Source organism: Haliotis rubra, unplaced genomic scaffold (assembly GCF_003918875.1).
Source record: "Haliotis rubra isolate DU_JTF1 unplaced genomic scaffold, ASM391887v1 Scf82, whole genome shotgun sequence".
Classification (NCBI taxonomy): domain Eukaryota; kingdom Metazoa; phylum Mollusca; class Gastropoda; order Lepetellida; family Haliotidae; genus Haliotis; species Haliotis rubra.
The window spans coordinates 182,495-246,726 of NW_025767546.1; the positions used below are offsets into that span (position 1 = coordinate 182,495).

At 40.8% G+C, this 64,232-nt stretch overlaps 3 protein-coding genes across 3 annotated transcripts; 2 read left to right on the forward strand and 1 right to left on the reverse strand.

The window, feature by feature from the left end:
• The first annotated feature begins 2,285 nt into the window (after positions 1 to 2,285).
• Positions 2,286 to 32,589, forward strand: LOC124262040 (dnaJ homolog subfamily C member 25 homolog). The gene is made up of 11 exons (XM_046696463.1): positions 2,286 to 2,444; positions 10,501 to 10,529; positions 11,108 to 11,173; positions 13,327 to 13,380; positions 13,538 to 13,592; positions 13,679 to 13,785; positions 14,773 to 14,916; positions 17,902 to 17,966; positions 18,297 to 18,492; positions 29,680 to 29,745; positions 30,895 to 32,589. The coding sequence occupies exons 1-11, from the start codon at positions 2,336 to 2,338 to the stop codon at positions 31,015 to 31,017; spliced, it is 1,014 nt and encodes a 337-aa protein (XP_046552419.1). The 5' UTR covers positions 2,286 to 2,335; the 3' UTR covers positions 31,018 to 32,589.
• Positions 32,590 to 38,418: 5,829 nt separating this feature from the next.
• Positions 38,419 to 54,700, reverse strand: LOC124261995 (NSFL1 cofactor p47-like). Its single transcript, XM_046696377.1, is given in 11 exon segments — positions 38,419 to 39,386; positions 40,245 to 40,304; positions 41,323 to 41,417; positions 41,419 to 41,467; positions 44,891 to 45,028; positions 45,416 to 45,525; positions 47,271 to 47,412; positions 47,892 to 47,972; positions 52,391 to 52,480; positions 53,068 to 53,228; positions 54,553 to 54,700. Coding segments are annotated over 11 exon segments (1,203 nt in total). The 5' UTR covers positions 54,697 to 54,700; the 3' UTR covers positions 38,419 to 39,253.
• A 2,333-nt stretch (positions 54,701 to 57,033) lies between these two features.
• Positions 57,034 to 59,030, forward strand: LOC124262052 (U3 small nucleolar RNA-associated protein 18 homolog). Its single transcript, XM_046696475.1, has one exon. It carries the CDS (start codon positions 57,530 to 57,532, stop codon positions 58,913 to 58,915), a length of 1,386 nt encoding a protein of 461 aa, XP_046552431.1. The 5' UTR covers positions 57,034 to 57,529; the 3' UTR covers positions 58,916 to 59,030.
• Positions 59,031 to 64,232: the final 5,202 nt, after the last annotated feature.

Below are 64,232 nucleotides of genomic sequence, written 5' to 3' on the forward strand. Positions count from 1 at the left end.
CACATAAATCAGGAAGTCAAAAGGTAAATGCTCCTCAGGGAAAAACATTTTCGGGGGAGAGGGGTGTGGTGGGGTTGGGGGGCTCCTCTGGATCCGCCCCTGATAGGTGACCATGTTCGGCAGCTTGACTCCTGAGAGTTTCTAGGACTTCAGTCCTGTCCCACAACGAAGCACATGTGATGCACGTGGTCTCACCTAAGGCAAGTGAGTTTGTTCAAAATTGCCTCTGTTCACCCAGGAGAAAATGGGTACCCGGTGGGATAAGCCATGTGACTATTAACCTTCTAGCGCCTCACAGGCAGCTTGGAAATTGGGTTATCCGGGGTAATAATGTGCTGTGCTTTGATTGTTAGCGCTGTGAGCATTCACCTAGTGAATGGAGTTTAACGCATCATAAATGCACTTATTATTATATTATTGTTATATTTTCATCCTTGTGGGTCAGCTTACATTTCCGCTTCAGTTTGTCTGGCCATTCGCTCACTACAGTTTATAAGAGGTTAGTTTGTATTTGTATGCATTATTTCTTAGCTTTTTTATAACATGTATCATGTCACGTATTGCGGATATAATCCAAATTAACTGTCTGATATACAAGTATGCAGCATGATATGTTTGCGCCAATACTTTCCATATGTCAGTTTATTACAGTTAATCAGAAATAGCATTCGCGTGAGGGTGTTATCTAACCTATTGTGTTGGTAAGGATAATGTGTACATATATTTGAGACATCTACATCTATAACTAATGCACCCATCCTTGTATGAATGAATGAATGTATGCATGTATGTATGAAAGTATGCATGATAGGATGGTATTATGCAGATGTAGAACGTTACATAGTATTGATTTCGCATATGTTTATGCGCAGGTGTGGCAAACCTATTTCCTGACGTTTAGGACGTCAAAGTGCACAGTGCCATACACTCATTGAGGGTCTTTTATATTTTGTTTTAAATAATTATGTTCTGTACTCAAAGGTTAAGCTTATCTTTAATTATACTACCCTACACCATGGGACCACGGCACAATACCCAGCATGACTAAAGATGGCTGACTTGACATAGCGGTCGCCGCCACGTTGACAACGTTTTCTGCCATCTGTGAATGGGAGGCAAAACCTTGATCCGTCTGTAGACATGGTGTAACGCCTTTGACGCACAGCCCGTCCCCGGTGTTGCCTAGCCCACCCGAATCTTTACCTCCTACAGTAAGCACTTTGGGTGCTGGCGACTAGGTGCCTGACTCTGAGGGTGTGGGTTCGAATCCCGGATTGGACTCAACCCAACAAAAGTAATAAAATCTGTACTTTACTAAGAAACTGTAATCCCAAATATAACATATGTTACAGTTGACCACTTTGTAAATGCCATTCTGTATTCTACAGTAAGCATTCTACAGTTATGTTCTGACGCCTTTCAGGCAGGTTACACCGAGTTACACCGAGTTACACCGAGTCGTCGGTTTTTAACGTTTCATGTTGGAATTCACCATCACTGGTTTTGTACAAACTTCACTACAGGAACAGTGAGTGAATGAGTTAGGTTTTACACCGCTTTTAGCAATATTCCAGCAATATCACGGCGGGGGATACCAGAAATGGGCTTCACACAATGTACCCATGTGGGGAATCGAACCCGGGCCTTCGACGTGACGAGCGAACGCTTTAACCACTGGGCTACCACACCGCCCCTACAGGACTAGAATCTGTTGCGTAGTGCAATTAATGTAATGGATGGTCTTGCATATGTGTCTTTTTTTAGGCCTAGAGCCCAGGTGTCATTGAACCCATCCGTCTGACGAGAAACCCGCATCCGATCACAGGTTTTCAGACGTCTTATGTTTTCCGACGGCAGTGCTCACAAGAGCTGTACATAACGAGGGGAGTTGCGTCACACAAATATTTATTGTATACTATTGAATGATGGCTTGTATTAAGGATAAAGTTATCTTTGATAAGTTAGTGACATGACTTACAATATTGTTCATGCGTTAATCGTGACTACAAGTGTAAGTGTCCGAAAACCCGTAGCACGAGGACACACTGAATTTTGCAACTTGGTATATATTGTCGGTTCATGCATGAAGTGGAATTTCATCGTGAATAAATGTTACGTTCAGATGCAACGCCACGGCATTGTAAGTGTACATGTACTCGAACGAGCTACATTCGATCATGACTTCCCACTTCTGTCGATAGTATGTACACGTATGAAAGTAACGGTGTTAAACTCGGCACACTGCGTTGCCAGGATAAGTACTCTGTAAAGAGCCGTTAGCTGACTCAGGTCTCCTTCCTTATCTTGGGCTAGCCTACATGGCCGAAGTGTCAACATGGCAGGAATGGCCGGTGTACAAGTTTTAGTGCTTCTCTTAGCAGCAATCTCGTGTGTGGATGCGTTCATTGAAGGAATCTACTGTGGCAGGGAAAACTGCTATGACAGTAAGTTAATATCACCAAAGCTTTAGTCTAGCTTCATTCAAATGAATCTGAACGTGTACTTGTGTTGGCCAGTAACGACATAGTTTTCGCGCACTTGCGGAATCGATGTGGTTCATACATCGGTTACGTCCAATGATTTTGTGTGTCAATTTGTAATCTAGGAATCACTATCTGGTGCAGATCACTGCCCAAATCTTTCGCCAACCTGCCTTAATTGAAATTCCTAATAGATTCCTTGAATTGTTCTAAATAGTATCATGTGAACATGGCACCGGTACTAGGCAGATTTCAGGACATGGAGTGTTATTCACTTAGATGTATGATCGTATTTTTCAACTTAATATATCAACTCGAACAGTTGCATCACCATGATCACTATATACTGCATCATACTCTTTAATGGGAGCAATTTCTATCGCCTTGCCATGCTTACTGAATTGACACTTTGGCAACACCCTGGAACATGGTAGCTGTGTCTAACGTGCAGTGTAATACTCCACAAACACTTCAGAACAGAAAGTTTATTTGACCACCAGTGAGAACACATTAAACATGCTTTGTGTTGTCCATTTTACTTAGTGAATAACTATTCTCTGCAGAGAACCAAGGAATATGTCCTGAGCCTTTATTCTCTGTACACTTTACATAGACACTGAAATCGTTACCATGGTATCTGTGCGAACCCTATTTTAATTGTATTTTGATGCCACCATTCGGCTTTAAAACACCACCTGCTAAATTGTTTGGAATTTTATGTTCCTGTTTCACTCATTTAATTTAGCACATCTTCTCAACATGCTCAAACAGCAATACCAATGTTCACTGTCATTAAAGAACGTTCCTTTCAGCCGTTCTAAAACATTTTCATGAGTACTGAAATAGAAATGATAAGTTAATATGTTTGAGTCTGCTAGTTTGGGTGTCCATTTGTAAATCTGGTGTAAAATCATTTGGAATGTACCCCTTGGAGTTATAAATAAAATGGAATAGTTTTGGGGTCATCTCTGATATATACTGCCCATCAAAAGTTTAGACTCACTTAATTAAAGCACTCACTGTATGTTATGTATATATATGTATGGCTACATTGAAGATGAATTTCTCCACTAACTTGTGGGAACCAAATGCAAACTTTATGCAGATGAATTGCACGAGGATCATGCATCAAATTGCTGAAAAGCATGTGCAAGTATCATGCATGTGAATAGCTCCGCTTTGGTGTAAAGTTTTATGAAGAATTCACCAATTTTCACTGAGTTTCATCATTTATGGAACTCATGACAATAATCTTTTTAACGTTACAAATTTGTTTTACAATACATCGGTTCGTGTATAAACAGTACCTTTAAACAGTATGGAATATTTTGCAAAATCTAGTTTTGAACAGTTGACTGAAGTAAGTGGCTACATTTACACTAGTGTGTCTAAACGTTTGATGGGTAGTATATTTGGGGGTGTTTTATAGATACTGTTCCTGTGGCAGTTTAGTAGAGGCAACCATCTGCTCATCTAACTGCACTAATCAGTATTCCAAACCAGTGGCTTAAACATGGAGTGTGTTCTCATAAGTTTAGTTTAAAAAAACCTTGGTATTTGCATATGTTATAACATATTATAGCATTATTTGGGAAATGTAGGCGTGGTATGAATGATAGTTTGCTGCAGAAACATTGTATGAAATGAGTGAGTGTGAGCACTCTGAGGACTTGCACTAAGGGAACAGGCGATGTCACTTGTCCATCTCAGTCATGCTTTTTGGGGAAAATTGCAAAACAACAATAAACAGGATCATAAACATGGGAAACATGAGAGATGACAGGGGATAGTTTAACATGAGAGATGACAGGGGATAGTTTAACATGAGAGATGACAGGGGATAGTTTAACATGAGAGATGACAGGGGATAGTTTAACATGAGAGATGACAGGGGATAGTTTAACATGAGAGATGACAGGGGATAGTTTAACATGAGAGATGACAGGGGATAGTTTAACATGAGAGATGACAGGGGATAGTTTAAGGAAACATGAGAGATGACAGGGGATAGTTTAAGGAAACGAGAGATGACAGGGGATAGTTTAAGGAAACATGAGAGATGACAGGGGATAGTTTAAGGAAACATGAGAGATGACAGGGGATAGTTTAAGGAAACATGAGAGATGACAGGGGATAGTTTAAGCGATGACAATTGAACTAGTGATTGTCTTCAGCATCATATTTCTAATAACCATGGAAACTGGTTATTTGAAGATAAATAAATGTAGTGTCCTGGTGAGGAGTTATGACAAACACATCTGCAGAAACAATTTGATGTCAGTAGAGTTTGCTTCTGTCCATCTAGTATACCTTTACAAATACAACTGTTGAATGAAACATACTACTACTTATATTTACAGTCTTCAAACTCTTTAGTCATAACAAAAGACCATTTCTCTCCAGACATTGACACTTGTCTCATTTCTTATTTCTGGTCCTTATTTCACATAACTGATGATTATTTTACAAAACCGTTCACACAATGGGTGACTGTCCAAGGGTACTTGGGAAAAGCATTGTGAAGGGTTGACACAGTGCGTCTTGGCTATACGTACTTCAGACACATATAGAGGAGAGAAATAACAGCAGGATAACACTATTAGCAGATAGCTATATAGGTTATATTTGTCTGTTATTTGCACAGATTGAGTCATTATATATGACAATAATACCTCACATGGAAACAATTAATTCTTCTAATATTAAACAGAGGATATCTGGTGACACTTTGTCAAGTTTATGTGGTTGACAAACTAGCTAGGTTTTGTAGGTAGAATTAATGACATGTGTAACTCAGTGTATTTCTCTTATGTTGGGCATAATGTTGTCTGTGTTACTCCATTTAGTAGGAAAACAGGTCATTGCTAAGTCAGTTTAAAATGCATAATGTTGATTATATTTATAGTTACATAGCTATTTATGCTAAGTCAAATTAATTCTTGTGATTAGGTTATTTTGCAATTAACCAACCAAAATAGTATTACTGAAGCTACATTGCTTGCAAAAATATGTCTATCTTGTTAACAACTGGTCAAATATGTATCCACATATATATCCCTTTTCATGCAGTATCTGTAGGTGATAGTCATTTATGTGTCAATAAAACATAATCATCTTAGCTTTCATGGAAACATTTTATCTTCATCAGGAATGCCCATCAACAAAATGTTTAATGAAACTATATCTGTATGAAATATCAATGAAAATAGTATCAGATTTTATTTTTGAAGAAGTGTCCTGGTAATTGTAATATTTGCGTGGTCGTGGATGTTTCAAGATGCTATTATTGCTGGTAATAGGCTATTGATTCCATTGTGTGTTCAAGTGCCATATGGCTGCTACACAATGAGGCCCCAGTCAGGCCCCCTCAGCTGGCACCCTTTCCCACACACCTAACAAGCTGCTCACTTTAATTGACTTCTCACTCCATAGCAGGGAATACTGAAGACTGAAATGCTGTATTAATATATGTTGATGTTTGACTTTGGCAATTATATAGATTCTTATAGATTGTGTTTAACATGGTGGGTTTGATGAGGTTCATTGTTATAAGTTCTATTTTACCTGTGCTACTCTGGATATTTAGGTGTAATCAATAACTGTATGCGTACATGTAATTACATTCATTTGCTGTAAGTTATAATACCTGACCAGCGTATGTGTAAATGTTGGTCATATTGCTGAAATGTTGCTGATAAGCACATAGGTGAAGAATTGTGTGAAGTACATTTCTGGTGTCTCCTGCTGTGATATTGCTGGAGGTTTGCGAAGTGTGGTGTAACAGCAAGCTTGACTGTGTATCATACAAGGTCTGCAAGTGATACTCAGAGACATGTCAGCTATCAGTATCTATTGAACCATATGTGCTGAGGTTTGCTGACAAATTGGATGTGAAAAATGTGTCGCTTACAAAATATTTTATCACATAAACACCACAGCTGACGCACTGATCAGATTAGCAGATTTATCAGCCTCACTGTATAACTATGAGTAAATATGGTAATGAAGAACTAATAGTGAGTGTCCCAGACAGTGATAACATTTCCAGACACTGCTACCAGATCTAAACCTCCAGCCTCCCTCCAAGGTTGTAACCTGGCTTGGCCTGATGGTGGCTTCAGTCCATATATATTACAACACAAACTTACTGTATAATATTCAAGATAGACTAATGCTTAGTCTCTGAATATATATAATTTTAATAGTAACAAACAAGCCCATTTAAATTGAAAAGGAGCCCAAGGCAGACCCTGAGGAAATCTAGACTTGCTTCGTTTAGGGCTTTAGCGCTGCAGAGAGGGCTTGGCAGTAGGGAACATAATGTGGTTCAGGGACTGTGAGACAGACTATATTGAAGAAAAAAGCTCGTCCATGCAAGACAAAAGCCTGTTCATATGAAGAGAAAAGCCCTGCTATGCTTAGATGAAAACCCCTTTAGGTGTATATTAAGACAAAAGCCCTTTCTTAGTTAGTCATAGTAACCTCCCTCCCAAATACATAGACAATGCAATGAAGTGTTTCCTTTCAAGGTACATGAATGCAAGCAAGATACTTGTTATTTCCTGTTTTGTGGATAGTGTCTGAAACATCAAGTTGTTGATAGATGTTGTGTCAGATGTTTCTTTCAGTTGTCACATAAAAGTCTCTCTTCATGTTGGTTGACAATGTGAACCAGGGAAATCGTTAGGCCGTTCCCTCACCAGTGTTTCCACATTCTCATCCCTTACATCTCTGATGTCAACCTGTTCACATTTCCTTGTAAGAATATATCAGTCGGTCTGGTTCCTGATGGAGTGGGCTGCATCTGTCACCATGCTGATATAATGTTCTTGGTTGAGTTTATGAATTATGTAGATGCCACATAAGTGACTTTAAGTTGTCATGGTTACCTATACCATGTGTAGTGTTTTGTTGATTATGTTGTGAGGAATAGCCTTACTGTTGATATATTTACCATCATAAGTAAGTATCTGTTGATATTATCTGTTTTGGGATGATACATTGACATTATATTTCACATGAAATTATATTTTAAACCTTTTTAAGATGGATGAGTGTTTGTGATACACTCTGATGGGTTGAAATATTAGATCTGAAGCCCAAACATCTCCTGTAAAGTTTTGTTTTCTTGATATGTATAATTCTTTTCTCAATCTTAAATTTGAAATGCATGATATTTGTCAAAAGATACCACTTTAATCAAATATTTATTTTTATGAATATTTATAAGAACATGTCCAGTTCAGTTTTATGTCACTTCTAAAGCATTCTGTCATTGTAAAATGTTTGCAATACAACCGCAGTTGACATTGTGTATATACTTTCACTGAACTGATTGATTTATCTTGACATCGCCATTTAGCAATATTGACATATCTTACATGCAATTGCAACCAGGAAATTAATGCGGAAATTGCATGTGTCCTTTGCTCACATTGATAAAGTGACATATTGAAGTATATTGGACTTAGCCAGAAACAATACCATTTTAAACAAAGGTCACAATAAGCAATGGAATTAAGAGCTAGATTAAGTATTGCATGTAACAGACTTTGCTGTGGCCTGCTCTATCTCATTGGAATATACATTATTGGAATTTCCTGCCATTGATTTCATCATGTGTTCATGGAAGATGGAAATATTATTCAGCTGAATTGCTGTCACCTCATGCTATAATAATGAACTCCGAGGTCTGCAGTGCGAGTGTTTGCAGGTTTGGTTCTATACTAAAGGCTACACACACTGGTGTAATGATTTACATTGTTGTACAGTATGCCATGGCCGCAGCATTAACATTAGAAATTTGTCTGCTCAAGGCATCAAGTTTAAAGAAATAATGTCTGACTTAATGAGAAAAAGACTATGTGAAGCATGTGAATTATACATGGTATGTGCTTGTGGTGTGCTAAAAGCTCATTAAAGAATGCCGGTGTCTGCCAGTGTGTGGTGATTGACAGGATGGTGAGTTGTGTTCAGAACGACAGTATGGTGAGTTGTGTTCAGATTGACTGGATGGTGAGTTGTGTTCAGATTGACAGGATGGTGAGTTGTGTTCGGATTGACAGGATAGTGAGTTGTTCCGATTAACAAGATAGTGAGTTGTGTTCCCATTGACAGTAAGGTGAGTTGTATTCAGATTGACTGGATGGTGAGTTGTATTCAGATTGACTGGATGGTGAGTTGTATTCAGATTGACAGTATGGTGAGTTGTGTTCAGATTGACAGGTTAGTGGGTTGTGTTCAGATTGACTGCATGGTGAGTTGTGTTGAGATTGACAGGATGGTGGGTTGTGTTCAGATTGACAGTAAGGTGAGTTGTATTCAGATTGACTGGATGGTGAGTTGTATTCAGATTGACTGGATATTGAGTTGTGTTGAGATTGACTGGATGGTGAGTTGTGTTGAGATTGACAGGATAGTGAGTAGTGTTCAGATTGACAGGATAGTGAGTTGTGTTTCGATTGACAGGATAGTGAGTTGTTCCTATTAACAAGATAGTGAGTTGTGTTCCCATTGACAGTAAGGTGAGTTGTATTAAGATTGACAGTATGGTGAGTTGTATTCAGATTGACTGGATGGTGAGTTGTGTTCAGATTGACTGGATAGTGAGTTGTATTCAGATTGACAGGATAGTGAGTTGTTCCGATTAACAAGATAGTGAGTTGTGTTCCCATTGACAGTAAGGTGAGTTGTATTCAGATTGACTGGATGGTTAGTTGTATTCAGATTGACTGGATGGTGAGTTGTATTCAGATTGACAGGATGGTGAGTTGTATTCAGATTGACAGGATGTTGAGTTGTGTTTCGATTGACAGGATAGTGAGTTGTGTACCGATTAACAAGATAGTGAGTGAGTTGTGTTCCCATTGATAGTAAGGTGAGTTGTATTCAGATTGACTGGATGGTGAGTTGTATTCAGATTGACAGGATAGTGAGTTGTGTTCAGATTGACAGGATGGTGAGTTGTATTCAGATTGACAGGATGGTGAGTTGTATTCAGATTGACAGGATGTTGAGTTGTGTTTCGATTGACAGGATAGTGAGTTGTGTACTGATTAACAAGATAGTGAGTGAGTTGTGTTCCCATTGATAGTAAGGTGAGTTGTATTCAGATTGACTGGATGGTGAGTTGTATTCAGATTGACAGGATAGTGAGTTGTGTTCAGATTGACAGGACAGTGAGTTGTTCCGATTAACAAGATAGTGAGTTGTGTTCCCATTGACAGTAAGGTGAGTTGTATTCAGATTGACTGGATGGTTAGTTGTATTCAGATTGACTGGATGGTGAGTTGTATTCAGATTGACAGTATGGTGAGTTGTATTCAGATTGACAGGATGTTGAGTTGTGTTTCGATTGACAGGATAGTGAGTTGTGTACCGATTAACAAGATAGTGAGTGAGTTGTGTTCCCATTGATAGTAAGGTGAGTTGTATTCAGATTGACTGGATGGTGAGTTGTATTCAGATTGACAGGATAGTGAGTTGTGTTCAGATTGACAGTATGGTGAGTTGTGTTCAGATTGTCTGGATGGTGAGTTGTGTTCAGCTTGACAGTGTAGTGAGTTGTGTTGAGATTGACAGGATAGTGAGTTGTGTTCAGCTTGACAGCATAGTGAGTTGTGTTCAGCTTGACAGTATGGTGAGTTGTGTTCAGATTGACAGGAATCGGGTTTGATGTGTTCAGCATGATAGAAGTAAGATGTGTTCAGAGTGACTGGAATGTTGTCTGTGCAGAATGACTGAAAATGGCAGGAATTGATGATTACGCTGAAATGGAATATGTATATTTTTATTAACATTTAATTAGGGAACAGTCGGATTTGCTCATTTGACCAGGATGGACAGAGGCATTAGACATGTCTGTTCCTGCAGGGCAGAAAGTACATCAGGAACCTCTTTACTGGAGCTAGGTACTCTTCAACTCAGTTCGTACAGAGCATTGTTGATGATGTTCTAATAAAATGTGTTCATAGTTTCTGGTTTCAAATTTCTATTCATGGCTGCCATTATTTTGTTTCAGTTCTTGACGTCACAAGGGACTCAAGCAAGGTTTGCGTTTAATCTCATATTTAGTTTGAGTTGATGTCTTAATCAGAGCACAAGCACCATTGTGTAGTAGTTGAAGCGACCTACATATATGCTTTTTTAACGATTCAGTCAAACCGAAAAATGAACTTGACATACCTTTTCCATTTGGAGTGCTTCACCCTCAGATTCCAACTCATTCAGCCTTGTTAATGGGGCCATGATGAGTAATTAGTTGAGAGGTAAACGGTAATTCTGCTGACAATGCATCTGAAGCTCTGGAAGCTGACCTTGAGAAAACGGTAACTTTGACACCGGAAGTTTAATAATGATGTGTAATGAAGGAAGAAAGTTTACTTTGATACCAACCATAAGTTCAAGCCTTCTAAGTTTTGATTACAGTATTTGACTGTAGATGTTTTATTCTCATGATTCACCCTCTAATCGTCACCATTACGTCAAGTAGAGGTCCTCATGTAAAAACATTGTTTCTATAGAATGGTTCAGATTTTTCTGGCATGGATGCTTTTTATGTATAAATATAGTTAAAAGTCCATAGTTTGTAAAGGTACCAATCTTAGTTTCAGTGATTTCTGTTTTAGAATGACGTCGTCAAGGCTTATCGCAAGATGGCCCGGAAATGGCATCCGGATATGCACAAGGGGAAGGTAAGAATTTCAAAAGGACCAACAGTAGGTCAGGTGTGGACTATAGTCAGGTGTGGAGGGGAAGGTGTGGAGGGGAAGGTGTGGACTACAGTAAGGTGTGGAGGGGAAGGTGTTGACTACAGTCAGGTGTGGAGGGGAAGGTGTGGGCTACAAGCAGGTGTGGACTGCAGTCAGGTGTGGAGGGGAAGGTGTGGACTACAGTCAGGTGTGGACTACAGTCAGGTGTGGACTACAGTCAGGTGTGGAGGTGAAGGTGTGGACTACAGTCAGGTGTGGAGGGGAAGGTGTGGACTACAGTCAGGTGTGGAGGAAGGTGTAGGACTACACAGTCCAGGTGTGGACTACAGTCCAGGGGAAGGTGTGGACTACAGTCAGGTGTGGGGGGAAGGTGTGGACTACAGTCAGGTGTGGAAGGTGTTGACTACAGTCAGGTGTGGGAGGAAGGTGTGGACTACAGTCAGGTGTGTGGAGGAAGGTGTGGACTACAGTCAAGTGTGGAAGAAGCGGACTAGAGTCAGGTGTCCAAGTGTGTGGGAGGAAGTGTGGACAAGTCAGGTACAGAAGTGAGACTACAGTCAGGTGTGGACTACAGTCAAGTGTGGAGGGAAGGTGTGGACTAGGCTACAGTCAGTGAGTCCAAGGAGGGAGAGTGTGGACTACAGTCAGGTGTGGAGGGAAGGTGTGGACTACAGTCAGGTGTGGAGGGGAAGGTGTGGCAGTCAGGTGTGGACTACAGTCAGGGTGTGGACTACACAGTCAGACTGCAGGACAGGTGTGTGGGGAAGGTGTGGACTAGTCAAGTGTAGGTGTGACTACAGTCCAGGTGTGGAGGACAGTGGACTACAGTCCAGGTGTGGTGGGGGAAGGTGTGGACTGCAGTCAGTACAGCCAGGTGTGGAGGAGGAAGGGGTGGAGGTGTGTGGACTACAGTCAGAAGCGTGGAGGGAAGATGTGGACTGCAGTCAGGTGTAAGGCTACAGTCAAGGTGTGGGAGAAGGTGTGGACTACAGTCAGGTGTGAGGAGGTGTGACTGCAGTCCAGGTGTGGATGGGGAGGAAGGACAGTCAGGTGGACTACAGTCAGGTGTGGAGAGGAAGGTGTGGACTACAGTGGTGTGGCAGGTCAGGTGTAGGCTACAGTCAGGTGTGGAGGGGAAGGTGTGGACTGCAGTCAGGTGTGCAGTCACTGAACTACAGTCAGTTGTAGGAGAGGAAGGGTGTGGACTACAGTCAGGTGTGTGGTGGAGGGGAAGATGTGGACTGCAGTCAGGTGTGGGCTACAGTCAGGTGTGGAGGAAAGGACTACAGTCAGGTGTACAGATGGGAAGGTGTGGAGGCTACAGTCAGGTGGTGGAGGAGAGGAAGGTGTGGACTACAGTCAGGTGTGGATGGGAAGGGTACAGGTGCTAAGGGAGGGTGTGGACTACAGTCAGGTGTGGAGAGGGAAGGTGTGGACTACAGTCAAGGTGTGTGGAGGGAAGGTGTGGACTACAGTCAAGTGTGGAGGGAGAGGTGGACTACAGTCAGGTGGTGGAGCTTCCTACAGTCAGGTGTGGAGGGAAGGTGTGGACTACAGTCAAGTTGTGGAGGGAGGAAGAATGTGGACTGCAGTCAGGTGTGGACTACAGCCAGGTGTGAAAGGGGAAGGTGTGGACTAGTCAAGTGTGGGGGGAAGGTGTGGACTGCAGTCAGGCGTGGAGAGTGGAAGATGTGGACTGCAGTCAGGTGTGAGCTACAGTCAGGTGTGGGAGGAAGATGTGGACTACAGTCAGGTGTGGGAGATGGAGTCCAGGTGTGTGGGAGAGGTGTGGACTAGTCAGGCAGTGGTGAGGGAAGGTGTGGACTGCAGTCAGGTGTGGAGGGAAGGTGTGGACTGCAGTCCAGGTGTAGATGGGAAGGTGTGGACTGCAGTCAGGAAGTGGGAAGGTGTGGGCTACAGTCCAGAGTGTAGAGAAGGAAGGTGTGGACTACAGTCAGGTGTGGAGGGGAAGGTTGGAGCAAAGGTCATGAATGACATGTGAAAAGGAAAAGGTGATGCAACTTTTCAAAGACAACAATAATTGTCAATCTTTATTGAATGACTAGGGAATACCATATATGTATTACACTTATTACTAATACCCTAGCTTATGCAACATTAACTTTTTGTTTCAGGAGGCGAAGGAGAAAGCCGCAGAAATGTTTCAGAAGATAGCCAATGCTTATGAGGTTTGATATTTGTTATTCTTTTAGTCAAATATATTTCAATTTCTATATCCTTGTTTATCTACCTTGTTCATAAACTTTGATAATGTTCACCTGAGTCAAGTATTTCCAACACATTGGTGCCGAATGTACACCACTAAGGTTTTCTTGTGTGTTTCAGATTCTGAAAGATGAAGAACAGAGAGCGGACTATGATTACATGTTGGACAATCCAGGTGAGCCACTGTCTTTCAGGACTGCCAACTACTGGCATAACACTCACTACAGTGATGTGATCAACCCAGCTGTTGTATGTTTGCAGATGAGTACTACTCCATCTACTTCAACTACTACAGGACGAGGATGGCTCCCAAGGTGGATATCCGCATCGTCATTGGTGTCACCATCACTGTTGTATCTGTCATTCAGGTAAGATCATTGCAGTCTGTGTCATCGTCACTGTTATATCTGTCATTCAGGTAAGATCATTGCAGTCTGTGTGTCATTCAGGTAAGATCATTGCATATTATATCTGTCATTCAGGTAAGATCATTGCAGTCTGTGTCATCGTCACTGTTATATCTGTCATTCAGGTAAGATCATTGCAGTCTGTGTCATCGTCACTGTTATATCTGTCATTCAGGTAAGATCATTGCAGTCTGTGTCATCGTCACTGTTATATCTGTCATTCAGGTAAGATCATTGCAGTCTGTGTCATCGTCACTGTTATATCTGTCATTCAGGTAAGATCATTGCAGTCTGTGTCATCATCACTGTTATATCTGTCATTCAGGTAAGATCATTGCAGTCTGTGTCATCGTCACTGTTATATCTGTCATACAGGTAAGATCATTGCAGTCTGTGTCATTACAGTCTGTGTTATATCTGTCACTGTTATATCTGTCACAGGTGTCATAAAATTAAAAGATCATTGCAGTCTGTGTCATGCGTCACTGTTATATCTGTCATTCAGGTAAGATCAGCCTGTGCAGTCTGTGTTGTCAGGGCTTAGCGGTTGCCTTTGTGCGCTGGCGATTTGGTGCCTGATTCTGAGGGCTGAGGGTTCAAGTCCCGAATGGGACTAACCCCCCAAAAGTACTAAAATTTGTACTTTACTAAGAAAGTGTAATCCCAAATATAACATATGTTGCATTTGACCAATCAGGGGTGGAAATAACTGTAAAATTTCTAGTGTACTCCGGAACAGTGACATATGTAAAATCACTTGCCCTGATAATTTTTCCACTATACCGGACACTTTCTTGTTGATTTTTTAAAATAAACAACATAATTAACATTGGAAAGTCAACTGGACACCGGTACAGTGTGATATACAAATTTGCTTGCCCGACAGAAAAAAACACCTCGACTCGGACGTCGGGCAATGGGTCTAATCATGGTGTGATGATGTTGCAGTATTGGGGGGCCTGGAACAACTACACGACTGCCATCAACTACCTGTGTAAGGAACCCAAGTACCGGAGCAAGGCCATTGATATCGCTAAATCTGAGGGCACACTGAGTGCCAACAACAACAGGAAGAGGAAAGGGAGGAGTAAGGTATGTCACATGGAAATCTTCTATGATGGAAAGTCTTCTATGTCACATGGAAGAAAGTCTTCTTTCTACGATAGAGGAAAGGGAGGAGTAAGGTATGTCACATGGAAAGTCTTCTATGATAAAGGAAAGGGAGGAGTAAGGTATGTCACATGGAAAGTCTTCTTTACGATAGAGGAAAGGGAGGAGTAAGGTATGTCACATGGAAAGTCTTCTATGATAAAGGAAAGGGAGGAGTAAGGTATGTCACATGGAAAGTCTTCTATGATAGAGAGGAAAGGGAGGAAAGGGTCACATGGGAGTAGAGGGAAAGGGAGGGTAAGGTATGTCACATGGAAAGTCTTCTTCTGATAGAGGAAAGGGAGGAGTAAGGTATGTCACATGGAAAGTCTTCTATGATAAAAGGAAAGGGAGGAGTAAGGTATGTCACATGGAAATGTCACTTCTTCTATGATAGAGGAAAGGGAGGAGTAAGGTATGTCACATGGAAAGTCTTCTTTAGGGAAAGGGAGGAGTAAGGATAGAGGAAAGGAGGAGGAAAGGGAAGGTATGTCACATGGAAAGTCTTCTATGATAGAGGAAAGGGAGGAGTAAGGTATGTCACATGGAAAGTCTTCTATATGATAGAGGAAAGGGAGGAGTAAGGTATGTCACATGGAAAGTCTTCTATGATAGAGGAAAGGGAGGAGTAAGGTATGTCACATGGAAAGTCTTCTATGATAGAGGAAAGGGAGGAGTAAGGTATGTCACATGGAAAGTCTTCTTTATGATAGAGGGGAGGAGAGGGAGTAAGGTATGTCACATGGAAAAGTCTTCTATGATAGAGGAAAGAAAGAGGAGTAAGGTATGTCACATGGAAAGTCTTCTATGATAGAGGAAAGGGAGGAGTAAGGTATGTCACATGGAAAGTCTTCTATGATAGAGGAAAGGGAGGAGTAAGGTATGTCACATGGAAAGTCTTCTATGATAGAGGAAAGGGAGGAGTAAGGTATGTCACATGGAAAGTCTTCTTATGATAGAGGAAAGGGAGGAGTAAGGTATGTCACATGGAAAGTCTTCTATGATAGAGGAAAGGGAGGAGTAAGGTATGTCACATGGAAAGTCTTCTATGATAGAGGAAAGGGAGGAGTAAGGTATGTCACATGGAAAGTCTTCTATGATAAGGGAGGAGTAAGGTATGTCACATGGAAAGTCTTCTATGAAGGGAGGAGTAAGGTATGTCACATGGAAAGTCTTCTATGATAGAGGAAAGGGAGGAGTAAGGTATGTCACATGGAAAGTCTTCTTTACGATAGATGAAAGTCAGCCACAAGCATTGCTTGGCTCTTGACCCTGTTGAAATGTAGACCAAGCTGCCAGTATTGTAGCTGAAGGAATGGTGGCCTCTGAGGGGAGGCCGACTTACACAAAGTGTCCAGTAACATATGCTTGTCGTAAGAGATGACTGAATGGCCAAACTTGGTGACGTGGCTGGTAGCATGTTATCCCACCCAGAAGGCATGGATCGTTGCTCTGAATATCAATCACTGGACTGCAGCACCTGATTTGTTGTTCCCCGCCACAACGCAGAACGGGGGACTATGTATTCAGCGGCATCAGTACGTCCCGATTGTTGTTAACCCGATATCTCGTGAACTGTTATACCCAATGTCCTCAAATTTGGTGACACCCTACATTGGGGGATTACGCAGACACCAGATGATTTGAGTGACCTTGACTTTATCTTCAAGGTCGCCACAATACTTTGACCACTTTTCAAACTTATTTAAACGCGATATCTCATAAAACATTGCACCCAATGTTTTCAGTTATGGCGACAGCCTACATTGGGGGATTATGCAGACACCAGTCATTTCAGGCATCTTGAATGTGACCCAAAAATAAAAAGTAGTAAATATAGATATCCCATTCATTAGTGGCGGGGGACATTGCCATATCAGTGGAAAACACTTGTTTATATAAAGACTATCGCTATATAGCTGGAATATCACTGACTCCGGCATTAAACAACGAACAAGAGGGACAGATAATCTGTAATTCTGGTAGGTTCCATAGCTATTGTCATTATAAGAATACAAATGAAATATAAGAGATAGGCATTGCCACTGGTCTGTGAGCTTCCTACTATGGGGAGTGTGGAACGAATAGTTGTTTTATACCCAAATCTGGTAATGTTTTTCCTTATCCTGACTCAAGCTATATGCTTATTTCCTGTTTCCTTCGAACGGTACGTGGAAACTTGTTTACATAAACTACTAGTCCTAAACGACCTATGGTAAAGTTTGGTGTGACCAGTGATGTCTGACCCTAATTAAAGTGTATGAAATGATACAGTGATAAGGAAACTTTATTGAAGTCAATCCTTGGATATGATGCCTGTTTGCAACAAACAGTGGATGATGTATTGTTTGCAACAAACAGTGGATGATGTATTGTCATCAAACAGTGGATGATGTATTGTCATCAAACAGTGGATGATGTATTGTTGTCAACAAACAGTGGATGATGTATTGTTGTCAACAGTGGATGATGTATTGTTGTCAACAGTGGATGATGTATTGTTGTCAACAGTGGATGATGTATTGTTTGCAACAAACAGTGGATGATGTATTGTTGTCAACAGTGGATGATGTATTGTTGTCAACAAACAGTGGATGATGTATTGTTGTCAACAAACAGTGGATGATGTATTGTTGTCAACAGTGGATGATGTATTGTCAACAGTGGATGATGTATTGTTGTCAACAGTGGATGATGTATTGTTTGCAACAAACAGTGGATGATGTATTGTTGTCAACAAACAGTGGATGATGTATTGTTGTCAACAAACAGTGGATGATGTATTGTTGTCAACAAACAGCAATGAAATGTGATACTGTTTCAACTGAGCTTTTAGAAGCTAGAATACAAACACACACACACACACACACACACACACACACACACGTGTACGTTAATCTGACTCCCATATTGTTTGTGTTGTTTAAGGAAGAGATCAAGGAGGAAGAGGAGGCCATTATCAGGCAGATTATAGCAGAAAAAATGGATATACGGTTTGTACACCTATCATGTGAACTTTCAATGTTGTATAAGAATCATGAAGAATCCACAATGGAGGAAGGATACAATGTTTCTGAGCTGTAAGAAAAGGATACAATGTTTCTGTGGTATACAGAAGGGGATGCAATGTTTATGAGTTGTAAGAGAAGAATACAATGTTTTTATGCTGTACAGTGGGGTATGCAATGTTTCTTTGTTGTACAGAGGGGGATACAATGTTTCTTTGTTGTACAGAGGGGGATGCAATGTTTCTTTGTTGTACAGAGGGGGGTACAATGTTTCTGAGCTGTAAGAAAAGGATACAATGTTTCTGTGTTGTACAGAGGGGGATACAGTCGACCGAGCTACAGGGACATCTTATGGATACAGCTGGTGTTCCTGCCCTACTACACAGTAACCTACATCATCTGGTATGCCACCTGGATCTGGAAGTTCACAATCCTCAGAAACGAGTACGGGGAAGAGGAAATGTACTACAAGATACGGAAATACATGAAGCTGAGTCAGTCGCAGTGGGATGTAAGTAGCACTTGGTTTAGGAGTGAGTTAGTTGGGTATAATGCACTTTAAACAGTATCCCAGTCAGTCACAGTGGGATGTAAGTACCTGTTGATGTAGGAGTGAGTTAGTTGGTTCTAATGCACTTTAAACAGTATCCCAGTCAGTCACAGTGGGATGTAAGTACCTGTTGATGTAGGAGTGAGTTAGTTGGGTATAATGCACTTTAAACAGTATCCCAGTCAGTCACAGTGGGATGTAAGTACCTGTTGATGTAGGAGTGAGTTAGTTGGTTCTAATGCACTTTAAACAGTATCCCAGTCAGTTACGGTGGGATGTAAGTAGCACTTGGTTTAGGAGTGAGTTAGTTGGTTCTAATGCACTTTAAACAGTATCCCAGTCAGTTACGGTGGGATGTAAGTAGCACTTGGTTTAGGAGTGAGTTAGTTGGTTCTAATGCACTTTAAACAGTATCCCAGTCAGTCACAGTGGGATGTAAGTACCTGTTGATGTAGGAGTGAGTTAGTTGGGTATAATGCACTTTAAACAGTATCCCAGTCAGTTATGGTGGGATGTAAGTAGCACTTGATTTAGGAGTGAGTTAGTTGGTTCTAATGCACTTTAAACAGTATCCCAGTCAGTCACAGTGGGATGTAAGTACCTGTTGATGTAGGAGTGAGTTAGTTGGTTCTAATGCACTTTAAACAGTATCCCAGTCAGTTACGGTGGGATGTAAGTAGCACTTGATTTAGGAGTGAGTTAGTTGGGTATAATGCACTTTAAACAGTATCCCAGTCAGTCACAGTTGGATGTAAGTAGCATTTGATGTAGGAGTGAGTTAGTTGGGTATAATGCACTTTAAACAGTATCCCAGTCAGTTACGATGGGATGTAAGTAGCACTTGATGTAGGAGTGAGTTAGTTGGGTATAATTCACTTTAAACAGTATCCCAGTCTGTCACAGTGTGATGTAAGTAGCACTTGATGTAGGAGTGAGTTAGTTGGGTATAATGCACTTTAAACAGTATCCCAGTCAGTCACAGTTGGATGTAAGTAGCACTTTGATTTAGGAGTGAGTTAGTTGGGTATAATGCACTTTAAACAGTATCCCAGTCAGTCACAGTGGGATGTAAGTAGCACTTGATGTAGGAGTGAGTTAGTTGGGTATAATGCACTTTAAACAGTATCCCAGTCAGTCACAGTGGGATGTAAGTAGCACTTGATTTAGGAGTGAGTTAGTTGGGTATAATGCACTTTAAACAGTATCCCAGTCAGTCACAGTTGGATGTAAGTAGCACTTGATGTAGGAGTGAGTTAGTTGGGTATAATGCACTTTAAACAGTATCCCAGTCAGTCACAGTTGGATGTAAGTAGCACTTGATGTAGGAGTGAGTTAGTTGGGTATAATGCACTTTAAACAGTATCCCAGTCAGTCACAGTGGTATCTAAGTATCTGTTGATTTAGGAGTGAGTTAGTTGGGTATAATTCACTTTTAAACAGTATCCCAGTCAGTCACAGTGGGATGTAAGTAGCACTTGATGTAGGAGTGAGTTAGTTGGGTATAGTGCACTTTAAACAGTATCCCAGTCAGTCACAGTGGGATGTAAGTAGCACTTGATGTAGGAGTGAGTTAGTTGGGTATAATGCACTTTAAACAGTATCCCAGTCAGTCACAGTGGGATGTAAGTACCTGTTGATGTAGGAGTGAGTTAGTTGGTTCTAATGCACTTTAAACAGTATCCCAGTCAGTTACGGTGGGATGTAAGTAGCACTTGATGTAGGAGTGAGTTAGTTGGGTATAATGCACTTTAAACAGTATCCCAGTCAGTCACAGTGGGATGTAAGTAGCACTTGATGTAGGAGTGAGTTAGTTGGGTATAGTGCACTTTAAACAGTATCCCAGTCAGTCACAGTTGGATGTAAGTAGCACTTGATGTAGGAGTGAGTTAGTTGGGTATAGTGCACTTTAAACAGTATCCCAGTCAGTTACGGTGGGGTGTAAGTAGCACTTGATGTAGGAGTGAGTTAGTTGGGTATAATTCACTTTAAACAGTATCCCAGTCTGTCACAGTGGGATGTAAGTAGCACTTGATGTAGGAGTGAGTTAGTTGGGTATAATGCACTTTTAAACAGTATCCCAGTCAGTCACAGTGGGATGTAAGTAGCATTTGATGTAGGGAGGAGTTAGTTGGGTATAATGCACTTTTAAACAGTATCCCAGTCAGTTACGATGGGATGTAAGTAGCACTTGATGTAGGAGTGAGTTAGTTGGGTATAATTCACTTTAAACAGTATCCCAGTCTGTCACAGTGTGATGTAAGTAGCACTTGATGTAGGAGTGAGTTAGTTGGGTATAATGCACTTTAAACAGTATCCCAGTCAGTCACAGTGGGATGTAAGTAGCACTTGATTTAGGAGTGAGTTAGTTGGGTATAATGCACTTTAAACAGTATCCCAGTCAGTCACAGTGGGATGTAAGTAGCACTTGATGTAGGAGTGAGTTAGTTGGGTATAATGCACTTTAAACAGTATCCCAGTCAGTCACAGTTGGATGTAAGTAGCACTTGATTTAGGAGTGAGTTAGTTGGGTATAATGCACTTTAAACAGTATCCCAGTCAGTCACAGTGGGATGTAAGTAGCACTTGATGTAGGAGGAGTTAGTTGGGTATAATGCACTTTAAAACAGTATCCCAGTCAGTCACAGTTGGATGTAAGTAGCACTTGATGTAGGAGTGAGTTAGTTGGGTATAATGCACTTTAAACAGTATCCCAGTCAGTCACAGTGGGATGTAAGTATCTGTTGATTTAGGAGTGAGTTAGTTGGGTATAATTCACTTTAAACAGTATCCCAGTCAGTCACAGTGGGATGTAAGTAGCACTTGATGTAGGAGTGAGTTAGTTGGGTATAGTGCACTTTAAACAGTATCCCAGTCAGTCACAGTGGGATGTAAGTAGCACTTGATGTAGGAGTGAGTTAGTTGGGTATAGTGCACTTTAAACAGTATCCCAGTCAGTCACAGTGGGATGTAAGTACCTGTTGATGTAGGAGTGAGTTAGTTGGTTCTAATGCACTTTTAAACAGTATCCCAGTCAGTTACGGTGGGATGTAAGTAGCACTTGATGTAGGAGTGAGTTAGTTGGGTATAATGCACTTTAAACAGTATCCCAGTCAGTCACAGTGGGATGTAAGTAGCACTTGATGTAGGAGTGAGTTAGTTGGGTATAGTGCACTTTAAACAGTATCCCAGTCAGTCACAGTGGGATGTAAGTAGCATTTGATGTAGGAGTGAGTTAGTTGGGTATAATGCACTTTAAACAGTATCCCAGTCAGTTACGGTGGGATGTAAGTAGCACTTGATGTAGGAGTGAGTTAGTTGGGTATAATTCACTTTAAACAGTATCCCAGTCAGTCACAGTGGGATGTAAGTAGCACTTGATGTAGGAGTGAGTTAGTTGGGTATAATGCACTTTAAACAGTATCCCAGTCAGTCACAGTGGGATGTAAGTACCTGTTGATGTAGGAGTGAGTTAGTTGGGTATAATGCACTTTAAACAGTATCCCAGTCAGTTACGGTGGGATGTAAGTAGCACTTGATGTAGGAGTGAGTTAGTTGGGTATAATTCACTTTAAACAGTATCCCAGTCAGTCACAGTGGGATGTAAGTAGCACTTGATGTAGGAGTGGAGTTAGTTGGGTATAGTGCACTTTTAAACAGTATCCCAGTCAGTCACAGTTGGATGTAAGTAGCACTTGATGTAGGAGTGAGTTAGTTGGGTATAGTGCACTTTAAACAGTATCCCAGTCAGTCACAGTGGGATGTAAGTACTTGTTGATTTAGGAGTGAGTTAGTTGGGTATAATGCACTTTAAACAGTATCCCAGTCAGTCACAGTGGGATGTAAGTACCTGTTGATGTAGGAGTGAGTTAGTTGGGTATAATTCACTTTAAACAGTATCCCAGTCTGTCACAGTGTGATGTAAGTAGCACTTGATGTAGGAGTGAGTTAGTTGGGTATAATGCACTTTAAACAGTATCCCAGTCAGTCACAGTGGGATGTAAGTAGCAATTGATTTAGGAGTGAGTTAGTTGGGTATAATGCACTTTAAACAGTATCCCAGTCAGTCACAGTGGGATGTAAGTATCTGTTGATTTAGGAGTGAGTTAGTTGGGTATAATGCACTTTAAACAGTATCCCAGTCAGTCACAGTTGGATGTAAGTAGCACTTTGATTTAGGAGTGAGTTAGTTGGGTATAATGCACTTTAAACAGTATCCCAGTCAGTCACAGTTGGATGTAAGTAGCACTTGATGTAGGAGTGAGTTAGTTGGGTATAATGCACTTTAAACAGTATCCCAGTCAGTCACAGTTGGATGTAAGTAGCACTTGATGTAGGAGTGAGTTAGTTGGGTATAATGCACTTTTAAACAGTATCCCAGTCAGTCACAGTGGTATGTAAGTATCTGTTGATTTAGGAGTGAGTTAGTTTGGGTATAATTCACTTTAAACAGTATCCCAGTGAGTCACAGTGGGATGTAAGTAGCACTTGATGTAGGAGTGAGTTAGTTGGGTATAGTGCACTTTAAACAGTATCCCAGTCAGTCACAGTGGGATGTAAAGTGTAACTTGATGTAGGAGTGAGTTAGTTGGGTATAGTGCACTTTAAACAGTATCCCAGTCAGTCACAGTGGGATGTAAGTACTTGTTGATTTAGGAGTGAGTTAGTTGGGTATAATTCACTTTAAACAGTATCCCAGTCAGTTACGGTGGGATGTAAGTAGCACTTGATGTAGGAGTGAGTTAGTTGGGTATAATTCACTTTTAAACAGTATCCCAGTCAGTCACAGTGGGATGTAAGTACCTGTTGATGTAGGAGTGAGTTAGTTGGTTCTAATGCACTTTTAAACAGTATCCCAGTCAGTTACGTGTGGGATGTAAAGTAGCACTCTGATGTAGGAGTGAGTTAGTTGGGTATAATGCACTTTAAACAGTATCCCAGTCAGTTACGGTGGGATGTAAGTAGCACTTGATGTAGGAGTGAGTTAGTTGGGTATAATGCACTTTAAACAGTATCCCAGTCAGTCACAGTGGGATGTAAGTAGCACTTGATGTAGGAGTGAGTTAGTTGGGTATAGTGCACTTTAAACAGTATCCCAGTCAGTCACAGTGGGATGTAAGTAGCACTTGATGTAGGAGTGAGTTAGTTGGGTATAATGCACTTTAAACAGTATCCCAGTCAGTCACAGTGGGATGTAAGTAGCACTTGATTTAGGAGTGAGTTAGTTGGGTATAATGCACTTTAAACAGTATCCCAGTCAGTTACGGTGGGATGTAAGTAGCACTTGATGTAGGAGTGAGTTAGTTGGGTATAATTCACTTTAAACAGTATCCCAGTCTGTCACAGTGGGATGTAAGTAGCACTTGATGTAGGAGTGAGTTAGTTGGGTATAATGCACTTTAAACAGTATCCCAGTCAATCTCAGTGGGATGTGGGTACCTGTTGATGTAGGAGTGAGTTAGTTGGGTATAATGCACTTTAAACAGTATCCCAGTCAGTTACGGTGGGATGTAAGTAGCACTTGATGTAGGAGTGAGTTAGTTGGGTATAATTCACTTTAAACAGTATCCCAGTCAGTCACAGTGGGATGTAAGTAGCACTTGATGTAGGAGTGAGTTAGTTGGGTATAGTGCACTTTAAACAGTATCCCAGTCAGTCACAGTGGGATGTAAGTAGCACTTGATGTAGGAGTGAGTTAGTTGGGTATAGTGCACTTTAAAACAGTATCCCAGTCAGTCACAGTTGGATGTAAGTAGCACTTGATGTAGGAGTGAGTTAGTTGGGTATAGTGCACTTTTAAACAGAATCTCAGTCAGTCACAGTGGGATGTAAGTACTTGTTGATTTAGGAAGTGAGTTAGTTGGGTATAGTGCACTTTAAACAGTATCCCAGTCAGTCACAGTGGTATGTAAGTACCTGTTGATGTAGGAGTGAGTTAGTTGGGTATAATGCACTTTAAACAGTATCCCAGTCAGTTACGGTGGGATGTAAGTAGTACTTGATGTAGGAGTGAGTTAGTTGGGTATAATTCACTTTAAACAGTATCCCAGTCAGTCACAGTGGGATGTAAGTAGCACTTTATGTAGGAGTGAGTTAGTTGGGTATAGTGCACTTTAAACAGTATCCCAGTCAGTCACAGTTGGATGTAAGTAGCATTTGATGTAGGAGTGAGTTAGTTGGGTATAATTCACTTTAAAGCAGTATCCCAGTCAGTTACGGTGGGATGTAAAGTAGCACTTGATGTAGGAGTGAGTTAGTTGGGTATAATTCACTTTTTAACAGTATCCCAGTCTGTCACAGTGTGATGTAAGTAGCACTTGATGTAGGAGTGAGTTAGTTGGGTATAATGCACTTTAAACAGTATCCCAGTCAGTCACAGTTGGATGTAAAGTAGCACTTGATTTAGGAGTGAGTTAGTTGGGTATAATGCACTTTAAACAGTATCCCAGTCAGTCACAGTGGGATGTAAGTAGCACTTGATGTAGGAGTGAGTTAGTTGGGTATAATGCACTTTAAACAGTATCCCAGTCAGTCACAGTTGGATGTAAAAGTAGCACTTGATTTAGGAGTGAGTTAGTTGGGTATAATGCACTTTAAACAGTATCCCAGTCAGTCACAGTTGGATGTAAGTAGCACTTGATGTAGGAGTGAGTTAGTTGGGTATAATGCACTTTTAAACAGTATCCCAGTCAGTCACAGTGGTATGTAAGTATCTGTTGATTTAGGAGTGAGTTAGTTGGGTATAGTGCACTTTTAAACAGTATCCCAGTCAGTCACAGTGGGATGTAAGTACTTGTTGATTTAGGAGTGAGTTAGTTGGGTATAATTCACTTTAAACAGTATCCCAGTCAGTTACGTGGGATGTAAGTAGCACTTGATGTAGGAGTGAGTTAGTTGGGTATAATTCACTTTAAACAGTATCCCAGTCAGTCACAGTGGGATGTAAGTACCTGTTGATGTAGGAGTGAGTTAGTTGGGTCTAATGCACTTTAAACAGTATCCCAGTCAGTCACAGTGGGATGTAAGTAGCACTTGATGTAGGAGTGAGTTAGTTGGGTATAATGCACTTTAAACAGTATCCCAGTCAGTTACGGTGGGATGTAAGTAGCACTTGATGTAGGAGTGAGTTAGTTGGGTAGAATGCACTTTAAACAGTATCCCAGTCAGTCACAGTGGGATGTAAGTAGCACTTGATGTAGGAGTGAGTTAGTTGGGTATAGTGGACTTTAAACAGTATCCCAGTCAGTCACAGTTGGATGTAAAGTAGCATTTGATGTAGGAGTGAGTTAGTTGGGTATAATGCACTTTAAACAGTATCCCAGTCAGTCACAGTGGGATGTAAGTAGCACTTGATTTAGGAGTGAGTTAGTTGGGTATAATGCACTTTAAACAGTATCCCAGTCCAGTTCACGGTGGGGTGTAAGTAGCACTTGATGTAGGAGTGAGTTAGTTGGGTATAATTCACTTTAAACAGTATCCCAGTCTGTCACAGTGGGATGTAAGTAGCATGATGTAGGAGTGAGTTAGTTGGGTATAATGCACTTTAAACAGTATCCCAGTCAGTCTCAGTGGGATGTAAGTACCTGTTGATGTAGGAGTGAGTTAGTTGGGTATAATGCACTTTAAACAGTATCCCTGTCAGTTACGGTGGGATGTAAGTAGCACTTCTGATGTAGGAGTGAGTTAGTTGGGTATAATTCACTTTAAACAGTATCCCAGTCAGTCACAGTGGGATGTAAGTAGCAGCACCTGATGTAGGAGTGAGTTAGTTGGGTATAGTGCACTTTAAACAGTATCCCAGTCAGTCACAGTGGGATGTAAGTAGCACTTGATGTAGGAGTGAGTTAGTTGGGTATAGTGCACTTTAAACAGTATCCCAGTCAGTCACAGCAGTGGGATGTAAGTAGTAGCTTGATGTAGGAGTGAGTTAGTTGGGTATAGTGCACTTTAAACAGAATCTCAGTCAGTCACAGTGGGATGTCAAAAGTACTTGTTGATTTAGGAGTGAGTTAGTTGGGTATAGTGCACTTTAAACAGTATCCCAGTCAGTCACAGTGGTATGTAAGTACCTGTTGATGTAGGAGTGAGTTAGTTGGGTATAATGCACTTTAAACAGTATCCCAGTCAGTTCACGGTGGGATGTAAGTAGCACTTGATGTAGGAATTGAGTTAGTTGGGTATAATTCACTTTAAACAGTATCCCAGTCAGTCACAGTGGGATGTAAGTAGCACTTTATGTAGGAGTGTGAGTTAGTTGGGTATAGTGCACTTTAAACAGTATCCCAGTCAGTCACAGTTGGATGTAAGTAGCATTTGATGGTGGAGTGAGTTAGTTGGGTATAATGCACTTTTAAACAGTATCCCAGTCAGTTACAGTGGGATGTAAGTAGCACTTGATGTAGGAGTGAGTTAGTTGGGTATAATTCACTTTAAAACAGTATCCCAGTCTGTCACAGTGTGATGTAAGTAGCACTTGATGTAGGAGTGAGTTAGTTGGGTATAATGCACTTTAAACAGTATCCCAGTCAGTCACAGTGGGATGTAAGTAGCACTTGATTTAGGAGTGAGTTAGTTGGGTATAATGCACTTTAAACAGTATCCCAGTCAGTCACAGTGGGATGTAAGTAGCACTTGATGTAGGAGTGAGTTAGTTGGGTATAATGCACTTTAAACAGTATCCCAGTCAGTCACAGTTGGATGTAAGTAGCACTTGATTTAGGAGGAGTTAGTTGGGTATAATGCACTTTAAACAGTATCCCAGTCAGTCACAGTTGGATGTAAGTAGCACTTGATGTAGGAGTGAGTTAGTTGGGTATAATGCACTTTAAACAGTATCCCAGTCAGTCACAGTTGGATGTAAGTAGCACTTGATGTAGGAGTGAGTTAGTTGGGTATAATGCACTTTAAACAGTATCCCAGTCAGTCACAGTGGGATGTAAGTATCTGTTGATTTAGGAGTGAGTTAGTTGGGTATAATTCACTTTTAAACAGTATCCCAGTGAGTCACAGTGGGATGTAAGTAGCACTTGATGTAGGAGTGAGTTAGTTGGGTATAGTGCACTTTAAACAGTATCCCAGTCAGTCACAGTGGGATGTAAGTAGCACTTGATGTAGGAGTGAGTTAGTTGGGTATAGTGCACTTTTAAACAGTATCCCAGTCAGTCACAGTGGGATGTAAGTACTTGTTGATTTAGGAGTGAGTTAGTTGGGTATAATTCACTTTTAAAAACAGTATCCCAGTCAGTTACGATGGGATGTAAGTAGCACTTGATGTAGGAGTGAGTTAGTTGGGTATAATTCACTTTAAACAGTATCCCAGTCAGTCACAGTGGGATGTAAGTACCTGTTGATGTAGGGAGTGAGTTAGTTGGTTCTAATGCACTTTAAACAGTATCCCAGTCAAGCCACGGTGGGATGTAAGTAGCACTTGATGTAGGAGTGAGTTAGTTGGGTATAATGCACTTTAAACAGTATCCCAGTCAGTTCACGGTGTGATGATAAGTAGCACTTGATGTAGAAGTGAGTTAGTTGGGTATAATGCACTTTAAACAGTATCCCAGTCAGTCACAGTGGGATGTAAGTAGCACTTGATGTAGGAGTGAGTTAGTTGGGTATGATTCACTTTAAACAGTATCCCAGTTAGTCACAGTGGGATGTAAGTAGCACTTGATTTAGGAGTGAGTTAGTTGGGTATAATGCACTTTAAACAGTATCCCAGTCAGTTACAGTGGGATGTAAGTAGCACTTGATGTAGGAGTGAGTTAGTTGGGTATAATTCACTTTAAACAGTATCCCAGTCTGTCACAGTGGGATGTAAGTAGCACTTGATGTAGGAGTAAGTTAGTTGGGTATAATGCACTTTAAACAGTATCCCAGTCAGTCACAGTGGGATGTAAGTACCTGTTGATGTAGGAGTGAGTTAGTTGGGTATAATGCACTTTAAACAGTATCCCAGTCAGTTGCAGATTGGGATGTAAGTAGCACTTGATGTAGGAGTGAGTTAGTTGGGTATAATTCACTTTTAAACAGTATCCCAGTCAGTCACAGTGGGATGTAAGTAGCACTTGATGTAGGGAGTGAGTTAGTTGGGTATAGTGCACTTTAAACAGTATCCCAGTCAGTCACAGTGGGATGTAAGTAGCACTTGATGTAGGAGTGAGTTAGTTGGGTATAATGCACTTTAAACAGTATCCCAGTCAGTCACAGTGGGATGTAAGTAGCACTTGATGTAGGAGTGAGTTAGTTGGGTATAGTGCACTTTAAACAGTATCCCAGTCAGTCACAGTGGGATGTAAGTACTTGTTGATTTAGGAGTGAGTTAGTTGGGTATAATGCACTTTAAACAGTATCCCAGTCAGTTACGGTGGGATGTAAGTAGCACTTGATGTAGGAGTGAGTTAGTTGGGTATAATGCACTTTAAACAGTATCCCAGTCAGTCACAGTGGGATGTAAGTAGCACTTGATGTAGGAGTGAGTTAGTTGGGTATAGTGCACTTTAAACAGTATCCCAGTCAGTCACAGTTGGATGTAAGTAGCATTTGATGTAGGAGTGAGTTAGTTGGGTATAATGCAATTTAAACAGTATCCCAGTCAGTCACAGTGGGATGTAAGTAGCACTTGATTTAGGATTGAGTTAGTTGGGTATAATGCACTTTTAAACAGTATCCCAGTCAGTTACGGTGGGGTGTAAGTAGCACTTGATGTAGGAGTGAGTTAGTTGGGTATAATGCACTTTAAACAGTATCCCAGTCAGTCACAGTGGGATGTAAGTAGCACTTGATGTAGGAGTGAGTTAGTTGGGTATAGTGCACTTTAAACAGTATCCCAGTCAGTCACAGTGGGATGTAAGTACTTGTTGATTTAGGAGTGAGTTAGTTGGGTATAATGCACTTTAAACAGTATCCCAGTCAGTCACAGTGGGATGTAAGTACCTGTTGATTTAGGAGTGAGTTAGTTGGGTATAATGCACTTTAAACAGTATCCCAGTCAGTCACAGTTGGATGTAAGTACCTGTTGATTTAGGAGTGAGTTAGTTGGGTATAATGCACTTTAAACATTATCCCAGTCAGTCACAGTTGGATGTAAGTACTTTGTCTTCTTGTTGTTTTAAAATGTATTATGTTAAAATAATATTTTCATTTTTTCTGCAGGCTTTGGAAGACTATGAGAAAGAAAACTTTTTGGAGTTAGGCTTATGGAAATGGGAAAATTTTCAGGTAAAGACTTTTGTGCTGTATTTTAAATCAAACTTGATAACTTCACAATTATGTTACAAATAATTCTGCCTGGTATTGTCTGATTTTACTGATGCCACAACACAGTGCTGGGACAGCTCGCTAACATGGTATCAAGTGTATGTTTTGTGTGGACAATTTAACATGGTGAGCTACAGCATCTGCGGTATTTTTATTGTTCTGCTAATGTTCCCAGTGTATCAGACAGAAGCTGAAATGTTACACAGGTACAAGGGCAAAATGTTGATCCATTGGAGATATGGCTCAAATGTCTGATGTGTGTGTGTGTTGTGTGTACATTGTGTGTTCTATGTATATCTTGTGTGTACATTGTGCGTTCTGTGTATATCTTGTGTGTACATTGTGTGATCTGTGTATATGTTGTGTGTACATTGTGTGATCTGTGTATATGTTGTGTGTACATTGTGTGATCTGTGTATATGTTGTGTGTACATTGTGTGATCTGTGTATATGTTGTGTGGACATTGTGTGATCTGTGTATATATTGTGTTCTGTGTATATGTTGTGTGTACATTGTGTGATCTGTGTATTTGTTGTGTGTACCTTGTGTGATCTGTGTATATGTTGTGTGTTCAGTGTATATGTTGTGTGTACTTTGTGTGTTCTGTGTATATGTTGTGTGTTCTGTGTATATGTTGTGTGTTCTGTGTATATGTTGTGTGTACATTGTGTGTGGTGTGTACATTGTGTGTGATGTGTACATTGTGTGTTGTGTGTACATTATGTGTTGTGTGTGTACATTGTGTGCACACATTGTGTGTGTTGTGTGGACATTGTGTGTTGTGTGTACATTGTGTGTGATGTGTATATGTTGTGTTTTCTGTGTATGTGTTGTGTGTACTGTGTATGCATTGTGTGTGCATTGTGTGTGTTGTGTGTACATTGTGTGTGTTGTGTGTACATTGTGTCTGTTGGTTCTGTACATTGTGTGTGTTTGGTGTCCATTGTGTGTGTTGGTTGTATGTTGAGAGTACATTGTGTGTTCTGTGTATGTGTTGTGTGTGTGTTGTGTGTTCTGTGTGTGTATGAATGAATGAATGACTGATCTTTATTTCCTCCAGTAGCTTTTGTGTGTATTTTGTGTGTACATTATGTATGTTGTTTATGCAGGATTGGAGGGAAGAGCAGGAAAACGAAAGGAAGTCAAAGCTGGCTGAGAGTGCCCGCTACAAGAGCTATAGGCGCTATATGAAGAAGGGAGGAGCTGGCCAGATTTCATTTGGGCCAGAGTAGTCAGTAGGTGCTAGACACACAACCACCTTCATCATCATCATCATGTGTCAGAAATATGTTGCCAAATGAGAACTTGTGTGAGGACAGAGCTGCATGGAGGAGAAGAGGCAGGGTAGTCCAGCCATCACCTGCTGCCGCCGTCCACCTCCCAGCTGCCTGTCAACATAATTACCAACATTTATAACATTTCTTACCGGTATCAAATAACACATGAGATTACTCAGATCAGTTCTAAGGAACCTTTGTATATCAGACAGATATTTAAACACAAATACATCTAATTGATTTGAATTAACTTTTGCAATATATCTCAGACATTATGTGTAATCTCAGGAAACAGGAAACACATGTTTATCATAGTTATATTAGATTATTTCCGTGAGACTGTATATACTATGTAGGGGATTCAGGTGTATCTACGCCAGTAGTCAGCATGCATGTTTCTGCACCACAGATTCCAGAAAGTGCCAATTAAGTGTTCGTAGTGATAACACGTCGTAATCCCCAGATTCTGGCCATTCAGCCTCAGTTAAAGACACATGTTTCTTCCTGTGTCCCAGTGACTCCCAATGCCATGCAATATGCACAGTGCCCTACTTCCTTCTGCTAGGATTTACTGCAGACCTCATTTCTCTAGGTTCTAGATGACCAGAAAGTCAGTTATTCTTAAGTGTAGCTTCACTTTCCTAGTCTGATAAACTAACTGGACCAATGTCCTACCATGACTACAGAGAATGCTTTGATGTGATGGGGCAAGAGGAGTTTCAAACTCCAATAATAATATATTATTTCTCAGATTTAGTTAGCAGGTCATGTTTTGTGTACAGCCGACAGTTTGACATCAGCACTCATCATCTTTATCCCATAATGATGTCACATCTATTATCCTCCACTAAAGTTAATAACTAATCCTTGTAGAACATGGCATGAGATAGTGTGTATGGCTAATATTTTGTTAATGGCTTCAGTTTAGAAATTCAGTTTGACTTTATTTGATCAAATCTGGTGAAAATCATTGTGACAAAAGACAGATGTTGTGTGAGTGTACAGATAACTGCTCACTGGAGGTGCATGATTTACTTTTCCATTCTAGAGTCAGTTGAGTTAATCTAAGATGTTTGGGCCAAGCAATCATGTTTTGAAATGTGGGTTGGGGATTGTCCTTATACATATATAAACTTAAAACTGGGCCTGTCAGTCAGTTGTAGTGAATGAATATCAGTGTTTCTCTGTTGGCATGTACAGCTTTTTGCAGTGACAAGCCTTTCATGTTCTTATGATAACAAATCTGGGGTTTCTACTAGGGCTGGATATTGCTCTGATTTTCATATTGCGATATATTGCAATAATTTAAGAGATATTGCAATACATATTGTGATATATTGACTAGAAGGTTTCATCATAAATTCATAATAGCTCTCTGTGTGCGACATCATCTTTTTAGTTGCAGTTACACCATACTTTTAGGCTCCCCGTCCCCATTGCATATGGCTGTATGCCAATGGTTTACAGATAAATACAATGATATACAGAGGCTCAACGTGGAATGTTTGATTGAAGCATTACAACAAAGATTTTCAAACATAATGATAAAGGTAATAGTACAACATGATTTTCATGGTCAGTGTTGTTTGCTTCAACAGAATGCACTTCAATGCAGTATGTAATTATTGTTGCTGTTTGTCAGTGATTCATTGAGATACAACGCCAATATAAACATGTGTTAACATGGACTATTGCAAATTGAAACAAAAACACGATTTAGTTTAAATTAATAGCATATGTACCATTATGAAACAAAGAAGATAACAAAATACTGTGAGCTGTGAAATGGTCACTCAGAGCCAGAGACTGTACTGTAAGTTCAAATAAAAAACTGGTCCATTTGAGGCCACTTAATTCCTCCAAATAAAACCATTCAAAATCACAAAACGTGGCAGATAATTCACAGGAAGCTAACAGTGGATGACCCAATATATTGCAGAATCTGAACCATATCGCGATAATTCGTATCGCCAGATATTGTACCAGTATATACCGGTAATATTGCACAGCCCTAGTTTCTACACAAGTCTGATTACATACTGGTATTTTGTTTTCTTCATAGGGTTTCTCAGAGTTTGGGACAGCAGGGTAGCCTAGACTAGTAGTGGTTAAAGCGTCCGTTCATCACGCCGATGACCTGGGTTCGATTCCCCACATGTGTACAATATAAGTTGTTCACTGGTCTCGAGGGTGACATGGGCTGATGTACCCTCGATGTTTGTTCATGGAACAGGGAACATAAAGAAACACTGAGGGTACATCAGCCCATGGACCCCGAGGGACCAGTGAACAACGTGGTTATCTTACCGAACACCTCAATGGTAATTTTGAACTGTTTGAAGCAAGGGTGTCGGAACATAGTATGGAGTACCAGAAGACAAGAAAATAAATTTAGAGTTAATTCCCTTCCATCGATTTGCATTCGCAAAACATCAGTAATTTCTGTACATCATACATAATTCAATGTTATTCGAGATAAAGACTTACTACTACGAATTAACAAATGAGTTCAGCATTCCCAGCAGGGTACATAGAAAATAATAGAAGAGCGCTCAGCCAATCAGAAAACGACATTTATGTGTGAGGCAAGATAATGAGTGAAGCCCATTTCTGGTGTCCCCAGTTGTGATATTGCTGGAATATATTGCTAAAAGCGGTGTAAAACTAAACTCACTCACTCACTCAGTTTTACCTTGACAAACGTTCTGGTGCAGGGTACCCCAAATTTAAAGGTGGTTGCCAGCAGTATGAGGATCCTGTAATGGTGTAGTGTACATTAGAACCTGGATGAATCAATGACCACATGGACACGGGTCTTAATACACTCTAGGTACAGTGAAGTTAATGTGCGTCCCATCACATGCAGTATATTTTTTCTGCGTCCATTCTCTACTTATACGCATACTGTTCTTGTAAAACCATGGTCTCGCTTAGTTAGTATACTACTACAATCATATCACCAGGTGGTTATCTTTCATAAGAGAACACTGTCCACAGATGCCTCCTACTTACACTGTAATCCTGGCTGTATGCTCACACAAACAATGGCTGATGGTATGAAACTATCGTGTGTATTTGTCATGCATGAGTTTGGTAACATGTATGAATGAATTAAAAGGACAATGTTCAAAATATATTTTCTATATTCTTCTTGCTTATGTGGAAACAGCAAATGAAAATGTAATTTTTGTTAGATCTGAATCACAACTATATCATAGGGCAGTACTTTGAGAAATGCCAATTCTCTTATTCCCCCATGTATTTGATTAGCAAGGCAGTATTGCACATTGCTTGCCAGCATGCTCCGCCGCACCAGCTGGGTGGTAGGCCGGGTATTGATCAACACCTCTCTCAACTCGCTGCTTATAAATGGTAACACATGAACGTTCATTGATCCTGGCAGCTTTGAGAGAAATTATAGGAAGCTGATAAACTGTTAAACAGGTGTCAGGTTAATCAAGCATGGTCTGTTCACCAGAACTAAACTGTTCTCACTAAACTTGCTTTCACAGGGCTGTTCAATATTTCCATGGACATGAAATGATTACTGGTAGCAACACTGAAGATGGTTCTTGAGGCCAATGTAGTGTGATGTTGCTGATGTGTTGCTGGGCTGTTTCCATGTAAGGCCTGTCGATGTACTAGATGACAGTGTAGACTGGTTAGACATGGATGGTGGTACAGATCCAGGTACCTCAAGTTATGCATCTGAAATACCAGTATCTTTACCACAAGAACACATTGAAAGAAGCTGAAATCCATATATATAACAGCTTCTGATATACCACTTAATTGTCCTTTACTTATTGACTGTTAATGAAAGACTCTACTGCTATAATTAAAGTTTAAGGGAATTTATTCCAGAGTGCAAATAGTAGTATCGTGCCATAAGGTTTTGTAGAAAACAAATTCAATCACTAATAATGTGATTGAGAAAACAATATTTGAAGAGTATTAGTTGTAACGAGAGCCAATGTATGGTACAAATGAAGTTTGATGTAACAGGGTGTATGGGCTTGATCAGTAGTGGCAGAGTTTATCATAAACATTCACAAATATTAAATATTGTATAAATATCATCACAGAGTATATTCTGAATGTGAAATTGAGGTAATCTTTGTTTATGTGAAACCATATGGCTGCAGAGTTTGGGGGACAGTGAAGATGTTGAAAATACACGGTCACCTGTAAACATGTTCATTTACTTCAGGCTTACAGTACTGGTTGTACAGACAGCAGGTGCTTGATCTGAACTGGTTCCCAGGGCTTCTACACTGTTGTTGGTCCTCCTCCTGCTGTTGTAGTTTTGTACAGTGAAACTTTTCACAAACTTTGTCATGTGTTCAAAAAACTACAAAAGCACAATAAATTTAGATGAGATGTACAAGGAACACCCTGTGTATCTGTACAATCATATTGTTTATAAGTACCGGTAGTATTTGATGAACCTTGCAATAATGTTATTTCATTTATTGAGGATTCATATGTGTAATAAGAATTGTTTGAAAAATGTAACATTGGTTGGTGATAGTCCTAAAAAAGGCAGTTGCCCAAGAAGCAGGTGCTTTTGTCTTTTTGCCAGCTTATTTATGATTCTATTTTTCCACAGTTTAGTGTCTGGGCTTAAGTTAGTTGATAAATTTTGTTTTATCCACATAAATCTAAACAGGCTTTTACGTTATGTTACTGTTAAAATAATCATAAGACAGCACAATATATATTTTAATCATTCACCTTAGTTTTGAGTTTTGATAGTGTTGGCAATGCATGTTAGAGAGAAAATTCAGTTCCCCTCATAATGGCATTTCAGTTGTATACCCGACTGACTGATCAGATGTCAAATAATAACGAGGGGAAGGAATATAAAGTTTTTGAGTTACAATTCTGAATAACAATTCTTGCCTGTGCACTTGTTAACTTGTGCACTTCCTCGATGTATTTTCTGTGTAGCTTACTGGCTGCATCAGGAACTCTAATGCTGTTGCAGATGTATGAAAGGTGAGGGGTTGATAGAAGTGTATGGATGTTTCCTTCACATCGGATCATCATGTGTTCAGTGTACACAATTCTTGTTTTTGTTGGGTAAGATTTTTTTTTCATGTATTATTCAACAGCGTCACTGAAATAAAATGTTTTATCCACTGTTGTTGTTAATAAGACTCGTGAATATGCACTATAGTAATATTCCAGCTACATGAATGGTGGGAGTCTCTGCCATCAGGAACACCAGTGGATGATAATAGGATTATGCCCCTAGTCAGGCACACTAGTTGATATGGGCAACAATGGCCTCGGTCATGTCAGAGGTTCATTTCAGGTCAAGTCATGCAGACTGGTGGTTAATGCCATGTCCAACAATGAGTATCAATCATACCAGTGGTCGATGTCATGAGGAACAATGCCCTCCAGTCAGGCACCACGAGTATCAATCATGTCTAATCCAGGGACGCAGGGGGTCGATGTCATGAGGAACAATACCCTCCAGTCAGGCACAATGAGTATCAATCATGTCTAATCCAGGGATGCAGGGGTCGATGTCATGAGCAACAATGCCCTCCAGTCAGGCACAATGAGTATCAATCATGTCTAATCCAGGGATGCAGGGGTCGATGTCATGAGCAACAATACCCTCCAGTCAGGCACAATGAATATCAATCATGTCTAATCCAGGGATGCAGGGGTCGATGTCATGAGCAACAATACCCTCCAGTCAGGCACAATGAGTATCAATCATGTCTAATCCAGGGATGCAGGGGTCGATGTCATGAGCAACAATGCCCTCCAGTCAGGCACAATGAGTATCAATCATGTCTAATCCAGGGATGCAGGGGTCGATGTCATGAGCAACAATACCCTCCAGTCAGGCACAATGAATATCAATCATGTCTAATCCAGGGACGCCAGTGGTCGATGTCATGAGCAACATTCAGTCAGGTCATACATTGTGATGATGTTATACCTAGCTTTCTCACAAGTAATTGGGTATTGGGCATGTTTTGTGAGCAAGAGTGAGTGAGAGTATGGTTTTACGCTGCTTTTAGCAATATTCCAGCAATATCACAGCGGGAGACACCAGAAATCGGCTTCACACATTGTACCCATGTGGGGAATTGAACCTGGATCTTCGGTGTGACAAGTGAACCACTAGGCCACCCCTTCTGAGCAAGAACACCTGAGGATTGGAAATCTAAGAGACAATGTTTCGATATATCTGGTGAAAAAGAGGTATTGGATGTTTTCATTGCACTCACTTAGTGTTTATTTGTGGATAACAGTAATGTACCCACACCTCACCCCACTTTACCAAATATGATACCTACCTTTTATCCAACTTGTAAGAATCCTCAACTTCATTCAATGCATTGGTTGTTCAAGTCGTTGGAATGTCATTCATCAACATCTAGCCCTATACATACCAACATGTTAGTTCACTGCAACCTCAAAATCCACATTCATAATCTTCTTTTCCGCGGGATTTCAGGAATCATCATGAAGAGAGCCTCTCGACCACAGTAAAACTTTATATACGATCATGAAATTTCACTTTTCAGTCTTGTGTTTTGTTCTCAGGAGTCCCTTCCCTGCTAAAGACAATGTTTACGAGTGTCCCCTTTCTCCACACTGCTGAAATCCACTATAAGGAGACCATACATAAGTGAACTATTTCTAGCATGTCATGTGAAATACAACTGTTCTTGTCAGCACAGAACCAACATAAGACTACCACATGCATATGAGACATGTACTATTACAGTTGTAGGACTTCTTGAACACCCTTTGTGTAACGACTGAACAAACAGTATTTCAGTCAGTCACTACATTTTAGTTATTTGCTTAGGGACCGTTCATAATTCATGGCGTGGGGGTGGTGTGTGTCTGATATGATTTTAAGGGGGTCACCCATTTTGTTCTGGGGAGCATGGGGGGTCAGCAATTTTGTACACACGAACTAGGGGGTCAGCAATTTTGTACATAAAAGTATGTTTAAAATTATGCTTAGAAATTATAGGAAGGGGAAGGGGGTTCATTGATTTTGTACATGACATGCAGGGGGTGTCACTGATTTTGTACATAAATTTTAGGGGGATCATTCACATTGTACATGCTTCTCCATAAAAATCATCATGACCCCCCCCTAGCCATAAATTATGAACGGTCCCTTATACATTAAGCTGTTTCATGTATATGAAATGTAGTCCTTTCTCACATACGTAAAAAAAACTCTTGTAACCCTTATCTCATGCCTATCTTTTATTAATTCAGCAAACAACCAAAGTCATGACACCCAAGTAGGATGTTCCTGTAGAAACCTCCCAAAATATCACATGAACACTTCCCCATACAAAACAACGCTTGTTGTTAAACCACAAATTTATTCATTTTACCAACTGCACTTTACAACAAGTGGTACAGTGTTTCTTGTGTGCAACATAGAAGTGTCTCTCTTCGCTGAATCCACATCAACTCACCAAGACCAGGTGAGTATCTATAGTGTAGATTTAAGCCAGGGTCAAATTTCATCGCACAAGTATTTATACAAGTACAAAAATCCCCTTCTGCAAAGAATAGGTATATCCCACTGTACTGCTGTGAGTGTGTGAGGGAATAGCATCTCTTTCCTTGTGTGTAGCACGTGATTTTGGCATTGCTGGGTCCTTGAATGCAGCACCACACACCAGTCACCAAAAGTAGGACTTAAAAACCACTCCTTACAACAGGCAACACAACAGCCCCCACAAAACAACCACCATCGGAAATGATTGCCCCACTCCTTACAACTGTGTTGTTGGTTTATTGTTTAATGCTGCACTCAGCAATATTCCAGCTCTATAATAGCGGCCTGTAAATAATCAAGTATGGACCAGACAATCCAGTGATTGATCCAGTGATCCAGAGTAACTACCCTTGTGGTAGGCTTCATTCAAGACATTAATCAACATAGTTATTCATTCACAATGACAAAAGGGGGAATATATGCCTGGAGACAGTGTTGCATTAAACACTTAAGAACTGAAACTGCTTGGAGTTTACTTGTCTTGGTACTCCTATCATCTCATCCTAATATATTCAGAAAAGTAACCACTGTCATATTTCAGCACAAAGTCGTTCAACGCAAATGGAAATCACAAGCTGATGCTAGGCCCCCCAGTGATTTGCTCTCTGTCCTTGTGAGTGACCATGTTCAGGCTGGTCACTTTTGTCGCTGGACAATCACGGCATTCAAAAGTTTAGCTTCCTCTAGTGTCAGGGATTCTTCTGTCAGTTCTTTGTTAGGGAAGGTTGTCATCAGCACAAAGTTCAACCCAGCATACTGTGGATGGGACCTGACACAAGTCAAGGACACAACAACAAACAACTTACAAACTGATGGCCATAATACATCATAGCTCACCTGACTGACTGACACACCTGTGCCAGCCATTACATACTTCGAAGGGTTCAAAGCGGCAAACACGGATATTTCCAGACATTGAAAATATGACGTGTGGATCTTATTATTTTGTTTCAAAACGCTAGCTGTTTACTGTTTCCTTGTTATTCATCAACTGCATTATGCACAGCCAAAGTTTATGATCCTGAGGCTCTGTTACTTGACAATACCAGGATTATTCAGCACTGTGCAAGGCGACCTATTATCTCCCTTGGTGATAGTAAGTAGAGCAGAAGTCACAGGACGGACTTCCAGACCCAAAACACTCACAGGGCAAGTTAAAAAATCATTTCAAGAGCTAAAATTTAATGAGCTGGAAGTCATATGGAATTGCACAAGTCATGGATGTCAAGTTTTATACAAAATCTAAAATGCAAGTATGGAGTGAATCTAGGAACTGGGATACTAAGGGACCGTTCATAATTTATGGCTAAGGGGGGTGATGATGATTTTAAGGGGGGGTCACCCATTTTGTTCTGGGAAGCTGGGGGTCAGCAATTTTGTACACATGTACTAGGGGTCAGCAATTTTGTACATAAAAATATGTTTAAAATAATGCTTAGAAATTATGGGTAGGGGAAGGGTGTGTCATTGATTTTGTACGACATGCAGGGGGGGTGTCACTTATTTTGTACATAAATGTTAGGGGGGTCATTCACATTGTACATGCTTCTCCATAAAAATCATGAACGGTCCCTAATCTGTATGTGTTCACAGAACTAACTGGTTAAACCTGAGGTTGAAAGGATACGATATAATGTAATTCCTAATATCACTGATCCTGTGACTGTGATTAAACTTGGCAACCAGTCTGAAAAAAGAGAGGTAACAAATATATTAATGTAAGACTTCACACGAAAATGGTAACATGCAACACAAAGCTGAGCAGTGTAAGAGTGAGTGAGTTAGTTTAGTTTTACGCCGCACTCAGCAATATTACAGCTATATGGTGGCAGTCTGTAAATAATCAAGTCTGGACCAGACAATCCAGTGATCAACAGCATGAACATCGATCTGCGCAATTGGGAACCGATGACATGTGCCAACCAAGTCAGCGAGCCTGACCACCCGATCCCGTTAGTCGCCTGTTACGACAAGCGTGGGCTACTGAAGATCAATTCTAACCGGACCTTCACGGGTGAGCAGTGTAAGATACCAGAGTTACATCAGTTACAGCCAACCTTACCCTTCTGATATGGCAAATGGTAAGTGGAAAACAGGAAAAAGTGGAAACATCAAATTTGTCACATAGCAATATCATCCTAAAATCCTTCGGGTTTTAAGTGTTCAAAATATCCTGAAAGTTGAAACACAAACAAAACTAACTTTCAACTGGAAACATGTTAACTTAACAATGAATGAAACAAGTAGATAAAGTGATCATTGTTGAAGGATGTGTTGCTACACCCCCACTTAGTAGCTCTTGTCTTGTTAAATTGCAGGAAGTTAAGATTTCAGTAAGCAGCTCTCCCAAGAGGTTAATACTTTCTTCATGTGCATTTCTTCCCACAAGATACCAAATGGTCAACATCGTCTGTGTGGTCAGTTACCCTCTGTCAACACCAACATGGTCCAAGTGGTCAACATGGTTCACCTGGTCAACACTGCCAGGGTGGCCAACACTGCCAGGGTTCCAACATTGCCAGGGTGGCCAACACTGCCAAGGTGGTCAACATTGCCAGGGTGGCCAACACTGTCAGGGTGGCCAACATTGCCAGGGTGGCCAACATTGCCAGGGTGGTCAACACTGCCAGGGTGCCCAACATTGACATGGTGGTCAAAATGGTCCATTTTCAACATTTTACATTGTCGTCAAGATTGTGACATACCTTGATCCATCTGCCAGTCGGATCTGTATGCTGGTTGTGGGTTTAGATGCGTCTACAGCAACGGCTGCCTGCTGCGCTGTGTTGTCATTGACTGCGCTTCGCTCCTGCAGCTTCAGGTGGACTCGAAACCAGGTTGGGGGCCGGGCTGAAACGTGTGACATGATACAACATGATGGGTGTATAAGAGGGTAACAGATGTATGTGTAAGTAACAAGATAGGTATATGTGTAGATAACAGATGGTGTCATGTATGTGAGGTAAGGTTAAATGGGGTTTAACGTCGTACTTGACAATATTTTGCTCATATGACGTGTATATGTGTGGCTGCTTGTACTAGCCCAGACTTAAGCTGGTTTTATGGTGCTAGCTCACTGAGATACCATGCCGCAGTTAAGTATGAATACCCACTCAGACACATTATACTGACTCCGAGCCGACCAGTTCTAATTGTACCCATTAATGCCTAGTGCCAGGCAGGGTCCAACAAGTACCATATTTTACTGTCTTTTGGTATGACACAGCCGGGCATCAAACCTGCAACCTTCCGCTCTCCGGGCGGACAACCTAACTACTACACCACGGAGGTGGTCCTGTCATGGATGTGTGGGTAACAGGTGGTGTCATGGATGTGTGGGTAACAGGTGGTGTCATGGATGTGTTGGTAACAGATGTGTCATGGATGTGTGGGTAACAGATGGTGTCATGGATGTGTGGGTAACAGGTGGTGTCATGGATGTGTAAGTTACAGGTGGTGTCACGTATGTGTGGGTAACAGGTGGTGTCATGGATGTGTGGGTTACAGGTGGTGTCATGGATGTGTAAGTTACAGGTGGTGTCATGGATGTGTGGGTAACAGGTGGTGTCAGTGATGTGTGGGTTACAGATGGCGTCATGGATGTGTAGGTAACAGGTGGTGTCAGTGATGTGTGGGTTACAGATGGTGTCAGTCATGGATGTGTATGGGTAACAGGTGGTGTCATGGATGTGTGGGTAACAGGTGGTGTCAGTGATGTGTGGGTTACAGATGGCGTCATGGATGTGTAGGTAACAGGTGGTGTCATGGATGTGTGGGTAACAGGTGGTGTCAGTGATGTGTGGGTAACAGGTGGTGTCATGGATGTGTAGGTAACAGGTGGTGTCATGGATGTGTGGGTAACAGATGGTGTCATGGATGTGTAGGTTACAGGTGGTGTCATGGATGTGTGGGTAACAGATGGTGTCATGGATGTGTAAGTTACAGGTGGTGTCATGGATGTGTGGGTAACAGATGGTGTCATGTATGTGTGGGTAACAGGTGGTGTCAGTGATGTGTGGGTAACAGGTGGTGTCATGGATGTGTAGGTAACAGGTGGTGTCATGGATGTGTGGGTAACAGATGGTGTCATGGATGTGTAAGTTACAGGTGGTGTCATGGATGTGTGGGTAACAGATGGTGTCATGGATGTGTGGGTAACAGGTGGTGTCATGGATGTGTGGGTAACAGGTGGTGTCAGTGATATGTGGGTAACAGATGGTGTCATGGATGTGTAGGTAACAGTGGGTGAACAGGTGGTGTCAGTGATGTGTGGGTTACAGATGGTGTATCATGGATGTCATGGATGTGTCATGGATGTGTGGGTAACAGATGGTGTCATGGATGTGGTGTGGTGTCATGGATGTGTGGGTAACAGTGATGTCATGGATGTGTGGGTAACAGATGGTGTCATGGATGTGTGGTAACTTAGTGAATTGAGATAGTGTCATGGATGGATGTGGGTAACAGATGGTGTCATGGATGTGTAGGTAACAGATGGTGTCATGGATGTGTGTGGGTAACAGATGGTGTCATGGATGTGTGGGTAACAGATGATGTGTGTCATGGATGTGTGGGTAACAGATGGAGTAACAGATGGTGTCATGGATGTGTAGGTAACAGATGGTAACAGATGGTGTCAGTGATGTGTGTCATGGATGTGTGGGTAACAGATGGTGTCATGGATGTGTGGGTAGATGGTGTCATGATGTGTGGGTAACATCATCATGGATGTATGGGTAACATAGTGATGATGTGGTGTCATGGATGTGTGGGTAACAGATGGTGTCATGGATGTGTGGGGTAACAGAGATGGTGTCATGTCAGATGTGTGGGTAACAGATGGATGTCATGGATGTGTGGGTAACAGATGGTGTAACAGATCATGGATGTGTGGGTAACATGGATGGTGTCATGGATGTCATGGAGTAACAGATAGTGTCATGGATGTGTGTGGGTAAGAGATGTGTGTCATGATGGTGTCATGGATGTGTGGGTTAGAGATGGTGTCATGGATGTGTGGGTAACAGATGGTGTCATGGATGTGTGGGTAACAGATGGTGTCATGGATGTGTGGGTTAGAGATGGTGTCATGGATGTGTGGGTAACAGATGGTGTCATGGATGTGTGGGTAACAGATGGTGTCATGGATGTGTGGGTTAGAGATGGTGTCATGGATGTGTGGGTAACAGATGGTGTCATGGATGTGTGGGTAACAGATGGTGTCATGGATGTGTGGGTAAGAGATGGTGTCATGGATGTGTGGGTAAGAGATGGTGTCATGTATGTGTGGGTAACAGGTGGTGTCATGGATGTGTGGGTAACAGATGGTGTCATGGATGTGTGGGTAACAGATGGTGTCATGGATGTGTAGTAACAGATGGTGTCATGGATGTGTAAGGTAACAGATGATGTCATGGATGTGTGGGTAACAGATGGTGTCATGGATGTGTAGGTAACAGATGGTGTCATGGAGGTGTAGGTAACAGATGATGTCATGGATGTGTGGGTAACATATGGTGTCAGTGATGGTGTCATGTGGAGTTACAGATGGCGTCATGGATGTGTAGGTAACAGATGGTGTCATAGAAGTGTAGGTAACAGATGGTGTCAGTGATGTGTGGGTAAGAGGTGGTGTCATGTATGTGTTGGGAACAGGTGGTGTCATTGATGTGTGGGTAACAGATGGTGTCATGGATGTGTGGGTAACAGATGGTGTCATGGATGTGTAGTGAACAGATGGTGTCATGGATGTGAAGGTAACAGATGTCATGGATGTGTGGGTAACAGATGGTGTCATGGATGTGTAGTGAACAGATGGTGTCATGGATGTGTAAGTAACAGATGATGTCATGGATGTGTGGGTAACATATGGTGTCAGTGATGTGTGGGTTACAGATGGCGTCATGGATGTGTAGGTAACAGATGGTGTCATAGATGTGTAGGTAACAGATGGTGTCAGTGATGTGTGGGTTACAGGTGGTGTCATGGATGTGTGGGTAACAGTTGGTGTCATGTATGTGTGGGTAACAGATGATGTCATGTATGTGTGGGTAACAGATGGTGTCATGGATGTGTGGGTAACAGTTGGTGTCATGTGTGTGTAGGTAACAGATGATGTCATGTATGTGTGGGTAACAGATGGTGTCATGGATGTGTGGGTAACAGATGGTGTCATGTGTGTGTAGGTAACAGATGGTGTCATGTATTGTATCAGATGTGACAAGACTTGTCAACAATAGTTTGTGTTATCTAAACTGTAAAGTTGGCATGTACCTGCCCAGCATACGCCCTGCTCCAGTGAAAGCCTTGACAGGTATTTTAGGCTTGACGTACTCTTCATTACGGTGATCTTCCATGTTGAGATTGACTTCTCCACCCTTTGCCAGTCGTACGAGTTCTCTTGGAACCTCGCTAAACACAAGAAGTCATCCCCCACCATCACAAATCAGATACTATGACATGTGAGTGAAAGAATACAAGTTTATAAAGACATCAATTACCAACATGATCACAGCTATCTTTGTGTATAGAATCTGAAACAATAAAACCTACTGCCAACATTATACTTCCTGAATAGCTAAAAGATCACCAACAAAACATGCTACATGATCTGAGATAAAAATTAACCACAAGCTGCACACTCATGTAATGAATATTATTCTACCAGTCACAGAGGAAGATCTGGCTCAAAAAGCAAAAGTTTCAATTACAAAACGCATGCTGCGCCATCAGGTATATTAAGTCATATTTGTACTTTCAAACATAGAGATTTAAATGTTATGTTTGAAAGAGAAGTACCCTTTTCCTATTGAATCTAAGAACTCTTTATTTGCAGGGTCGTTGTAATCTCTCCATGGACCATCATCCATACTAAATCCATTTTTCCACAGCTTCAGTACCATATCAACCTGAAAAAACAATGCAGTGGTGTATTTCTCGAGTGGCATAAGGCATGGCATAAAGCATGTTGAGAAAATTTCACAATGTCTTTCAAAAATAGTGAGAGTAAGTGGAGAAGTGATTAGACAAGTAGGTTGACTGGTAAAGAGTTAGGTAGAGAGATGGGCAGAGACGGGCAGAGACGTTAGAAAGGTAGGTAGACTATTAAAGAGTGAGGTAGAGAGGTGGGTGGAGAAGAGGTGGAGAGGCATGTTAGGTACAGAGATAGACTGAGTGAGTGAGTGAGTTTAGTTGTACGCCACACTCAGCAATATTCCAGCCATATGGCGGCGGTCTGTAAATAATCGAGTGTGGACCAGACAATCCAGTGATCAACAGCATGAACATCGATCTGTGCAAAAATTGGGAACCGATGACATGTGTCAACTAAATCAGCGAGCCTGACCACCCAATCATGTTAGTCGCCTCTTACGACAAGCATGGGTTACTGAAGGTTCATTCAAACCCGGACCTTCACAGGTAGAGATAGACTGAGAGGTGGGTAGAGAGGTAGGTAGACAGGTAAGTAATAGGGTGGAAGAGAGGTTGAGGGTGGTAGAGAGGTAGACAGGTGGGTAGAGAAGTAGGTAGGCAGGTAGGTAAAGAGTTAGGTGGAGAGGTAGGTAATGAGGTGGGTGAATAGGTTGGTAGAGATGTCAGTAGAGAGGCTGGTGGAGAGTTATGAAAAGAGGTATGAGGAGGTGTGGGTAGAGAGTTAGGTAAGAGAGGAGTGAAAAGAGTGAGGTGGAGAGGTGGCAATAGAGAGGTGAGTAGCGTGTTAGGTAGAGATTGGTAGGTACAGAGGTATGGAGGGAAGTGGAGGTAGGAGGCATGAAAGAAGAATGCCTGCTGAATGCGAGAATGTTTGTTCTAGTCTGAAAGTGCGGAGTGACATCGCTTGTGGGGCAACGTGCAGAGAGACAATGTGCAGGTAGACTGGTAGCTGCAGTGATGGGAAGAGAGGTGAGTAATGTAAAAATGTCTATGGAGGGCAGATAGAGTGGTTAGGTAGCCAGCTTGGTAGAGAGGTGGGCTGAGAATAAAGCGAAAAGATAGTCAGAGGTAAATGGACAGGTGGATAGAGTTGGTTACAAGCTATGTGTGACAAGACACATACATCAGACATCCCTGACTTGACAATCATATCTGACAAGACATATACATCAGACAGCCCTGACTTGACAATCATATCTGACAAGACACATACATCAGACATCCCTGACTTGACAATTATATCTGACAAGACACATACATCAGACAGCCCTGACTTGACAATCATATCTGACAAGACACATACATCAGACATCCCTGACTTGACAATCATATCTGACAATATCATCAGACATCCCCTGACAACTTGACACATACATCTTGACAATACACATACATGACAGCCCTGACTTGACAATCATATCTGACAAGACACATACATCAGACAGCCCTGACTTGACATATCTGACAAGACACATATCTGACATCCCTGACTTGACAATCATATCTGACAAGACACATACATCAGACACCCCTGACTTGACAATCATATCTGACAAGACATATACATCAGACATCCCTGACTTGACAATTATATCTGACAAGACACATACATCAGACATCCCTGACTTGACAATTATATCTGACTCGAGCCCTCAAATCTGACAACTCTCATATCTGCTGCCTTGTACTCAGCCCCTCTGTTTGGTTGACAGAGTAATACCTGTCTTGATTCCTTCAGTTTTGCACCTGGTACCATGTCCGAGCTCCCTTCTGTGTCCCCAAGTCTGTATCCTGTACCCCTGAATGATGGACCTGCCTTTTTCCGCTTGTTTTCACTTGTATCAACAACTTCAGCACCGTGTCTATAAAACAAATGAAACAGCCCATACACACATGGTCTACATGCATCCTCTGAACAGAATACAGTTGTTGACTGACTTGACTCAGCTCCTATTTCGTTTGTATGCTGTTTTGTGCAGTGGTCAACAATACTGTAGACAACTGAGTCTGGGGAAGGAAAGCCACTAACAGGAGAATATCATATACTGCAGACATGTGTTAACTCAGGGCTTTTACCTCAGATGAGCTAAAACCTATTCAAATTCAGTGAAAGTCTTGTATCATGATGCACAACAATTGGCTTTATGCCTTGCCATAAGGACTCATAGATGCTACAAAACTTATCCAATTTTGACAATACATCAATAAGCTTGTTTGGTGAAAAGGCAATATATCAATACTACGAGTTTAAAATGTGTTACACTGTCACGCTACAGTCTTTCACAAAGAAATATTCACTGAAGATATGGGTGTACTGAGTGTTTCTTTTCTCAAAACTAACTCTTTTGCAGACTTGAAAAGTGTATCCACCACTTCGTCAGGTTCAGGTTTTTTCTTTGGTGGGCCCAGGACTTGCTGTCCACTGAAACATAACAGTAAATGATAGTTAACTGATGCTGTTCATTTCACTAGCACTGACAAACACGTATGGCTTAACCATTACATTAATTAAATTGTAAAACTGATAATACATACAATCAAAGTTTAAACCATCCATTTCTGAATTTCATCCCACAATCACCCAGTTCTACTTGAAACAAGGAAGTCCCTGTTTGTGCAAACCATCCATGCATGGGCACTGTTAAGACCAAGCAAGACTTCACACATGTTACGAGTCTGTAGATATCATGGCGGTCAGTCTGGTCAACCTGGTACAGCTATTGTATAGGAACAACCAAAATTAAATTTTCTGAGAGAATTCAGAACACACAAATTTATTTCTCCATGTACATCACTGCTCATTGTCAGACATCGAAGACATAATCTTATCTGTTTGGAATCTCTGATGCCCCTCACTGAAGGTGGACGGTGATGGAGAAAGTCATCCAGCACTTCACTCACATCAGATAAAAAGGGAGAAAACCAACTCTTGTCAGTTTGATGCAGGTAGTTAACATACACCTTTCTGGACAAACCCATGCTGACAAACCCATGAAGATGATTAGGGTGCTGACAAACCCATGAAGATGATCAGGGTGCTGACAAACCCATGAAGATGATCAGGGTGCTGACAAACCCATGAAGATGATCAGGGTGCTGACAAACCCATGAAGATGGTTAGGGTGCTGACAAACCCATGAAGATGATTAGGGCGCTGACAAACCTATGAAGATGATTAGGGTGCTGACAAATCCATGAAGATGATTAGGGTGCTGACAAATCCATGAAGATGGTTAGGGTGCTGACAAACCCATGAAGATGATTAGGGTGCTGACAAACTCATGACTGACTGACTGAGTTTGGTGACAAACGCGCTTTTATCAATATTCCAGCAACATCCTGGCGGGGGCGACAAAACCCATGAAGATGATTAGGGTGCAGACAAACCCATGAAGATGATTAGAGGTGCTGACAAACTCATGAAGATGGTTAGGTGCAGACAACCCCCAGAAGATGATCAGGGTACTGACAAATCCATGAAGATGATTAGGGTGCTGACAAACCCATGAAGATGATTAGGGTGCTGACAAATCAATGAAGATGATTAGGGTGCTGACAAACCCATGAAGATGATTGGGGTGCTGACTGACCTTGACTGATGGTTTGGTTTTACGCTTTAGCAATATTCCAGCAACATGATTAGGGGACTGACAAACCCATGAAGATGATTAGGTGCAGACAAACCCATGAAGATGGTTAGGGTGCTGACAAACTCATGAAGATGGTTAGGGTACACAAGAAGATGATTAGGGTGCTAACAAATCCATGAAGATGATTAGGGTGCTGACAAACCCATGACTGACTGACTGAGTTTGGTTTTACGCCGCTTTTAGCAATATTCCAGCAACATCACGGCGGGGGACGACAAACCCATGAAGATGATTAGGGTGCAGACAAACCCATGAAGATGGTTAGGGTGCTGACAAACTCATGAAGATGGTTAGGGTGCAGACAACCCATGAAGATGATCAGGGTACTGACAAATCCATGAAGATGGTTAGGGTGCTGACAAACCCATGAAGATGATTAGGGTGCTGACAAATCAATGAAGATGATTAGGGTGCTGACAAACCCATGAAGATGATTAGGGTGCTGACAAACCCACGAAGATGGTTAGGGTGCTGACAAACCCATGAAGATGATTAGGGTGCTGACAAACCCATGACTGACTGACTGAGTTTGGTTTTACGCCGCTTTTAGCAATATTCCAGCAACATCACGGCGGGGGACGACAAACCCATGAAGATGATTAGGGTGCAGACAAACCCATGAAGATGGTTAGGGTGCTGACAAACTCATGAAGATGACTAGGGTGCTGACAAATCCATGAAGATGATTAGGGTGCTGACAAACTCATGAAGATGGTTAGGGTGCTGACAACCCATGAAGATGATTAGGGTGCTGACAAATCCATGAAGATGATTAGGGTGCTGACAAACTCATGAAGATGGTTAGGGTGCAGACAACCCATGAAAATGATTAGGGTGCTGACAAACCCATGAAGATGATTAGGGTGCTGACAAACCCATGAAGATGATTAGGGTGCTGACAAATCCATGAAGATGATTAGGGTGCTGACAAACTCATGAAGATGGTTAGGGTGCAGACAACCCATGAAGATGATTAGGGTGCTGACAAATCCATGAAGATGGTTAGGGTGCTGACAAATCCATGAAGATGATTTCGGTGCTGACAAACCCATGAAGATGATTAGGGTGCAGACAAATCAATGAAGATGGTTAGGGTGCTGACAAATCCATGAAGATGATTTCGGTGCTGACAAACCCATGAAGATGATTAGGGTGCTGACAAATCCATGAAGATGGTTAGGGTGCTGACAAATCCATGAAGATGATTAGGGTGCTGACAAATCCATGAAGATGATCAGGGTGCTGACAAACCCATGAAGATGGTTAGGGTGCTGACAAACCCATGAAGATGATTAGGGCGCTGACAAACCTATGAAGATGATTAGGGTGCTGACAAATCCATGAAGATGATTAGGGTGCTGACAAATCCATGAAGATGGTTAGGGTGCTGACAAACCCATGAAGATGATTAGGGTGCTGACAAACCCATGACTGACTGACTGAGTTTGGTTTTACGCCGCTTTTAGCAATATTCCAGCAACATCACGGCGGGGGACGACAAACCCATGAAGATGATTAGGGTGCAGACAAACCCATGAAGATGGTTAGGGTGCTGACAAACTCATGAAGATGGTTAGGGTGCAGACAACCCATGAAGATGATCAGGGTACTGACAAATCCATGAAGATGGTTAGGGTGCTGACAAACCCATGAAGATGATTAGGGTGCTGACAAATCAATGAAGATGATTAGGGTGCTGACAAACCCATGACTGACTGACTGAGTTTGGTTTTACGCCGCTTTTAGCAATATTCCAGCAACATCACGGCGGGGGACGACAAACCCATGAAGATGATTAGGGTGCAGACAAACCCATGAAGATGGTTAGGGTGCTGACAAACTCATGAAGATGGTTAGGGTACACAAGAAGATGATTAGGGTGCTAACAAATCCATGAAGATGATTAGGGTGCTGACAAACCCATGACTGACTGACTGAGTTTGGTTTTACGCCGCTTTTAGCAATATTCCAGCAACATCACGGCGGGGGACGACAAACCCATGAAGATGATTAGGGTGCAGACAAACCCATGAAGATGGTTAGGGTGCTGACAAACTCCATGAAGATGGTTAGGGTGCAGACAACCCATGAAGATGATCAGGGTACTGACAAATCCATGAAGATGGTTAGGGTGCTGACAAACCCATGAAGATGATTAGGGTGCTGACAAATCAATGAAGATGATTAGGGTGCTGACAAACCCATGAAGATGATTAGGGTGCTGACAAACCCACGAAGATGGTTAGGGTGCTGACAAACCCATGAAGATGATTATGGTGCTGACAAACCCATGACTGACTGACTGAGTTTGGTTTTACGCCATGAAGATAGCAATATTCCAGCAACATGAAGATGCGGGGTGCGACAAACCCATGAAGATGATTAGGGTGCAGACAAACCCATGAAGATGGTTAGGGTGCTGACAAACTCATGAAGATGATTAGGGTGCTGACAAATCCATGAAGATGATTAGGGTGCTGACAAACTCATGAAGATGGTTAGGGTGCTGACAACCCATGAAGATGATTAGGGTGCTGACAAATCCATGAAGATGATTAGGGTGCTGACAAACTCATGAAGATGGTTAGGGTGCAGACAACCCATGAAAATGATTAGGGTGCTGACAAACCCATGAAGATGATTAGGGTGCTGACAAATCCATGAAGATGATTAGGGTGCTGACAAATCCATGAAGATGATTAGGGTGCTGACAAACTCCATGAAGATGGTTAGGGTGCAGACAACCCATGAAGATGATTAGGGTGCTGACAAATCCATGAAGATGGTTAGGGTGCTGACAAATCCATAGGGTGCTGACAAACCCATGAAGATGATTAGGGTGCTGACAAATCCATGAAGATGGTTAGGGTGCTGACAAATCCATGAAGATGATTTCGGTGCTGACAAACCCATGAAGATGATTAGGGTGCAGACAAATCCATGAAGATGGTTAGGGTGCTGACAAATCCATGAAGATGATTAGGTTGCTGACAAATCCATGAAGATGATTAGGGTGCTGACAAACCCATGAAGATGGTTAGGGTGCTGACAAATCCATGAAGATGATTTCGGTGCTGACAAATCCATGAAACCAAAATCAAACCAAAATGTCTAGATGCCTTTTTCTTGTACATAAACAACAAAGTAGCCTTCATTTCAGACTTTGGTGTATATGTTGGTGTAAACTTACCTGCGTTCTGAACCTCCAGCATAGAAGGCCTGCCCTTCATCAGAGTCAGAATCTTCCTCTTTCCCCTTCATACTTGAAAGTGTAGCAAACCTGAAACATAATGACAGTTGTCACTACTTTCAGATTCACACTTTCATTAATGATCCTACATACGAGCAATGCCCCTCAGTCCGTTACCCGTGTCAGTCATGTTTTAAATGCTGTAATTATTTCCATGTGTTAGTCTGAAATATTGTCACTGCGTATTCAGAATAACCATTTACAACTAGAGTTAACATTTGACCATCAGCCAGAAGACTAAAATACTTTAATCTACTTCCACTGTTTTATAGTGACCACTACTTTTTCTCAAAAGCCTTCTTTAACCATCATTATCCAACACAGCAAAAGTTTGTTCAACTCATGTCTTGCACAAATGTAAACATAATCAAAGGCTTAGCCATTTACTTGAAAAGAAACATGTATGTTTGTAGTTGAGCTCCCACACCAAATGTATATTTATATCCATATTTTTCAATATGTGTGAATTAATTTGCATTTGTAATTGTACTGTGAGCTATGCAGCCTCCAATACTGAATAATCTCTCTCTCTCTCTCACCTGCCATGATGCTTATCCTCTACACTATACAGATCTGCATCTCAATACAAGCTCAATGGCACTAGCTACTAGGTTCACCTTGATCCACCTCCAGACTGTCCTGCACTCTGTGATCTGCCACTGCCACTACCACCATCACCACTTGGAGGAGCTGATATCTCTTGTATGTCTTCATCATCATCAACCTCCACAACCTGAGGCTCAGCATCTCCATCTTCATAGAAACTTGCCATTGCAAGCTGCAAAACGAATATACGAATTCAGGTGTTTTTGTCAACATAAGTGAAGGGAAATACACACAAGCTATTTGATGAGTTGATTCAGGAATGTACCCAGTAAAGAGTAACATTCAGAATCCACACTACACTTTATGCATGTTTACTGTTTACTTGTATGCACATTTGCAGTAGCTATTTTCTCTGTGCAACTAGAAACTTCATAAAAGAGATTACAGATTTCACTGAAATTGCATTGGATTACCATCTCTACATGAGATAGCTACACCCCACACCATAACCTAACCCTAAAGGAGTATAGGGATGGCTGATTGGCAACGGAATCAAAGGAAGAAGTCTACAGCTGGGGGTACCTACCCTTTTCATAACACAGGTAGGGCGGTTGGGTAGCCTAGTGATTAAAGTGTTGGAATATTGCTAAAAGCGGCGTAAAACCAGACACACTCTCTCACTCATAACACAAGTATTCCTAGGATCGACAAGGTATGTAAAACATGAAGAGAAAGACACAGCCTGACTAATTTGGCGCAATAAGCTGCCACTGGTAAACTGAAATTGTATTTCTGCTACTTTAAGTTTGATATGGAGTATAATGGACGGGAGTTACACTCGCTTAACCATGATTCGTGGATATAAGGGAAGTGCGGCGAAATTCACTTTAAATGCATGATTTCATTTTGTATACGCACTGATTATTTTAATCATTGATTCAGCAAATTGAAAATGCCGAATATTCCACTTGTGAATGAAACGTTTGTTTACGGATGCCATTTGCAATCATTACCCATTCGTGTGCCCACAAAAGGTGACGTCACCTTGTTTCGTGGATTACGTAGTCGGTTACTATATACCACTATGTACGACATCCCACTGCAGTAAGTATTGACACCAAGGAAAGCAGACAACGAGAAGTGAGAAGGTTGGAGCTAACTGTATCTTTTTTACTTGACATTTTGTAAAATAAAATTTGGTAATGGTGGTATTAGTGATCTGGGGGTATTTTTCTCAATGTTGGACAATTATATTTAGTGATCTTGCGTGTAATGCAGAGATTCGGAACGTTTTTGTCAGCGAGGCGTGGCATTGTATGTACATCAAAAGTACTGCTTTGGGACGTCAGTCGTGACTTAATTTTCGAGCTGGCATGATAATTTCCGCGATCCACGAATCAAGGTTATCCACGAATTTAGGTTACGGTTCTGTAAATATTCTTTACTCTTGATCTGTTCGGGGTTTCCATGTGCCAAGATTTGTAGTTGTGTGGGTACAAAAAAAGGAATGAGATAGAACAGGTTGAAAGTTAAATTATAAATTGTTTCCATGTTACCTCGAGATTCCAAGCAGCTGATTCAAGGTGGAATCTTGCTCTGTCAGCATCGATACCAGTTACACCAACGAATTGGTCGATGAGTTCTTGTTTGTCAGCCATGTTGGAATGATTGAGCAACAAAAGTAATGCTCGATATACCATTCATCCTCCACATGTCTGTGACTGGATAAATGAAACCCGACAAACGTGCTTTCCGCAGGAGAGTTCCATTACGGCACATTTACTTCCCTTGGCTGCGTTTGCACGATTGTTTACCTTTGTAGATCAAGCGTTATTGACACAGTTCCAGCAACTATTGCATGGTCGCCTATAACTTTAAATAGAGAATGTAAAATAATGTCCAAAATCAATAAATACGTTTTGTTTGAAAATAAATGCATAGAGTTTCAGTTCCAAATTCAACAGTAAGCCATTAGACTGAACTGGTGGTGATTGGAAAGAAAGTCACAGGAAAATAAAGTCACAATTTTTGCTAGGATAAAGTCACAGGAAAAAAGGTCATAATGACCAATTTTATTGAATTCATGACATACAGGACCTTTTTGTACATTTCACCAGATTTTGTTCTTACGACTTGCATGGTTACTGTGCATGTGTCCTACAAATACTATTTTCAAACCGCCCTTGATGCTCTTAATTAAATCGATGATGGAAAAATCAGTCAGAATCAGAAGCCAAGTCTCATGTCTTCTTATATGGTAAATAAACAGACAATCATCACACAAAAAGATTATAGCTAATTGTGGTCATAGTGCTTTTATAAAATTTTAGAAGCCATCCAGTAACTAAGTAATTGATTTTATTAAGAAACAGTTAAATAGCGTTTTTTGGCAATTTTACAACTAACACATATTATTGTATTGTGACTTTTTTCCTGTGACCTTTTTTCCTAAATTCGATCTGGTCAGAGGCCATCCTGTAATATCGTTTTCACATACATGAACAGCTTTCACACCACGCAGTCAGATATTTTGGTAAAACCTTTATCTCTGCGGTGAACATGTTTAGATGTTTTGATTATATGGATCAAAAGCAGACTGAGTGACTGAGTGATTGATTATTAAAAGTTGAATAGGTCTTCGGGCAATTAGGCCCATTTACACCTTGCCCGTCATAAAGGTTTGCTAAGTCGAATGACATTCATGGCGAACGATATTCCTTGAGCACAATAGTCCACCCCATGAGATGTCCAAATTGAGAGATGTAAGAGATTCCATCATCGCTTACGTTGATTTACATATTTTTGGCAATGCAGTAAATAATGATCCACATTATCTAGCTCATTACACACTGTACAATTTGGAGAAATATCTTTATCAATAATATTCAGACATGCACCAATACCACAATGTCCAAGACGAAGTCTGGATAAAATAACCTCTTCTATGCGATTATTTCGAGATAACTTTGATGTAGTCACAAAAGGCTCGATGTCAGAGAGATGGCGTCCTTTTAAGGATGAGTTCCATCTCTGGTGCCATTTCGTTTGAGCATGGATCTTACTGACGGTGCATAATTCTGCAGGAGAGGGCAATACTGTTTCATCCTGTCCTGATCCATCAAAGTCTACTGCAATTTTTGCCAATTTATCAGCTTTCTCATTCCAAGTAGTCCAACATGAGCAGGCATCCATGGAAATTCAACAGTTAAAAGATTTTCAATTAATTTGTTAAAAATGTCGAGTATAATATTGATCAAGCTGAGGAGGAACCTGCCCGAAAGTTTGCTTGTAAAGCACTGACAGAATCACTGAAAATGACCACTGACACAGGTCTTACAATCGAACAACGCAATGCTTCAATGATTGCAGCAAGGTCAGCAGAAAATACTGACAAGTGATCAGCTAATCGTATAGAAATTTCTCTTTTGTCATTGGCAATGAAGACACCAGCACCAACACGACCGGACACTGGGCACTTAGATCCATCAGGATAAATCTTTCCAAGGATCTTGAAAATATTGAACGTAATCTCCCAACACTGTTTGCGTAGGGTGTTTAATCCCAAAAGATTTCAATTTTAACAAACATTTTTTTATCTAACTTCTAACAGTTCACGTCTTCAGGAGATTTAAAGGCATTTCACCCGATTCAACCTGTAAAGCCTAAACAGCGGTGGTTCACAATGCTCCAAAGCATATTTGTAGGGCTTTTGACTGGAGAACATCTAGTCTTGCTTTTTGTGTGTCACATGCCTTATCCACAAAGTGCAAATGAGAATCACACAAAACTAATTTTGAGGAATCTTCTTCCGAGTAAAAACGATTGCAGATGAAAAATAGACCCTGTGCTGATCATTTAGCGCGACTTGAAACCGAAATTAAAAAGGACACTAGGAAGCACTGCATATTTAATAGCTGTTTCCATGGACATTGAAAAGGCATATGACATGTTGTGGAGGGAAGGTCTGGTAATAAAAGCGTTTGGAGTTTGTGGACGAGTGTGCATGCTTGATTGGATCAGGGGTAATCAACAACAGTCTCCCTGATTGGATAAAGGAATTCCAGGATTTCTTGAGGGATAGAAACATACAAGTTCGCATTGGAACTTTTCTGTCGGATATCTACATGACAGAGAATGGAACACCTCAAGGAAGTGTCATCAGCCCAACATTATGTAACGTTATGATTAACGAATTGTTTGAGAATATCAATGTACTGGTCGAAACATCACCGTTTGCAGATGATGGAGCGTTACGGAAACAGTCGGGTAATTTTTACACCGTCTTCACTGGTATTCAACAATCTCTCTATCTTGAACAGAACTAGTGAGTACATTGGGTTTTAAAGGATTTCAGCTTCGAAAAGCCGACTGAGATGACCAACCATACGAACAGGTTCAATCATCCCTACCTATGCACAAAATCGCGCGCCGAAACGCAGCCGGAAGTTGCTAAAGCACATGGGCTGTGTGTTGCGATCTGGAGTGTGGACATTTCTAACGAGTTAAATTACTAGTTTCATCAAATTGATTGCCATGTTGCGAAGAGCATTTAAGCGGTCGGGCATCGAGTCCCACTCTCAGATAGATGACAAACATGCGAAGCGTAAAAGAGAAGATTCTTCTCTCGGTTTGGATAATCGCGAAACAAGTGGAAATGTAACTAGAGATAGAGAACTTGAAGGAATCGTCTTTGGTGGAGTCGGTGACATGTTGAGCGAAATTGACAATGGTTTGTTAAAAAACGAAAGAAAAACTAAAAAGAATAAACATGTTTTCTCAATGGATGAGAAGAAACCTGCGTGGGATGATGCGTTTGAAGAAACCGAAACAAGAAAGCTACCGCCAGTTCCTAACTGGGCTAAGATGGAACCCGATCATCTTGACCGTGACGTAGAAAAGTTGCTCCATCGTGCAGGTGACTTGTTAGTTGAATCTACTTGCCTCCCTGCAGGTATCTTGCAAATCAAGAAACTTGCTGATGCTAATGCAGATGATACCAGAGGAAGCAAGATTCAGAATGTGGAGTTCCACCCTACAGCCAAGGTTATTTTAACAGCAGGATCATCACACAGAGTCAACCTCTTTCAGATTGATGGAAAGCACAACCCAAAAATCCAGAGTGTCTTTTTTGATGACTTCCCAATACATACTGCTCACTTCAGCAGAAATGGTGAGGAGATCATTGTCGGGTCGGATCGCAAGAATTTTATGTTTTATGATATGATAGGAGGTAAAGTGGGTAACGTGCCTAGGATGAAAAGACTGGAAGGTAATAATTTGGCCAGGTTTGAGGTGTCACCTGATGGCAAATATCTAGTGTTTCTTGGCAAATATGGGTCAATGCATGTTCTGAGTGCAAAAACAAAGGAATGGATTACTTCGTTGAAAATGAATGGGGACGTCTATTGTGTGTCCTTCACAAGAGATAGTACGAGGATGTTTTCGTTTGGTGACACTGGCTCTGTGTTTGTATGGGACATGAATACCATGAGCTGTGTGCACACATTCATAGATGAAGGGTGTGTCAAGGGGGCATCCATTGCCGTGTCACCAAATAATCAATATGTTGCATGTGGCTCTCAAAGCGGTATTGTCAACATATATGATGCAGATACTTGTCAGAAAAGTAGTTCACCAAAACCTCTGAAGGCCATTATGAATCTTACGACTGTTTGTAACAAGGCCAAGTTTAATTGCACATCAGAGATCCTCGCCATTGCATCCAATGAAAACATGAAAGCTCTTAAGTTGGTTCATTTTCCATCACTTCAAGTATTTTCAAATTTTCCTGAGCAGACGGACAGACAACTGCAGGTGCCCAAGTGTCTTGACTTCTCACCAAATGGAGGCTATATGGCTGTTGGCAATCAGAAAGGACAGGCTTTGCTCTACAGATTAAAACATTACAGTGAATACTAATGAAACTTACGCTACTGTGCACAACTTTCATATTGATATTGTTTACAATGTGGAACTTTGTAGATCATCAAAAAATGAATGTAACAGAGCTGTCTTTATTAAACTATATAATATGTTTGATGTGTTTTTTTATTCTTTGCATTTTGACATACAATCAATACAGTTATTTGTTCTTTTTTGCAAAAGTGAAACAATATTTCATCATAAAGAACTAGCAACTGTATCTGAAGCACTGGACAAGTCTCAGGCAGTAGAACCTGTGATGTTCTAACTGTGCAGCTTAAAATATGAAGCAACTCTGAAAAACAAAAGTAGGCTTTTCAATTATCTTCAGAATTAACTGCTACAATTGCACTGTTTGTCACGTTTCATTATATCACAATTGCTGTTCACCTACCTCCAGCCGATTGATTCCTGGGAACCCTTCTTTGAAAACGTAAATTTGTGTGTATGCTGGTAATCGTCTTAAAAATAGAATCCATCTTTATTATGACGGAAAATATATTCTTGAAAACATGCGAAGTACCTTATAGATGAATCTTTCTGTCATCTGTTTTCTAACACCTCATAGGCTGTTATAGTGTTACATTTGGTTGTGTTTCCAAGGGTGAACAGCCATGCATTACCTTGCTGTATTAACATGTCTTGCACTTAGTGCCACCATCCCTGATTCGAATAAGTTACAGTGGAAACCTGATAAGTAAAATTTCAAGGGACTCGCCAAAATTGTTTACTTATCAGGTATTTTACTCTATCCAAACTTATAAAACCTGTAATGACAACCATATGCATGTATATGTATGCATATGTAACAATGAAGAACTTGTCAGGGCTGGCTTCCAGTTGTCAGTGTATTGTCAACTGCATGACACCAGCGAGCTGTAAGTAGGATGTTTGTTTGACTGGAGACTGACACGACTGCCCCTCATGTCGGATTATGTGGTGATCGCTAATTTAGTTATCAGTCTTTTTGTTAAGTAATTTACTTTCAGGGACCGTGAGAAGACGTTTAGTTAAGCGGTATTGTTTACTTATCCGAGTTTAGTTAACCAGACTCTAATAGTGATAATTAATGAAGAAATTTGCCAGGACCAAAGAAAAGTGTTTACTTATCAGGTCTGTTTAGTTAAGCGGTCTTTACTTAGGTGGTTTCCACTGTAGTTGAAAGCTTATAGATGACTCTTGACTAAATGGATCAGGTGGTTAGGATTGGTGACTTAGTTGATTCTGTCCTACCCCATTGTAATGAAACATTGTTTCTGTTATTAATCCATGGTCTATCTGGTGCAGACAGTTATTTACAGGCTATGGTCATGTAGCTTGAATGATGCTCGGTGGTGTTGAACTACAAACAGCATCCATGAGCTTTCTAAGCTGGTTTGTGTTGAGCAACTTGAAATTTGTGAGACGATAGATGGTTTAATTTGAAACTAGAAGCTTGCACAGGTTTAATACTTTTCTTTGCCAGTAGTTTGTCAATATAATCATGTATTGATGGTTTGGTAATCAGACTGTCCAGATATTAGTGGTGTTCTGATTAATTGAAATAATCAACGATCGGTCGCAGTGACCAAATGACCAAGCAATCATTCAAATTTTCTCGTAATTGAACTATTGTTTTAGTCTTTGAAAACCCTGACAATGGAACATATCTTAGAAGTTGTCGGGGCCCGAAAACGTGTTTAATTCTTAGAAAACTCACTTCACTAACTGAAAAGCCATGACTGAATATTTCTCTAAGATTCAAGGAAGTTTATGTTCATGATATATTAGTCATCACTTTAAAGTAGCAAGTTGCATCAAGTTATACATATCTGCAATATCAACCTGGATAGGAAAATCTGAAAAATGATGCTAACCAATTTTGTTCGATGATTGTTTGTTGGTAATGAAGCAATCATCAAGTGTGAGATTTCAACCAATTCCCAAAACTAACAGATATGATCGTAATTTCATGTTATAGGGTGGTCATGTTGACAGTTAAACAAAATCATCCACAGTCAAATTGTCTGTAAACACTACTTAGACTGAAAGAACACACACTATTGTTTTTATCCGTCTTGATTAATTCTAACTTTCGTCTACAGGTTATTTATTCAGTTAATGACCCGTGAAGATTTGGGTTAGAATTGATGTTCAGTAACCCATGCTTGTCGTAAAAGGCTACTAAGGGGATCGGGTGGTCAGGCTTGCATACTTCGTATGACAATTGCGTTAATTGATGCTCATGCTGTTGATCACTGGGTTGTCTGGTCCAGACTCGATTATTTACTGACCCCGTCATATAGCTGGAATATTGCTGAGTGCGGTGTAAACCCAGACTCATTCACTCACTCACTTCTTCAGTTAATGTAAAAAATATACACCAATAGCATCAACAAGTGATAGGTTTATATCATGTTTCGGAAAATATATCTTTAGATTTGAAGTTACTAAGAGATTTCTTCTGCTTAAAAGTCCTACGCTGTAATTGGTATATCCCTACACTTTGTACATAGATTTTTAGTCTGGATCCCAACTGCGTATTTGATACAACAGGATGTGACATCATATGGCTGTCTTATCAAGTCTTCTTGCTCCATGTGATTGTTAGTTTACAGAAAGATCATTTTGTCCAAAAATTGATGTCACAAAGCACTGAAAACTGAAACTGCTCACATGTAATGTTACTGTTACTGAGCATGAATGTCACGTGACGATGTTTACATATTACTGTCATGACATGGTAGATGTTTAGAACTAATTTAATTTTAATTAAATGTTTGAACTTTTACACGTGCTTATAATTCTAAATATAGTGCTCCAGAAGTAATATAGCAGTAACGTAAAAGGTAATGCGATGAGGGAAGCACTGTGGAGATCATGTGTACTAAAAATCCTATTCCATCATGTAACTGTACTCAAATAGTCTTGTACACAAGTTCCTGTTATACATAGTTCATACTGTGTGATGTTGACCTTTGACATCATCCAGTCATATGTCAGAAACATTTTCCAGGAGTATACAGTAGTTATATCAGGACGATACCATCAAGTCTGTAAAATCTGTCGTGTGTGATTGAGAAAAAGTTATTGTCATGATTGATGTGGCAGAACTCAATCTGAGTTTTTAGACAGTTGAACTTCTAATGCTTTGTTCTCTTGTGTCTTCGGGAATGGTGGGGTAGCCCAGTGGTTGAAGTGTTTGCTCGTCATGCCGAAGACCCCACTTCGATTCCCCAAATGGGTACAATGTGTAAAGCCTATTTCTGGTGTCCCCGCTAGATTGGTTAAAGCAGCATAAAACCATACTCACTCACTCACTTTTGTCTCTTGGACATTTGGGGTGGTGGGGTAGCCTAGTGGTTTAAGCGTTTGCTCATCAAGCTGAAGACCCAGGTTCGATTCCCCACGTGGGTACAATGTGTGAAGCCCATTTCTGGTGTCCCCTGCTGTGATATTGCTGGAATATTGCTAAAAGCGGCGTACAACTAAGCTCACTCACTCACTCTTGGACATTTCTCTATTTCACAATTTTTTGTATGTAATGGAACATTATTTAATAATGATATGTTGTCAATACACACAAACCATCATTGTGAATTGAGAACTTACAGGATCATGATCAATGAAATGAAAACAAAAAACTATATTTTTTGCGAATCATATTTTATAAAGTCTTTGAGACCATAGTCACACAATACAACATACCTCCTCATACTTTCTCCCTCATCTATATACACCATAGTACACTATATACATACTGCCCCCAGTTAGCACATAGAGAAGTAGGGCAACAACACAAATAGTGGACTGTCAGTTGACCACTGACCACTCTTCCAGCAACTCCAGACATTAGCATATATACCAAGCAGAAACAATATTGGGACTAAAGTCATCCTAAACTAGCCTCGGTTAAGCTGTCATTTCTTTGTGGAATATTCTGCATACACTTTTAGGAGATCACATCCAGGCTTCACATCACCTGGTGTTTCCCCTTTACCTCTGACACTAACTCCAGGGAGACAATTCTGTTATAGCATATAATAAATTAAAAATAATTATCATGTTCCCATGGTTTTGCACCAAAACAGCCAGTTGACACCAGTATCCTCCCAAGACAAACATCACCTGGAGACCCACCTATTCAGAATTATGAATTGTTTTTCCACAACTTTATATATTTTGTACCGTGAAGGAACTGTTGATATGAACATATCATAAATCACATAATATTTTCTGTACTAAAGAAAAAAGGGTACAAAATTGTTGACTGAACTATCAGGTTATTGTGTTATTTTCCTTGTTGTCCACATGCCTAAGAGAGAATGTTTAAATATGCTGCCACAAAATGTTTCTGGTCCAGTGATCTAGACATGTTAGCATTGTTAGATGTTACAACCCGATACTGAGAAATTACACAGTAGATACTGAGAGGTTGATATTAAACACACATGTAATGTTAAGTTAAACCTTAAAAAAGGATAAAATATGAAATCTGATAAGTAAAAAATTCCAGCACCAAGGCACTGTAAGGTACAATGACAAAACTGATTGCACACCTCTCGGGCTCTGTATATTTATCATATGGACAAATTACAAAGAACACTGTTAGGGAAACAAAACATCAAGGTAATGTATTCAATTTTAATGCCATGATTAAACATGCATCCAATTGTTGAACTTTGTCATACATATACTGTGGTTTCTGATGGAACAATGCTCAAGCATTTCTCACTAATTTGATGATCATATTTCAGTGTTTACAAAAAGAACAGAGAAGCATTCATTCCAATCACATAGTTATAAATATTCTCATTAGCATTGTAAGTTTTATAACATTTTCATGGTGTGTACTTACTTATTAAAAACAAAACCTGTAGATCAATATTTTGATTTTCCTTGTAAGAAAAAGAGTCACGTTATGTTTACTACATACTGGTATTAAAAATGTCAGCTTCCCAGCTTCTGAGATCATTAGATTCTCTTTGCTTAACACAAAAACAAATGAGGAACCATCCACATGTAAACTATAAGCAGACTCTGACAAAAGAAGAAGTAGAGACTTAACAGACAATAACACATAGCTACTCTCACATGGGCCTTCTGTCCTGAACACTGATATGATTAATGTGAACCTCTGTGGCACACAACAAGGGATTTGAATCTGAACAAGCAACACAGTTACCACTTGTACCAGTACTAGTAGATGTAAGATAAACACATAAACAATCAGGCATCAGAACACAGTGTACCACTAACCATTAAATAACTCCACCATGTTCAGTCACATGAGACTTTGTATTAACATAATTTCATTTCAAAGATTCTTTTGAGA

What these genes read in the sequence shown, in the direction of transcription:
- LOC124262040 (XM_046696463.1), top strand. Translation starts at nt 2,336, where the DNA reads ATGGCAGGAATGGCCGGTGTACAAGTTTTAGTGCTTCTCTTAGCAGCA. An exon ending in AGATAGCCAATGCTTATGAG is followed by an intron (nt 13,381 to 13,537) that starts GTTTGATATTTG and finishes TGTGTGTTTCAG; the next exon opens with ATTCTGAAAGATGAAGAACA. An exon ending in TGAGTCAGTCGCAGTGGGAT is followed by an intron (nt 18,493 to 29,679) that starts GTAAGTAGCACT and finishes TTTTTTCTGCAG; the next exon opens with GCTTTGGAAGACTATGAGAA.
- LOC124262052 (XM_046696475.1), top strand. Translation starts at nt 57,530, where the DNA reads ATGTTGCGAAGAGCATTTAAGCGGTCGGGCATCGAGTCCCACTCTCAG.